The sequence below is a fragment of the Calonectris borealis genome, chromosome 20 (genome assembly GCF_964195595.1).
Source record: "Calonectris borealis chromosome 20, bCalBor7.hap1.2, whole genome shotgun sequence".
Lineage (NCBI taxonomy): Eukaryota > Metazoa > Chordata > Aves > Procellariiformes > Procellariidae > Calonectris > Calonectris borealis.
In genome coordinates, this window is record NC_134331.1 from 5,555,355 (window position 1) to 5,627,171 (window position 71,817).

At 41.8% G+C, this 71,817-nt stretch overlaps 2 protein-coding genes across 7 annotated transcripts; one reads left to right on the forward strand and one right to left on the reverse strand.

Annotated features, from left to right (window-relative positions):
• Positions 1-14,138: 14,138 nt before the first annotated feature.
• Positions 14,139-27,865, reverse strand: PCTP (phosphatidylcholine transfer protein). Of its 5 annotated transcripts, XM_075169604.1 has the most exons (7): positions 27,348-27,463; positions 24,949-24,980; positions 22,794-22,911; positions 19,023-19,102; positions 18,516-18,687; positions 17,759-17,826; positions 14,139-17,266 (listed from the first exon to the last, which is right to left on the reverse strand). In XM_075169604.1, exons 3-7 carry the CDS (start codon positions 22,834-22,836, stop codon positions 17,201-17,203), a joined length of 429 nt encoding a protein of 142 aa, XP_075025705.1. In that variant the 5' UTR covers positions 22,837-22,911; positions 24,949-24,980; positions 27,348-27,463; the 3' UTR covers positions 14,139-17,200. The 5 variants fall into 5 exon arrangements, with proteins under 5 accessions (XP_075025705.1, XP_075025700.1, XP_075025704.1 ...); XM_075169599.1 differs by lacking the exons at positions 24,949-24,980; positions 27,348-27,463 and adding an exon at positions 27,639-27,865; XM_075169603.1 differs by lacking the exons at positions 24,949-24,980; positions 27,348-27,463 and adding an exon at positions 24,209-24,938.
• A 9,335-nt stretch (positions 27,866-37,200) lies between these two features.
• Positions 37,201-44,440, forward strand: TMEM100 (transmembrane protein 100). Of its 2 annotated transcripts, XR_012676680.1 has the most exons (3): positions 37,201-37,234; positions 40,215-40,399; positions 43,194-44,440. XR_012676680.1 is itself a non-coding variant. In XM_075169605.1 (2 exons), exon 2 carries the CDS (start codon positions 43,256-43,258, stop codon positions 43,658-43,660), a length of 405 nt encoding a protein of 134 aa, XP_075025706.1. In that variant the 5' UTR covers positions 40,282-40,399; positions 43,194-43,255; the 3' UTR covers positions 43,661-44,109. The 2 variants fall into 2 exon arrangements, 1 of the variants encoding a protein (XP_075025706.1); XM_075169605.1 differs by lacking the exon at positions 37,201-37,234 and having other exon boundaries at positions 40,282-40,399; positions 43,194-44,109.
• Positions 44,441-71,817: the final 27,377 nt, after the last annotated feature.

Below are 71,817 nucleotides of genomic sequence, written 5' to 3' on the forward strand. Positions count from 1 at the left end.
CTGTTGCAGATCTCACCAGCACCCCTATTTGGTATTTTTATTAAATTCAAGAAACAAATGTTACAAATTCGACTTGGATCTTACTGATTTTAGCATTCCATTCACTATAGGATGAAGTTGGGCTGAAGTATATTTTGCTAGATGTTGTTGTAGGGTTCTTGCACATTGCAAAGTAGAAGTGGCTAGAAATAGAAAAGGATTCTCTTTGAACTATCACAAAAGGGTGCTTTTCTATGTGCTCTCCTAGAAATTACTCTGAAGTTTTACTCCTATTCTAGTTGCAAGCTATGTAATTCTAGTAACTGAAAAAGAATTACTTCTTATAATATACTTTCACCATGGAGAAATGAAGACAGCTGCCTAAATTATGTAAAATTGATTATACTAAGTGGCTGTCACAAAATTCTTATGAAAACATGAATGACTGCACTTGGCAGCAGCTGGTGTGACATTTCATCCTTTGTCAATAAAAGAAAGCAATTTTACAATAGCATATTTTGATATGCTATAGAATTTATTAAACTACTTAATCTCAGTGGGACAAACCATGAAGATACTGTTCAGTTGCTTCAGTAAAAAGGAAAGCATAAATAAAAACGTACAGGTTTGATCCAAAGTAAAGAGTTGAGAGAGAATGTAATTTGCTTTATTTTTACTTTGAGCCATGTTTGAAAAAAACAATCTTTGAATCCTTTAAAAACTTTAGGTTTCAATTTAAAATTATAATTTTACCTTTAGGGCTTAATCAGATGACTACTGAAGTAAATAGAAGACTCTTAAAGGTTTCAGTGGGTATTGAATGAAGCTAATACTTAGTGCTTACTGTTTATCAACTTGCTGTGGAATATACTATAAAAAAGAAGAGTATAGCTGAGGGACTTTTTCCAATACTGTCCAAACTGAGTGAATAACTATCCTAACCTTTCCTGTTCCTGAGCAGCATCTCTGTTTGGAGAAATAATAATGAGATTTAAATGAGAGAAATGCAGAAAAGACTTTTGCATGAGTCTTTTCTCACAAATATTTTAACTCTGCACTGTTTATGCTAGTTATAAGCCATACTTGAATTTCTCTTTACACATTTTGAAGTGCTGGCCCAAAATTCAAATCAAGAGTCTCATGGACTCTGATAAGTTTTGGATCAAGTTTTGAACTATTTCCGCACGAATGTTTTTTTTAATTTCAACTTTCCTACTACTGCACCAGTAACAATTATAGTTGTCAATAAACATGAGATACTCAGTGCTGACAGCAAAAGTTATTTTAGTCACATACTACCTAACAGTGCTCAGAGTTCATACAGTTAAAATATGTTTTTCCTTTGGCAGCCTTTTTTTGTGGTTCAGCATCATTTCCCTCCAAGTGTCTTATCAGCATCCAGAAGTTGGTCTCATAAAGCAAACAGCAAAACTTTAATTATATTCTTTTCATTATGAGTCAAGGGTCTAAATTTTGACCAACAAATTGCCTTAGTTTCATATGTTGACAAATTTTTACCATATGATCTTAGGGAAACCTTGATGAGAAACCATCTGTAGGCCACCTGAGAGTTCTGGGTTTTTTATTTAATAGAGGGAAAGACAGCCCTATCCTGGCTAGGGATTATTGGCTTATTAAGCAACTCTTCTGATGTTGTCTCTGAAGATAATAGTCTTCACTTTTTCAGCATAGTTTTTACCATGCCTGTTGTCTGATTTTGGAGCTTTTCCATTGTTACAATCTTATTTTACTCCATGTAAATAAAGGACACATCACAGGGCCAGACCAAAAGTCACCATGTCACTCAACTGTATTCTAAGCTTCATAGTTCAACTGATAGGAAATGTAACCTTTTTATCTAATGCTCCCACGTGTCATATTAAAATATTATATTTCAGTTGTATGACAGAGGCTGAGTCTACTGCATAGCACTAGGTGGCAGTAACATATTACACTTCCCAGTGAAATCATCAGCTCACTGTGTCATTAGTCATCTGGGTTGGGAAATGTAAACTAAGTGCAAAATAGAACCACATTTCTTTTCTGAGTTTGTTTTGGTCTACTTACTGAAGTTGATCTAAGCTGACCACAAAAACCATTTCTCATGCTGCACACAGCATACTTCCTTGCAAGGGTGAGCTAATTAAGCTCTTTATGCATCTGCCAAGAAAACTGTAGATATTGTTAGTTCAGACACCAGCAAAATCAAACAGCTTTATGCATATCACATTTAGCCAAATCTGCCATCATGCAATTTCATTGAATATTAGATAAATATGATTAATGTCAATGGCATAATGTACAAAAATGTAGTTTCAGTTAGTCTTGCATGGAGATTTTTCATCAGGTGTAAATTGACATAACTGTACAAGAGTCTCTGTTTTTATTGTCCAAAACAGATATGAAACAGTCTGTGAACTGTTAAACACTCACATGTTTTCGCTGCAGAAGCTTCTGTTTGTAATGTGCTGATATTGAGATGATAGATGTGTTCGCTTGAAAGATGCGGAGCTATGATTTAAGCAATATCCGAGCCCTCTTATCAGAGATGGATTTTTGTCTCTTGCTTTCACCAAAACACCTCTTGATTGTGGACCAAGCAGACTTCTTTGCTGAGGCAAAATTTTGACTAGCAAACGTTTGTGTGAGTGAACTTGGATGAACCATCTTGAGTGAAGGTTCACCCAAAGGAGGGTGGTAGACTTGACCATATGCTGTTTATTTCATGATAAAGTCAAAGTGTCTTGCAGGGTTTTGTCGTAACTGATCCAGAAAACCTGAGTTTCACTTCTTGTTCTGCAGTTGACTGAGTGGATCACTTTATCTTGTGTTCTGTCTTTAAAATGTAAATAATGCTATTTAACTGTTTATGAAAGCATGTCAAGATAAACTAATGAAAGCAGGTTTTAGTTGCAATTACTACTAAGTCATATCCTCTCATTTCATTTCAGCCATAATGAGGATTCTATCCCATTCTTTGTACTTCATTACTCCGTGCTCCTTCAGGCAGAACCAATGTTTTATGAACAGAACCAGTAAGTCACTTCAATTTTACACTAGTTCCTTTTCTCCCTCTGACTTTTCACAAATAGGGTCCTTACAGTGTAAATCTCTTTAAAGGCAAACCCTTATACATTTTTACCATGAGCTATGTGGTGACATATAATGGTATTTTTACATATATTTGAGAGAGCGAGAGACAATAATCTAGATCTTTCCAGACCCTGTTCTCAAATGAAAATGTTAGTGCCAGAATCCATCTCTTGAGCCAATGTTTATTCATGCATGAGAAAAGGCTTTGGTCTGAGACACTAGTAATATTATACCTCGGTAAGTCTCAGTGAGAAACTGCAAACTGTAAGAAACTTCCATCAGTGATATTTTGGACAATGCTTAAAATTCTTCTTGGTCTACTTTTAAGATGCAATGTTTTTAATTTATAAAATCTAAGTGAAATATCTGTACTCTGATCTTCCTGCTCAGGTTGGATGGTATTTTACTCCATGAGAAATTTTGTGATGTTGAGATTACTTACTGTGAAATGTATTTATTACTCTTTAAGGTTTTAAGGATCAGAATTTGTTTCAAAATGTTAATTCCAGCTCCTCTTCAAAACACCCTCACCATGATGGTGCAGTTTCAAACAGCCTATGTAATGAAGCAAAGTAATATTTTTCCTAATGTGCTAAGGTTTGGGTTGCTTTGGAGTGATCTCACTAAAGGAGAGGTTGGTTCAGGCCAGCACCTCAGTTTAAAAACTTTTTTGCTGAAAGAAGAGTTTGGAAGACTTGGAGAGAAATAACAGGGCATTTTTCTATGCCAGGTTGTGACAATATGCAATAGAGCAGTCTTCGCCTAAAGCAGATATAGCTCTGCATTGCAGATTTTTATAATATCTTTCTATTTGTTACTTAGAAAAAGAACTTGGGGATTTGATCTGTAAGTTCAAGGCTCAGAGGGACTTTGCATTGAGCTTTAAAATTTTAGGTGTTTTTGTTAAATAGCTAAAAATAACATTAAAATGATTGAGTATCAGTGTACTCTTATTTGGTTACAACAGCTATAATTTTGAATATATCTTTATTATTTCTCCTTCTAATCTGCAAATTGCCTTTTATAGATCTAATTAAACTTACACCATGCCCTTTCACACTAAATATCTATCAGACAAATCTTCATTTCATGACATTTTGGTGTTCAAAGAACATTGTAAAATGTTCTTTGCCCCTGGTAAGACAACACCCACCAACCCTTTTCTAAGAATACAAAATAGCACAGTGGTGTTTATTGCTCTGGTTAGTTCACTGCCAGCTGTGATCAGCATGAGTGATCTACTGATGTTGCTAAAATGTTTATCCTGTCTACAGAGCTGTATGTATGTATGAGATATAGCTGGCTGCAATTAGTATTTGTCAGTTCCCACAAGGTAGGAAACAATATTTTAATCTGTTTCCCTGGCTGTGATGAAGATGATACTATTAATGCATTTACATACTGTGAAGCTAGAGAGATAGCATCTTGACTTCTGATAGAGTGCTGTTGCATTTACTGGTGGAGATTTGAGTCAAATGAATTGTATTTTACAAGCTGATGGGGGGGGGGGGAAGCGTGGCCCAGTTCCAGTTCACTGTTCCTGTTGATTTCAAACAGAAAAAGGAACTAAACAGCCCAAATCTACTGTTACGTTTACTTTTTGTCCCCCTTTTTCTTTCATTACTTGCTTTTTATTTGTATCTTGCAGAAATAGATTTATTACTACAAATAACATCCTCAAAGAGGAATAAAGGTCTCTTCCCAATTTTTTGTACACCCTGATTTGATGTGCATCAATAATGTGTTCCAATGGGGAATTTTGGTGTTCCGTGAAACCATCAATCTTCTGCATAGTAATTAGACCCATATGAAAGATGGTGTAAAGAGAAGCACACAAATATTAAGTGACCCTTACAGGGATATAGTAAACTAGTAATAGAATTGAGTAAATAATCCCATTCAGCCCTGCTGAATCTAAAGGCTAGATTTCTAAACCTAAATGGAATTACCAAAAATTTCTAAGCTTTTAATCTAGCTAGTGCTATCCTTTTGAAGATTTGTCTCTAAAAGTCCAGACACTTTGAAAGATTTCTGTCACTAAATGCTCGTGACCTAAGCAGATTTGGTTTGGGCCTTAATTTTAATAAAACAGTTCAATTATTTTTTAAAAATTCTTAGATCACAATGAATTGTATGCAAATTGAATGTACATTATAATCTGCCTTTGTAAATGAAAGCAGTAGCAGCCAATTGCAGATACAATGTTGGGGATTTTGCATTTTCTTAATTTGTTTTAGAATGGGCCTCTTTGAAACTGTCTAATGTTCAGCTGTACCATACATTACGAGATTTCAAAACAGAGTGCTCAGTAGGGAGAAAAAATATTTTTAGGATGTTGCCTTTTGCAGCACTGCAGGAAAAAGTCATACTATCTAACAGCTCATTTGTCATCCAGGGTGGTTTCTTGCAGAGGGGACAGAATATCTGTAGAACTTTTCAGGAAGGTTTCCTGTCATTGTGCACAATTTATGTGAGGTTTCACAGCCATAATTTTACAAAGGATCAAGCAAACACTCTTGCTAAATTCAGAGAAAAATAGCCCCAGTCTGCTCAGTGATGCCACAGGCTATTATTTCTGTTTCCCAGGAACTCTGTTACATACAGTCATCACCACTAGGTGTCACCAAAAAAATCCGGTAACTCCTAACAGGCGCTGTTTTAAGTAAGTGACAAAATCACAGAATGTTTAAAAATACCATTTGCTCAGTATGAGAGAATAATTTACAGGCCTAATAGGTTCATTGAAAACATATCTCCTGAGGAGAATTTATTTGTAGATTCTTCCCCTTTTTTCATTACCAGTGATTCACTTCAGCAGGGCAAGATGACACTTTTTTTGTAATCTCTCCTATGCATGTTGGAAAGTGATTTGAAAAATGTGACAAGTTTCTAAGCACTGTTCGTTTTGCCCTGTGGGATTGGCTTCGAAGAGTGCCCAATGCTAAGGTGCTGTAAGGATTTCGTAAACATAAGCACTGAAGTAGAAAACAAGTAGGTGAAATACTAGGAAATCTTTGTCTTAGGTTATGAGCATACCAGAGAGGCTGGTGGGTAGACTCCTCTAGGTGACTGCTGTGTCACTTTTTGAAAAAAGGAAGAGTGTGGGACTGAGAAGACATCAGAATTTATGGCTGAGTGGAGATACCAAGAGATGAAGTCATAGACAACCAGGTATAGCTCCAGATTTTTGGATCTGCAAAGACCCAGATATAAGTCAGACCTAACAAGGACAGACTTATCAGACAGAACAGCTACTAGAAAAAAGAAATCAGTCAAATTTTCATTTGCTTAAAGAAATACAAAGTGTTTGGTGAATTTGGGGAGAAGCAGAAGGAATATTTTATGTTAATCTAGGCAGTTTTGACTAGTAATCCACAAGATATTACCAGCTAGAAGTTTAAAAGTATAAAAGGCATTTAATCCATTGTGTTTTTATTAGCAGTAAATGAAAGCATGAAACTGAGTGCTTCCTTGTTCACACCGTGACCAGGAAAAATGCAGAAGATAAAAAGAATTAATTTCTTTTGTCATGCTGGAAGTGAAAGGAACTGAAAAGAGACTGGGTAGGTGGAAGGCAAAGCAAAACTCCCACTGTCTTAGTGTAGGACTTCACCCTGTGTTTACAGCAGGCAGTTGCAGACTGTAATTAATATATCTAAGAAGAAGGTTGACAGCTCATCATTTTGCTGAGTTTCATGATTTGGGTGAGACTTAAAACTTCAAGTTGCTAAATCTTAGTATTTACTTGGTTTTCAAGCATATTTGCAGACTTCATGGTTAAGAAGCTTGAAAACAAATTTTCTAGGGTGCCTACTACCAGATGACAGAAATACGTGTTTTGCGCGTGCACATGTGTGTTTGTGTAAGGAGGGTATAAATATAATTTTGAAGGTATTGTGTTGAGTTTTCTGATTCACTGAGACCATGAAACTGCAAGATAAAATTTCTGTATAATATCTGCACCAGAACTTACCTCTGTGTATGTGAGTGAATGGATTCTCATGTAGACCTGAGTGAGGGTCCTTCCTAGGAACTGATACTCCCACCTCAGAATTTGCCTCAGTGTTTTCTTCAAGTAATGGCCACATCCTACTGTTTTTCACAGACAGAAGTATTAGAGCTGTACTTTAGCCTCTAAATAGCATGAATTAGCAAAATACTTATGTTTTTTTAAACCAAATCGGTTTTTTTTCAATTTTTCTGGTCTTTTTCCAACCCTGCGTGAAACATCAGGAAAGTATCAGGAAAAAGGAAACCAAATGCTGATGTGACTTCTCAGATAAAAAAAAAAATTATACTGTGTCCACATTGCTTCTGTTTCCCCAAATCCCTGATGTTGTAGTCTGCACAGATCAGTAAGCTGTGTGTGCCCGGTGGTGCCCTTGTTTGTTACACCGTACCTGTGGCCCTTTCCTAATGCTTTGATATGCCTTCCTGGTTCTACTGTGTTTGGGTACCCAGTTTCCTGTAGTCTTTCCTCACTATTAAGTTCTATTTACTGCCCTTTTCCAGGTGCTGCTTTGCCCTCATTTACTTCACATGCATGCCTTTCTGTGCATAGGTATTTTTGTTTTCCTTCCCCTCTGCTCCATTTCAGAGTCAGTAATCCTGCGCTTGCAACCTCTGCCAGTTGACTTACCAGACTGCGTATGCAAGGTCATTTTGTAAGACAATGAGCCTGCCAATTTAGCAATATCATCCACTGGATCAGAATGCATTGGTTTTGTTTCTCAGCTTCCTCAAGTAATCAGTATCTGCTGTCTTAAGTCCATTAACTAAGGATCTTATTTCCTGTGCAGATGCGGTTAGCTCTCTAGATAACTCTACTGAAGCAAAAGTTAGGATAATAATAAATGTATTTATATTTCTATTCTGCGAGGCCCTTTTGGATTCCCAAACTGTGGCCTTCCAATACAAATGAAACAAAATAGTATTTGAAGTCATATGGCAGACTGGGTTGCCTTACTTTGAAATTGCTGGCTTCAAGATGGGAGTTGGGTCTCTTACTCATAAACAGTTTGAAGAGATTAACATTTTTGTACAAAAGTTGTACCTGGACTGTGCTGCCCTGCACAGCAACTCCTCAACACAGGCAGAATCGATCCAGGTCAATGGGGAAAAGAGGCAGGATTCTTCTAAAGGCTCTGCGGAGAGGAAAGTTACGCTATGGAGCAAAGCCAACGTTAAAATTCTTAAACAGTGTGTGTGGGGTAACTTTCCGCTGCTGCTTGTGCCATACAGCTGTGAGAGAAGGAGGGAGTTATTTGTTTCTGCAGATTTAATACTTTGTCTTTGTTTTGTCCAGAGTATTAGCTGCGTTTCAGCAGAGGAAAAGGCTGTTAGTAGTTGAAAAATGTTAAATTTTTTTCACAAAAGAAAAGTAAAAATACTATTTTCCTTATTTTTCCATGACTCTCCAGTTGGAGCGTTGTCCAGTTTTCCCCCCAAACCTGAAGATTTATTTTCCTTGCTGCTATCTCTCTCTTTGCATCTTTCTCTAGCTCTATTTTATTTTTAATAATAAAAATTTGAAAAGTGGGAGGAAAATGAGGTGAGAAAAGCTTAAATAGTTTGTATTTCCATTTGAACTAATCCAATAAATATTCTTTTCAGTATGTTTTAAAACGGAATGAAAAATTTGAACTTATTCCACTGCTTATTTGTGTAATTTACCACATTACAGACTTCATTAGTACTTGAAAAAAATTGTTGTTTGTGGGATAATGTAGGTGTTGTAGACAAAAACACAACTTTGCTTGATAAACAGCGACTGACAGAGAGAAATCCAAAGTGGAAGGCTCAATATTTGTCCTTTTAACCCACCTAAAAGCATGTGACATTAGAATAGCCTTCTAACAGCATTTGCAATTTCCTCTAATATCCCCAGTGAACCAGATGAGCTTTGTGGATGCCTGCTTCACTACCAAAAATAGACTGCACTATCCTAGCTCGCTGATGTTTCATTCATTTGATCTCTCTGCTATGGAAACTACTGAAGGCATATTACTGATACTGCTATTCTGAAGAGTTAAAAAAGGAACCTTTTTTGTTGTCCTCCTCGGCTGCTACTGTAGGCAATGAACTTATTCTTATTCCCAAAGAAAATAGTGTTTGAATTGAAGCCTCTGTGCAAGGCAAGGGTGGAGCAATGCAGATTATTTTTTTTTACTTTTCAAAATATTAGGAGAAAACAGGAAACTGCAAAAGTTGAAGCTATCTTATCTAGGGAAGAATGCTCTAAGCTTGGCGTTTCCATTAGTGCAACTGTGCTAAACTAATACAGGTCTGCAGTTTTAAAAGTCAGAAGACTGTATTTACTGGTACTCTAGCAAACATTTTTGTTCTTTGATTAGTTGGCACAGCAAGCCAAAAATGTTGCAATTTCAAAATATGTCTCTGCTTAATGAAAAAAGGGACAAATGTACCTGAAAAATTGCCCTGTTTTTTTAATGGAAAACTGATGAAAGGTTTTATTACAAAATATAGTGCATATACTTTATCACATCATTTTAAACAAAAACATATTCTGTTTTCAGAATGCTGCTTAATGCTGACCAACATAATTTCATATTCAGTACTGATCTTTTCAGAAAGTTTGTATTTTTCCCCCTCATTTTTCTTAGTTTCAACAGTTACCAATTCCAAAAGGCATAATTCTTATTCCCACATAAATCCAGATACATAGATCCACATACATATTTTGGGAATGAAAATGCATCCAAGATTTCTATAATAAGTAAAATGGACAAGCACTGATAGGCATAAAAATAATAGGTGGGTAGAAGACGATCCTTGAGAGTGATGTTTGTGCTTTACTCTCCAGAGCAGGAAGCATGGCTAAGTTGGTAGCTCACTGGGCTAAGATGTCAGAAGGTCGGATCACACATTAGGATTTGGGCTCATCCCAAGTGTTGACACAATATTGAAGGGGGAAGGGAAAAGGAAAGGCATGTGACAATAAAGGATATCATTGTATTCACCAGTAAACATTGATTGGAAATATCCATCATTGGACCAGGTAGAGGAAAGTCCACTATAGAATCACCACAAAGATTTCTTAATCTTCTGTTGCTAAATATTGAATTTGGCTGGTAATGAGCACCAGGTCTGGTGAAGAAGTCTGTACTTACTAACACTAAATATCCTTTAATATTAATTTAATTTTAATTAAATATGGTTGAATATATATTCCCATCTGACAAAAGAGAGTCTCACCATGTATAAGGCTAAAATTCTGTGAGTGCTACTTGGCTCAGCATGTTGTTTTTAAAAATACTGTGCCGTGATAGTTAAGGTAAAACTAGAGGATCATTGTGGAATGCTTATATATTCTAAATCTGCATTTCATCTTCTCTTTTTATTACATCTCAACTTTGCCTGGTTGAGCCTTTCCCAGCTTTAACCTTTCAAATATGATCTTCAGCTGTTGGATGCAACAGGAAATGAACAATAACTGGCATCAATAACTTTTTTCTGAGTGTGCAGCACAGCCTCAGTTTGTCTGTTATTGTCGTCCTTTTCCAAAAGTAGTCATTATGTTTTCACTCAATGGTGTATTTATTATGATATTAAGCTTCACTAGCAAAGATTCAGAAAGTCTGCTTTCATTTAATTTAGTTTAAATTTCCCAGATTTCTCACCAAACTCCTACCAATAATTTTAGTTAAAATAATAAACTAAAGCAATAATACAAGCCTACAACAAGCATCTTGTCAAAAATGTGTATGTACCTGTTTCTAATACAGATCTTGATTATAGGATTTTTATATACTTGTTTATCTCATTGTATATCGTAGAAATTTAGCTCATTCAAGTTCATCTCTTAAATAACAGCATTTGGAAAGAAAATGATGCTGCCTTGTCAGAAGGATTCACACTCTAATCTCCTGGATTTATTATTATTAAAAATCATATAATAATTCAGCTTGGAAGGGACATATGGGATCATCTCACCATCTGGTCCAACCCGCAGCCCAGTGCAGCACGAAATTTGAAGTTGGCTCTAATTTCAAGGTCAGATAAATTGCCTCGGGCTTTGTCCAGCTGAGCTTTGAGTATCTCCAAAAATGGAAATTTCACACTCTCTCAGAGCAACTTGTGTCATTGCTGATTATCATCACTGTGAAAAAAACCTTCCCTTACATTGTCATAAAATATTCCAATATCTACTGATCACAAAAATGATGAAGAGCAAAGTATTAGTTCTCTACTCAAGTCATATTTTCACAATAAACTTACTAGCAAAGCTGTTAAACATACAGAATTACTAGTCTGAAAGAGAAGATGGGTTAAACACATACTTGTGAAACATACTTTATGAAAGGGAATGATTTATATTATGATTTATATTATATTTATGCCTGTAATTGCATTTGGTGATCTGGCAGGTATTTCTAGGCCCGTCTTTGCTGGAAGACCTCAAAGGGTCCTCAAATTACTTGTTTATTCTTACTCTCTAACTTGTTCCAAATGGATTTTAAAGTCCTTTTTCTAAATTACTTACATGCCTGCCTGTCATTGTAGTGAATTAATCAAGCTCATTATTCAGTGATAATGCTCTCAACTTCATGGTTCCTAGAACCACGCCTTAAGTGTTACCAAGGGTCAGTTTATTCCCATGTTACAAGAAAAAAATCAGTGGAAGGCAATGTACTCTTTCACATACCCACCTCGTACTCTGAGACAATAGACCCTTTTAGTGTCAAAGTAATTTCCTGCTGAAGAAATGTTCCTACTGTTTGTTTTTATGTGAATAGGTGAACAGCATCATACGAGCCTTTCACAGGGTAAATGGGTTGGCCAGGCAATTTTGGCTTCTTGTGGGATCATGCTCTCCACTCAAATGTACAAATCAATTATATGACTTCCATGCTGAGAAAACATATTAACTTTTAAAATGAACAGAAGCAGCCTGGTCTTAATAAAAATGTTTAAAACCCAGTCTTAAACCATAACTCCAAGTTGCAGCTGAATATGAAACATCCATTTACAGCCAATTACTCACAATTTCTATCATGCTTTGGAAGATATATATATGCACTAGGAATATTAGAAGCCAAAAATCCCACAACTCTAGGTAAAATAGGGAAAGACTTAAAACCCTTCAAGATATGCTTAGGCAGAAACGCAGTGAGCCTTGTAACTTAATAGCAGGCATCTATTGAAAGTATGTACAGCACATAGGTAACCCTTGGCCTTACATATTGTAGAAGAACGGCTACAATCCAAAATTTGCCATTCTAGGAAAAAAACAATCTATTAAAATGATTCATCCTCAGGATTTTCTTCCATAGATGAAGAATAATAAGGGAATTAAGCTTGTGGCAAAAACTGACACTTCCATTGTCACAAAGGCCATAATAGAACCTCTCTTACCTTCAGTCATGAAATAGGCCTTAGAAAAGTCTAAAAATCTGCATGAAATCTAGTGAGGACAGACAAAGGCAAGCTCATTTAAATCTTAACGTTACAGGTACTCGTGCTTAAACTGTAGGAACAGCTTTCAGTTTAACTAGTTGCACAGCTGGGATGCAGGAAAATTTTCACAAGGCTAAAATTTATACCTATATTCAAGGCCCTTCAACATAATTGCTTATTATGGCATGTTCCACTGAAACACTTATTCACAGGATGTAGTTCTTCTAACTCTGGAAATGAAGGTTTCCAGTGGAGTGTTGTTCCCATTTCAAATGTTCCTATCTCACAGCAGGACTCCAGGATACTTTTCGTAATTAAGGTTCCAGATGAGAATAATCGTTTATGGTCACATTCTAAAAGGATAGGGAATACTGAACTAAGAGAGAAAGATGACATTCTCTTTATGTGCACATATGTGTTCATATGTAATCCTAATAAGTTAATTGGCAACTGCAAAGAAGAATTAGTAGGATGCTTAAACATCAGCTGTATTTACCTTATTGGTCAGGATTCCTTCCAAGCCTGCAGTTATAAGCCAGAGTGGTATGAAAAAATTTCAGCAAAACTCATCTTGCTACAGAGATTTGTTCTTGTTATTGCTCCTCAGAAAGCATTTATCTTCCATACAGTCCATCTAGATTTATAACAACTTACCTTCTTTCATAAGCCTTCCTTTCTGTTTTTGTACGGAAGTTTTCAGTGTCTTTTAATCTTTAAGAGGTGAGTGAAAACCAAAATTTTCTGTCTGAAAGTCTAGTAGTCTCCTCTGATTAGAAGACTACAGTGGGGCGGTAAATTTGGTTATGAATTATCCTCCTGTCTAGAGGAAGGCAAATGTGTGCTCAGGGAGAGATTACTCTCAGCCAAGTGAAATTTAAATACCATTAGATCCCATTTGAAAATGTTCTTTATACATAGAAAACTAACATAATGGAAAGCAAAAGTGTTGGTGGGAAGATACATCATCTACTAGTGTGCGTTGATATCAGAAGTCTATCCCCCTATCTTCCCACATTTTTGTTCCACTAAATTATAAAAACAGTCAATGACCTGCTTGAGAAATGAAGTATCAACCAGATGTTTCCTGAGCAAAGACAACTTGTGTTTCCCTTTACACATCATCTTCTGAGAGGCAGCACTACAGTGATTGCGTATCTGACATCATTCACTATGTTGACTTTGGGTTACTCAAAATCTTTCCTTTACTTTACCTTCCAACTCAAATACAACAGTTTTACAGAGAGATCACATGGAAAGAATGGATTTGAATGACTAGAACACAATGTGGAAGAATGGTTTATATCTGCTTTGTTACAACATCACTCCTTATGGAAACAAGGGATGGGTGACCAGTCATCCCCCGAAAGAACCACTTCTTTATGTGGAGAACAACATGCAAAAATATGTTTTTGTAAGAGCTGGTAATTTTAAAACAAAAGTTCTGTATGAGAATAGATCCAAAGCTCATTATGATTTATGGAAAGTCTGATTACTGCGCTTTGGAACTGTTTATTGCCAGAAACTACAGCATTTTTCTAGTTCTATTTCGCTACTAGGAAAACTTCATTAGTCCCTATTAATCTGTAGAGTGTGATACCTACCGATCTGTTAATGGGGGTGAGTTATAGAAGAGAGGCTCAATCATCACCTAACAGAAATGCTTCATTCTTTTTATTCAAATAATCCTGTTTACAACAGATCACTCTACAATTACAAACTTTGAGCTCCATTTTTAGGCAAGCTGTTGGAAACGGAAAGCTAACTTTCAGGTGCTACATTAACAAAGAGCATGAGAAGGGGGGTTCCATGTGTTTTTAACCCTGTGCCCCAGAACTCATAAGGCATAATGACTTACAACTTTCACAGCAGGTAAATTTCTGTTCAAGCTATCCGGAAAAGTTCACATGATGCATGTATAGTTTATACAAGATCAATATTTAATCAGTCATGAATAAAGCTCTAAAATGCTTTATGAATGTCTTTACATCCGAAGGCTGAAAAATACCAACACTTCCTTTCTGGTTGTAATCTCCCATTTAGACAAGAAGCCACATCACACAAAGCTGGAACTGCTTTTTCTTCCCTAGTAATACAAGATAGGTGTAGTAACACATACTTAAATAACTGAAGTCTCACTGCATATTTGTTACTATGAAAGCCCATGGGTACCTAAATTTAACAGATCTGATGTGCGTTCATCTCACATAATTGGTTAGTTGCTTGCAAATAGAGGAAAAGCTGTGTTCAGTAGCTACTGTTTAATCAAATGTGTTTTAATTTGGAAAGTTGTGTACAGCACAAGGAATTGCCTGTGCAATGGTTTTAATAAGGACACGTGAGCAAAGGCTATGTATTCTATACTCTCAGTGTGGGGTCTGTAGGAAATCAAGTTTTCAGCAAGATTGACAATGGAGCCATTTAGCCTCTTGAATGCTCAGTCTTACTGTTTCAGCCCACTGCAGACAAATGTATGCTATGTCTTGATGACAAATAACTATAATGACAAAGATGCAATCATGAATTTTTGAATATAAAATGCTTTCACTCTTTCTCCTGCTTTCATTTCATTAAAGACTAAACAAAATTATGGACTGGTTGGAGATAAAGGATGAAAAAAAAAAACATTATCTCCTCTGTACATGATTCATCTCTGTGCACATACTCAGCTTACTAGGTACACATTTCTTGTAAACCTTGAAACTCTAAGTTTTAAGGTAGGTTTACAATTACAGATAGGTTTTGTACTACTGTGGTACAGAGGTCAGTTTTGTTCAGAAGGAATTGGAAATCAATTAGCTTGCATCATTGTTCCAGGAAGACTCATCCTCACCTAGTCCCCTTTTTAAATTCTGTTGTATCAAGTCTAGAATAGTTTGTTTTGCTTTTCTATCTTCTTTTGAATGATCCACCTAGTCCTGCCTTTGTTGCTTTGCTTCAGGACATAACATGTATCCACATCCTGTTGTTCAAAAGCAACTCTCGTATTCTTGTGATTGCTTATGACATTTGAATTCCTACATACTTCGCACACTGCTAAAATGCTTTCTTAATTCTCAAGGTAATTTTTTTAAACACTGCCAAAAAAAAGAAATTTGAGAATTGATATACTCAGGTAAAACACTATCATATTCTTGGTAAGATGGAGATAATTCATTTTCAGTACACATAAATAAAAATTTGGCTCCAGTTCCAGCGCATGTGTACCAAAATTATGGAAAGTTAAAGAGAATTATGCTTCAGAACTATTCTCTCTCGATGTCTGTTCTTTATCTGCTGGAAAAAAAAAATGTGACAGCTAAATTTAAAATGGATTGAAAGTTGTCTAGCACTGTAATATTCAATTCAGTAATGGTCTCCAAGTCAAAGACACTTGAAAAACGCCTAAACTGCTGGCAGCAAGCTCTTCAAAACACATGGAATCCTACTTAGTTCTCATGAATCCAAGTTATTCTTTCAAAAGCCTTTAAAAATAAAACAGCCCATGATATCAGCCTGTCATTTGTGACCTGCCCAGCATGGCCACTCTTAAACGTGAGAGATGGAACAAGAGCAGTGCATGGACAGAATAATGATTTATTGGAAACAAGTATTTACACAAAGTATAAAGGCAATTACTTCAACCATTTCTTTTTTAACAAGACAAAGCTACTCCATTACAAGATTTGTTCAGTAACAGGATTAGATTTAGTAATGATGCAGAATATTTTAGATCCCTGAGATTGAGGCCCTCTCACCTTTTATGCACTCCATCCTCCCCCCCTGCCCACCCCCTACTGCCCCCACCCCCCCCTGCAAAGGTGCTGGAAATTTAATTTCCTGCTCAGCTGTGTTTTTAGTGGATTACCATCCAAAATTACAGTTTCATTCTTTACATCATGAAATTTAATAATGCAAGCAAGCCCAAGTTTCACATCAAGTTTCACATTCAGTTGCAGGCATCCAATTTAAAGTTGGTATCCAAGCTGCTTTATAAATAAGGCGACTGACTGAAGATATAACTTGTTCCCCTTAAACCAGACATGGAAGCCAACTCCTCCTTTTTTTCTAGCTGGACACAGCTAATGGTTTATACTTTTCATACAAGATATTGAGATGTGAATGCAAGGCTTTAGGCACAAGTTCTTTTATATCTGGACTTAAAGCCATCACAAGGAAGCTTAGTAACACAGAGTTCCAGTTCCTACTGCAGATTTCTTGTAATTTACCTATATGCCCTCAGCATTTTGTTCCGTTTATAGCAGGCAGACAGTTTAAGAATGACAAACTTGGGTAGCAAAAGTGTTTCCTCCTAAGCAATGCAAGTTCCATTATTAAATTTCAGTAGGAAGCCATCCTGCAAGGCCACAAAGGCAGATCCAGGCTTAACACATGCAGAGAATTTTCAGTCCAAGTTCAGTCGTTTTTCCTAGCAAGATCGTTGTCTCTTGTCAATCAATAGAACTCCTCTAGCTGACACATGACAATCAGCATAAGCAAAGCATGGGGGACAAGGCTAAACTTAAGTACTTTCAAAAGGATGTTGGTGTTACCTTGTCAGTGGCTAGCTCTTCAGTTGGAGATGGAAACAAAGACCTAATAAAATTCAAGGTATAAAACAACTAAAATAAAATTCTTTCCAGTATTGGAGGTAGATTTTATCCAGTGTAATATATAATAGCCACTCCCGTAAGTGCAGAGCTCTAGGAATTAAACAATTCAGATCAACTTCAACCTATGTGCTCTTAGAATAATTACGGCAAGCTTTTTGCATATCCTTCAAGAAAGTAGGCACACCACTCTGTAAAGAGAAAAGTGAAAAGTCATTCTTGCATAACGTAATCAAGAAAAACTGTAAGAAAGATGAGAATTCCCACTATGTAGATCAAGACCTTCAAACAAATACAGGACAGTTCTAAGATCTTGTACAAAGCAGCAGACCATTCTTTAATCCTTCATGAACAGACTGCATTATTGAAGTTTGATTGTGTTCAGGCTATTCACATATGCTCTGGAACATGGATTTGTTGTTTTTGTTGCACAAATTTACTTGCCTGGTTGATTAACCAAAGGAATTTGATAGGAATAAAAAGAAAAATTTAAGACAACTGCCATGAAAGCAGACAATAACAAGACTCTAAAAATGGGACTGCATAAGAGCTAGAAAGGTCAATACATCTGTTTCAGAAAAAAAATAATTCTACCCAACATGCAGAAGACAGGTATGGATGCAGTGAATACATTGTTTAAAACAGATTAGCCAAAGACGATTGTGCTGTCAACCTTTACTTACCTTGGCAGCCCAATTGACCAGCCATGATGGAATCATGCCACCAGGATTATCAAAATAGTACATATAGACTAGAGATGAGAGAGAAGTTACCAGAAAGTTATCCATCCATAGTCCGAGTATTAGCTCTAACACCATATGACAGAAGCTGTCGGTGTGCATGACTGAAGCCCAAGTACAATAGTTCTGCTCTAAATTCTTCACAAAAAAGTCAACTTGTACTGAAGTGGGATGTGAAGTAAGTATAGCCAGTCTCTGGGAAGCTGAGTGTGCTTAATTAATATTAATTTAGACTACTGCAAACCATTTTTGGCAGCCTGTCTTATAAAATAAGGTTGTCTTTAAAGGACTAATCTCAGACAGGAGACAATCTCTAGGCAAACCCCTTAATCTATGTATCTGCCAAACATGATACTTATATCATTGCTGAGTTAACCAGATTGCAGCTAGCATCAGACTCTACCCAACGGAACTGGCTGGCAGGAAAAGAAGTGCGGGCTGGGGGGCACAGAATGAAGTGGTCAGTAGTCTATTCTTAACTACCCAGTCCAACTGTTAAATAAAAGATTCTTAACAGTAGCACACTGCACTGGATGTTTCCAAAAGTTTCACTCATTTTAAAGTATTCCTAATGCTCAGTACATCCACTTTATAGTAACTGTTTTTAGCTTAAAATTTCCGGTCTCCCTCTTTGTGCATTTTGCTAATACATACATTCTTTGGCTACAGGACTTGTAATCACATTTTCTTGACCTCTTACCTTTAGATCCAGTCTTGCCATCACTTTCAATTGCCAGACTTTGTTTATAGCTTTTAACTCTGATAATACCAGGCTTTTCAGGGCACTGAGGAACAGACACACTTTGAGCTAACGCGACCCAGATCTTCCGCCCATCAACATCCATCTCTCGACATTCACGAATATAGACATACTGTATTCCAAGTTGAGGAAGCATGTCAAAACAGTGTCAGTTTGACATATGAGGAATTCACAAGTGAATTCCATTACAAATACCAGCCCCTTCAAGTTGTTTCTTATGCTTCTACAGGATTCAATCCTGCAGAGTAATAATTCAGCTATGTGAGCTTTAGTTGTGTGTGGGAAGAGGTACCCACGCTCTTCTTTATGCTATACATATTAATGTAACATGAGGACTGCAAGATCTTAGATCAAGTGCAGCAGAGCAGTAGAATCAGTACATTGTTGGGATCGCTGGATGACCTGGTGACAAAAACTGCATGAGGAACAAAAAGCTTGAAAGGATACATCTCTGTTTGAGAGAGGAAAAGGGTACTTCACTTCCCAGTAGATTACTTTTTCACCATCATATGTTTTCTCATACAGTTCTACAGTTGAAAAAGGAAGATCGTTAGATATTTTTAATTTCTACTGCAACAGAACCATACATGGCATCAAGAACTGCTTAGATTTCTGACATGAGCACATTTTATATGCAACCCTTATGTCGAAATTGGTATGTATGTAAAGTTGTAGCAGTAGAAGACATTAAAAAAAGTTCTGTAGCAGGGTTGTTCAAGAACCAAATACACAAAAATAGGTGGCCTGTTTTTCTGCTGCTATTGAATTCATTGATGGGAAAAAAAAACACCAAACAAAACAAATAAAAAACCCTCACCAAACCTCCCAAAAAAACCCAAGACACAAAACCAGAACAATTCTGGGGGGAGGCACAATCAATTCCTTTTCAGACAGTTAGCTCATTCAAAGCCCTTCCATCTGAAAGCTTTTCCTCGCCTATGCATATTCTGTATAATTCTGAGCCATAAGTACAGTACGCTTTTTCACAAGGATGTCATTATCCTTGTAAATGATTCTGAGTTAACATGGAACTAGGACGAGTGCTGCTTTCTAATACCTGAAGAGGTCTTACATGAGGGATTAATGAAGTTTGGAAAAGCTATTAGGAATTTCACAGCAGTATATACAGGCAACAGTGAACAAGAAGCTTGAGCAGTTCATGAGCCTTCATTATACCACCTTCACTCTGCCTGGAAACTCAATCAGAAGGCAGCTGAATAGGAAAAAAAGTGTCTAAGAATAGTCCGTAAAACATGGCAGTGTCTCAGATAGTAGTGTGGCAGGAAGAAGAAAAACTCATTCAAAGCAAACTACATAACTGAGTTTGAAAAACTGCCTACTGTACGGCTTCTTCCCTTGAGGCAGTAACTGCCATTATCAGGGTAATGGACCTGACAAGCCATGGGGCTGAGCCAGGGTAAGTTCCTGTCTGCTCAGGGACTGGTCATTACGTGGGTGCAGTTAAAAAGGGTGTGATCCAGACAGGTGGTTCACATTAACAGAGTGGTCCTTTCCTCCTTTAGAGCAGACTTCTGCCTAGAGGTGCTATATATTCGTCAGAGATAATGAACAGTCTGCCACATCACTTGCAGTGGTTTTGAAAATAAGGCTAGAACAGACTGCTAATCTCATTGCTAAGGCAAGAAGAGTGCCACAGATGGGAAATTCTTTCCTTATGTAACATGTCCCAAACTAGGCTTCTGTTAGTATGCCCTGCAAGTCAGCTGTCACGCACGAAAACAGCTTTTCCTCTTCTCCAGTTTGGAGCAGTATCAGATGCACAATACTCCCAGCGTTGTAATAAGTTACAGCACTATGCTATCCACCAGAGGTCACTGGAGCATTGGTTTATTAGCTTTACTTTCATTTCTAACTGCAGAGCTTTCCTTTTTCAAAGGGATTAACACACTATTTTGAAGACCTCAATGCAATTTTTAGCTACTAACTCATCTACCTTTGTATCTTTGCAAATACAGAAAAAATACACAATAATTAAGTCGTGTCCCACCTGTACTCACTTTAGTCTGTCAATACTAGTGGACAGCTTCTGATCAAAGCAGAATACAGTGCATTTTAATCAATAACCAGATTTCACTTAGCGTTACTACAATAGATCACAAATCCATTTTATTCATAATAGGCACAGCTGCATTTGCTGCTTTAGCAGTCAATTATTACTGTTAAATTGTTGGGAAGTATGATCTCAATCAGGATGGTGTTGCAATCAGGAGTAGCAAGTTTCAATATTGCTCAGGCCCAACCATGTTGCATCACGGCACAGAGGCATGTCGTACCTCAGTCACTACTCTACAGTTTAGTCGCAGCTTCCCTGCTGAACTGGCAGCTGCAGCACAGACCAGGCCTCAAGATGCCCACATCTTGTAGATATCCAGGAGTCTGCTTTGGAAATAGCCAGGGTACTAACAGCAATGCAACAACAGCAGCAGACTGATACCAAAATTTCTGAGGCCTCAGGCAAACCCTTGGCAAGAACAGATCAAAGCATGACCCTCTGAAGTACTCACGGGAATCCTATCCGTATCTGCCTCCACTCAGGCCTTCCTAAAGAGTTTTGCTGAACAGAACTAGAGGATAGAGATTAGCTCCTCTTATGCTTAGTGCAGGAGCAGTTACCTTTTCAACTAAAAAGACAGCTACTTCTACTCTGGTCAAGTTTTTATTTCAATGCCAGCCAGCAGTTCAGCAGAGAACTCTTCTTTGGACGGCCATTATTGCATAGCTGTAAGAGCAACAAGGAATACAAATAGTAAAACAAATAACAAGAAGGCTCCCTAAATGTGAAAGGAGAAAAACCAAGCTTATATAGTTTACATTGAAAATGTTGGCTAGCACTATTTCATCATATGTACAGTTCTAAAGAATGGGTGGGCTTGTGTCAATTTTTAAGCTAAAAGGAAAGAATTAACATTATGTTTATGCCCTTCACGAGTTAACTTCTGTGAAATGCTGGACTTGAAGTACCAGCACAAGTATAAATTCACAGATGAACATATCATGGTCAGCAAGGATATAAACGCCAGCTCTGCAACATTATCTAGTTTTTAGTTTAAGGGTGTAGCTTCCCCCAACTGCTTCCTTTCTTTTCTCTAAGAAGGCATTACAAAAAAAAAAAGTGTTTGTTTAAGAAGGATTCAGTTCTCCTAAATGCACTTAAATCAAAGACTACTGAAATAACTTAAGATAACATAGTATTTGTACATCCAGTATGATAATGTTTCATTAATGGCAAAGTGGCCTTTGCTACAAGAAAGCTATTGACCATTTTGACAAATAACACTTAATGAATGAAGACATAGCTTCTTAAGCTTGACCAAGTACTGACAGGAGTCAAATATGTGGTTCTCTGTACCAATACAGCCAAAGCCATTACCAGTAATCGTTCACCATAGAGCTGTCCTAGACTTAACAAGCACAACATTTAACAATTCTTTGGTTTTTAACACTGTTCTTTGATCAGCAAAACACTTTGACCATGTTTCAGTTTTATTGGCTGGAACTGATTTTAAGCATAGGCTTAAAAGGGAAGAGCTCCTCATTTTAAAATAAATTGATTACTGGATGCCTACATCAGCTGAATCCTTGCTTGCCACTGCTGACTTAAGATGTTTTAACATCATACGGATATCCAGGTTCAACTCCCTTTTTCAAAGACAACATTAGATAAACTCAACCAAATTAGTTATTCCTTTCTCTGTAAAAGTCCAAAGTCACCAACTATTCTCTCGATACACCCATTTCTGTTTGTAAAAGGTGCCAAGAACAACCAATGCTTTCAGGAAAAGACATTCCATCACGCATCAAACTGGTGCAAGCCACAGCACTTCTCCGCTGCAATATGCAAAGATGCACAAAAGGTACCATCTCCATTTCTCCCCAGAATATCTACTAAAATTTAACCTAGGAATCACAACAACTAGAAGCTGCAAGGTGCTCCAGCATAACAAGTGATGCCAATTATGTGCTTTAACCAAAGAAAAGAATTCATTCCAGAAGGAAGCTATATGGTTATTAGAGGTTAGCTGTTCCATGTCAGTGTTTACGTGTATATTTGCAGAGTGCAACCTTATCCCAAAAGATACTTAAGTCTGGCTGAAAGTCTTTGCATGCAGCAACTTTAAAATACCTTTGAACAAAATTTTATTGGGAAGAGTCAATGTGGACATAAAGCTTGCTTTTAAACTGCCTAGATGAGCTTACCTTTAACATACTGATCCCATTGCTTTCTGAAATCTAAATCCATATAGACATCTGCACACAGTTTTGGGGGACAGTCAGCAAGACCACCGAAGATTTTATACTCATAAAGTCCCGATTCCTGTGGAAACAGAATGGGGAGAGGAAAAGTCACACAGGAAAGGGAAGTACTCTGCAGCAGGGAGAACAGCTGAAGGAAGTTAGGTGGGGCACATACTACAAATTTGCTCAAGAGCTGTGAAAGCAAGTGTTCAAAAAAACAATGCAAGATTCAGTCTTTAACCTCTCGACTTTTTGATCTATACATGAAAGTTCAAATCCAGACAGGCTGACCTGCCCAGCACAATGGTTGTTCCTTCCCTTACACCAGTACCCTTTTACTTCATAAGTAGTTCCAAAGGGAGCACACACACACGCCCCTTTTCATCTCCAGTGGTCAGTGTGGCCTAAATCCTGCCCACACTGAAGCTTACCAGAAGCATTAAATTGTAGTGGCAAAGTCTCCAGACCCTATATAATGTGTTTAAGAATCTCAGCCATTTCCAGGAGGTTACCAAGTACTGCACGATCTGGAGTAAGCTTTCCAGCAAGTCAGGTGTGCTTATACTTCAGGCTGTGATACAAGAATGCTTTATAATGTTCATGCTTATATGCAATGCACTATTATATCTGTCTTGAATATTTATCAGCTATTTTCTTTCTGAAAGCTGTCTGCACTGAAGGGGTGGGATGCAGGATAATACCTATGTTAATGCTTTTAATGTTTCGCTTAACATATGGAAACTCCATCTGTGCCTATAGAGCAATGTTTGTTCTATTGTTAGTACCAGTTCAGGACTAAATTAAAACAATGAGAGTATTTTGAATATACAGTGTAGGAGTCAAATTCAAGCATTCCCAAGAAAAGAGAGGGAAGGATTATACAACATTCTAGTACTGAATGGTTGATTTTTCTTTTTCCCCTCCCCTTCACAAATCAGCCCTAGAAGATGAAGATTTGATGTACCAGAAGATAATAATGGCACCAAGAAGCTTAAGCTATTCATCTTCACTGTGGCTTCACTGAGGCATCAATCCCTAGTTTCAAACCTGAACTGTTCAGCACCTGTGCAGCCCCACGCGCTCATGTCACCTTTGTAAAAGCCATCAACATTTTTATTTTCCCCAAGAAGTACTATTATTTAAAATATCACATCTAAAATTGAGCCGAGACCCAATAGCATGTTCCAAAGCACTACATTGGTACTTCAAAAATAGTTGTTTTAGCTTAAACACTATTTCATTCCAGGTCACTAGTCAGAAATGCTATGTGGATTATCTTGCACATATGTATATTTACATCAGGTGTCACGTAAGGCAGGAGAATAGCAACCCACAACTCTCCTCGCTTGTCTAGTAATTCAGTAAAAAAGTCTTACTTCCCCATATCATTGGGCTGCTCTTCCACTGAAGAATAGAAGTCTTCATATTCTTTTCCTGGACTTTGACTACGACTGCATCTTGAGAGGTAACAAACCAAGCTCACTCAAAACTTTAATTCTACAGTCAACATTGTCGTGGTTTAACCCCAGCCAGCTACTAAACACCACACAGCCACTCGCTCACCCTCCCCCCTTTCCAGTCAGATGGGGGAGAGAATCGGGAGGGCAATAGTGGGAAAACTTGTGCGTTGAGATAAAAACAGTTTAATAATGGAAATAAAACAAAGTAGAACATAGTAATAATAATAATAATAACAACAACAACAGCAATAATAGAATATAAAGCAGGCAATGCACAGTGCAACTGCTCACCACCTGCTGACTAACGCCCAGCCCGTCCCTGAGCCGCGAATCCCCCCTTCCTGGACCGTGCCTCCTAGTTTATATACGGAGCATGACGTCATATGGTATGGAATACCCTGTTGGCCAGTTGGGTCAGCTGTCCTGGCTATGTTTCCTCCCAGCTTCTTGTGCACCCGACAGAGCATGGGAATCTGAAAAGTCCTTGACCAGTGTAAGCACTACTTAACAACAACTAAAGCATCAATGTGCCATCAACAATCCTCTCATACCAAACCCAAAACACAGTGCTACACCAGCTACTAGAAAGACAATTAACTCTATCCCAGCCAAAACCAGGACAACATGCAAAGCTAGCTTTTCATCAGCACACTCACCGCTTCTTTGCATCCTTTAGCTTCCTCTTAATCTGTTTGACAGAAGAAAGCCATGCAGTAATTTTCTCATTTAAGCTATCAGAGCTTGCCTCAAAGATTCTGCACAGAATTGTGTGCTTTGTACCTTAATGAAGACAGACTACAGTTTCACACTTCCAAACAGAGTAAAAGCTTTAGGGCCACAAACTATTACATTGTATTGCTTGTTTCTAAAGCTTTTATGTTCCACCCAGTAGGCAGCTGGAAGTGCCTGTAATACTTTTTAATTGAGGATTATCAAAAGATATGCATACAATATAGGTCTTTAAAGCATTTTTGCTATAGATTGAACCTCCATCAGAGCTGTAGTGATGTAATTTACTGTCATATAATTCAGAAGCCACTAAATACAGAGTGCAAGTCCTGTACTACCTAATCTCCTGACTTAGCAGGTAGGATTCTACCTTACATTCAAAGGTAGGCTCCCAACTGGTTCACAGTATCAGTTCAGTCATTTTTACATCTGTAGCCTTCAAGTTCTTATATTGTAGCTCAAGACACATCCAGAAATTATGCTGTTCTTCTCCTCCAATCTATTTGTTCCACTGCTAGACAAATCTTGGCATACATCATTAAATATCTTCTACTAAAAAAGGTAGTATTTTTATAACAGCATGAAATAACAAATCATGAACTGAAAAGTGAACAGTACATCTTGCAGGAGGTAAGACAGACAAAGACATTCAATAAAAACAGCAAAATACAATAGGAAAGTTAAAACAAGAGTGAAACATTTCAGGTTTTCAGAGGCCCATCAGCAGGAGAATCAATCAGCAGGTTGGAATACAGCACAGAGCAGGAAAGCCCGGGAGATCTATTTGTGTAGCCTGCAGAGAGGGTGGAAGGGAAAGGCAACAGGAAAGATAACTGCTGCCTTCAGCTTCTTGGACTACCACTCCTATAGCGGACTTGCAGTTCAGTAAGTGTTAAAAGCCAATTTTTCCAGTAACAACTTTAAGCAAAGACCCTTCTCCTAGACCTGGTTCTTCTCATGTGGCAATCTGAACAACTGACAGACACAACAAACAAGAGACTTATTTCACAGCAGTATCAGAAAACTGGACTTGAAAAGGTCCTTTGCATCCTACCTTGTCTGTCCATCTACCCTAAATTAGGGTCATTGTACAAGACGCAAAAAAAAACAACAAAAAAAAGACACCTCAATGTTTTTCAGTCAGCTCAATAGTCACTCTGCATAAAAGCATGGGATGGAGAAGCCTGAGCTACTTTCCATCTAGCCAGCTTCAATTTATACAACAGCAGCAAAGCCACAGCAACACAGGCTGCCCCAACACAAGTCTCATGGGCACATGGACCCATTTGTTTGGCTAAATCCAGCCTCCAACTTTCCAAAGTTACTTTGCCTTCGTTCACTGTGTGACACATTTAAGGTCTGAGATGAGCTCCAGTCCTAAAGTTTCTATTTCATCCACTCCAGAAGCAACAACACTCCCAGTACCCTCCAGTTCATCAGCATATCTGCAGACACCCCAGGCTCGCCTTTGCTGTGTGCTCTCATTGATAAGCTTGTCTTGCTATTGCCAGTTACCATGTCCATGCTGTAAATAGGGACTATTTACCACCAAAAAATTCCGAGGTGTATGAAGTGACTTTTTAAAAAAAAGACTTTCCCTACCCTGTCTTGCCTTTCACACAGACCTATACGTTTGCTTTATTTGCTATTTTTTCTAACATGACCATGCCTGAAATGATTTTTCAGAATACAAATACAAAATTTTCATGCAAAGCACAGCATGAAGTCCAGCTTTATAAGGAGTTGAGAGGTAACTATGATGACAGAGCTAAAGAAATAGGATATTTATATGGATTCAAAAGTCATTATTAAATCATAAACCTGCATCAGAATGGAAACACTAACTACGTTAATCACTTACAAGTCAGTTCTGGAAGCCTAAAATTTTTAACTTCTTAAAAGAAGTAAGTCCCTCCACAAAGGGAGGAATTTCATTCCAACCCTTTCTGGACTACCTCCTGATTGTAGAGGGAGAAAGGTAGAAAATCAGTTTGAAGGGAGTTTTGGAGAGAGGGAGAAGGAAGTGAAGCAAGATTCTGCAGATCTGGAGGAAGTGCTCAGGAGCCGGTGTGCAGGGACAGGTCTCTCCTTCCCCACACACACCCTCAGAGGGGGCTCGGGAGAGAAGTGGGACACGCAGAGCAAACACCCCGTTAGACCCACGACTGCTCCTCTCGCCGAGAGCGCCTTCCACCACGAATTTCTCCAGCCACCAGCTGTTAACAAGCTTTAAGAGCCTCACAGTTGGCAGGTTCCCCCAGCGGTGGGTGAGAGCGGTGTTTACTGCAGCAGGGCAGCTTTCTCCATCAGCAGTTAATAGCATTACCCTGAAAGCTGCTTTCCGGCAGCCTGGAGAAACTGAGCCGAGGTCGGTAGCGCCCGGACGGGCAACGGACCTCAGTCTGACCTGTGCGGGGAACCGGCGGCTCTGGACGGGGACGTGCCTGCGCCCCCCTGCCCCCGGAGGCCAGCCGTCCCCCGCCCGCCCCGGGGCGCCACGGCCGCGTCTCGCACCGCTCCTCAGCCGCGCTGCCCCACGCAGGGCTCAGCCCCGCGCAGGGAGGGCCCGAGGCACGGCCGCCCCCCGGCGCGGGGGAGCTCCCCCCCGCCCGCCCACCTCGTCGTACAGCCGGTAGATCCTCACGCCCATGCTCTCCACCAGGAGCTGCCAGGGCCCCCCCGCAGCCGGCGCCGGCTGGTCCAGCTCCCGGCAGGCGGCCCGAAACTGCTCCTCGGAGAAGCCCCGCAGCGGCGGCGCCTCCATTCTCCGCGCCGGCAGGAGGCGGCGGCCGGGCGCGGGGCATTGGCGGCCGCGCCGGGCCCAGCCAATGGCCGCCGCCGCCCCTCCCCGCCGGCCGCCCGGCCCCCGCCGCGCCCCGGGGCCGCCGCGCCGCCATGACAGGGCCGCGGGGCAGGGGCGAGCCGAGGGCCGCCCCGGGGCGTGTGTGCCCGCGGCGCGCTGCCTGCCGCGGTGTAGGGAGCGGAGGACGTGGGTTTGTATCGATGTAAACCCGCCGCACCGTGTGGGCGCATCTCTTTGCCCAGCACGTTTTCTCGTGCTTTCTGGCGTTTCACGACAGGGTCTCGGTTTCTTAGTGGTGCGGGGGGGAGGCGGCCTTGGGATGTGCGTGTCCTGTCTAGTGCCAGAGCAGGGCCCGGTTCTGTTGGTGCGTTGGTCCGGGCCTTGCCTTTTGGGTGTTCCCCAAGGACAGAGATGCATAGTCTCAATGGGCACATGTATTTTCATATATATTTTTTCACATTTTAAAAAGCAGTTTCCCTTATGGACTGTTCATATGAGACTATATAAAGAACACATGAATGCGGTACGGCTGGTTTGACACATGCACGCACCCACTGAGCCCCAGCCAGCGTGGCGGAGGGGGCAGCAGGCTCCGGCTGGGTGGAGGGGGACAGAAAGCTTTGTCACTGGGCTGGGCTCCCGGGCAGGAGGAATCCACTGACGGGGACACACCTCACACCTTACTTAGGCTCCTGCTGAGTGACACCACCTATAACAATATGCTAGTGTGTGAGGCCAGCACAGACTGCCAAAGCGTTCAGGTCATCAAAATGTAAGTGGCTAGGACAGGTTTTCTCCCTGGAGTTGTAAATCTGTTTTCATGACAGCTTTATTCTTCTAATTCCTGAGAGATTTTCCTGCTGAACACTGTGTTTTTAGAATAAAAGGCAAGCTGCTCTGAGCTATGGGACATCATCAAACCTACTGACTGACAAAGAGCCTGCCTGACAACACTAGCCTGATGTACTTGGTGGTAACCTCTGTGCAAGGCTGGCAAAATTTAGCTTTTTCTAGCTTCCCTGCCAAGTGGCTGACTTCTTTGACAAAGAGTTCGCTTATGTCAGCTGTCCCTTTCAGTTCCAGTCAATTGGTTTGCAAGCAGAGCATGAGGATTTCTGGCTGACTCTGGTTTGGACATATAGGCTGAGTGTCATCCTTGCACAGCCCAGAAAACTTGGAGAGACTTGTGGCAGAAGGCAGGATGGTCTTTCACAATCCTCCCCCCAGCATGTAAACTTGATGCCAGAATTTGACCCGTACCATCTTTCTAAAACAATGTCACTAATGGTGGAAAGTCTCTGCTCATACATTACCTGCTCTCACCTCTCCAGTGAAACTGCTAGGCAAACATTCCAGTTTTTTTGTTTTATTTTTATAGTATGCTTACATGTATTATGACCTTTTATTATTAATATTTATATAGTACGTATAAAATATTTTGGCTTATTTGTGTTCTTTGTGAATTACAATAGTGTGCTTTCAGTCAGCTCAGCTGGTTCTCCAAAACATGACGACGATACATTTCTTACGGCTGAACCCTTATGAGTAGATTCGTGTCTGAGCTCAGTTGACTTCAGTGGGGGTGTGCTGCTCACCCAGCTGAGGATCTGGTCTTTAAAATGGAATATGAGGCGATGGTCTGTAAGTGAGACTGATTTAGTTTATCTTGCAGAAATATTTCTCTAAACAGTAGTTTTGCAGCAATTTTATCAGATTTCTATCTCACTTTTAAATCCCATTCATGCTCTGAAATAGGACTCACGTGAGACTGAAAAGAGCTTGTGGCTTTTGTTTGTACAGAGATGACTTTCACCCAGTATGAAAAAGGAGGAGTTGTGAGTCAAAGGTTGACATTTAACATGCAGCAAGGGCACATGCCTGTAAATGAGCCTGTGAGATTACATGATCTCTTAAGGAGCCTTGTTTGTGCAAAAGGACTAAAGTGATCACAGCTCAGCATTGCCTATTGTTTTACGGTAAATGTTTTGCATTATATGGTTGTCTACATGGCATCAGAGTTGTAAGCTGGCTACAGCTGCCTGGCCACTCCCTCCTCGCCCCAGCACTCTCATGGAAAAAGATTTATCTCACAAGGCTACTCTAGGGACCAAAACTTTCAAAAAAGGCATTACTATGTGACCTTTTTTCTTGGTAAATAAGGAGTGGTGATTACTAAGAAAGCACAAACAGTTCTGAAAGGAGAAATTATTTTCCATTTTCATGTATGTTTATGTAAGTGTTCTTATTTATCACTTGTATGTCCATGTATTGCCCTTAGCTTACGGATAGAAGCTGAACTTTGAACCCAAACCCTTTGATATCTGCACTACTAGATACTGTGGCTGTAGTCTGGGGTGAGTTCCGATACAGCGGGGACTAACTTCCTAGAGCTCTGCCCCAACAGACAGTGGGATAGCAACTGCTTCAGGGCAGCTGGTTCTGGGAACATGAACCCAAGCTTGAGCGCAGCTACCAAAGGCAGCCTAGATACAGCACGATCCAGTCCCACACATTCAGATACTAACTGAATGAAAATAGAGGGTTACTATTCTAGGGCAATGAGGGGGAGTTTCAAAAGTGCCCACAACTTGACCCACATACTTAGTATTTCTTAGGTATTTAGCTGCTGCTGCTTTCAGTGGGAAATGATACCTCCAGGAAACTTGCTGATCTGGACTATCAATGGGATTAATGCACCTAAATTGCCCACCTGTTTTTTAGAATGGAAATAATCTGTATTAATCTGATCCTAGCGCCTAACCTTTCTGCTACTGAAATCAACGCCAAGCAATCCATTGAATTCTGTGGTGTGGAATCAAATAAGTAAGTTGGAGAACTCCTCCATCAGGAAATCATATGTGGCCAGAAATGAAAACAGCAGTGAATACTACATTGATGTTTTCAGGCCCCAGATGATTTTCAATTGTTTGTTTTGGTATGGGTATCCATATGTGAGAAAGTGCTACCAGCTATATTGTGTTTTCCTGCATCTGTCTCTGTGTGGCACTGGTGCACTTTGAGAATTCTTGAAGACGAACTAAAGATGTGGGATTTTGATGGATTCAACTGCTGTGCAGACATTTATATACTATTGTCATTCCATTTTACTCAGTGCATTCCAAAAACTTTGCAAAAGTGCTGAATAGTCCTGACACACCATTTATACAGTATGCACATTCATATTTCTATTATACACAGCCAAACCAATTATAATCTTCTGCTACTGTTGTTTTATTGATTGCATTATGTAAAAGCCTTTCTTACAAATTGTTTCATGACTTTTGCAGTTTGTAAGAAGCAAGTTCTTCATCCAGAAAGATGAAAAGTAACAATAGTATCTCCCACCACAGACGTGCATGCTTAAGGCAGTCTATATTCTCCTCTCCTGTGTGAGTCAAAGGGAAATCTGTTTTTTCAACACTCTTAGAATATGCAGAAAATCTAGCTTGTCTGCCACACTGAGATCTTTATATATTTTATATATTTTATATTCCTGCCTAAGTATATAGGCAGGAAGGGGCACCCAGAGTGACAATCATCTCTTTTGCAAAGAACCAGAATAAGGCATGCACTGTTTGAGCTGTCAGAAGAGATCTAATTGGCCATTAAACACTGGCTTGTATCGGCCTTCTTCATAGAGTTGAATTTAACCCCAAACTATTGAGTACAGTTTCAACAGAGCTCCACCCAAACAGAAGAGGATTCAGAGAATAACTGGAGTTCTGCTGATTTCATGCCTTCTAATACCAAATATTTTTTATCTTTAGTAAAGAGATTTTGATATGCTGGACTCCTGGTGTCAGAACCCATCTCTTTCATTTGGCCGTGCTTACTTTTGATTTATACCTTTTAGCCACAGTTTTTGCGGAAAGTAATGCACTCCCAGTGCAAATAAACTGGAGATTGTGAGGTGCGACCTATTTACCTGGCCTTGAGGAAAGAGGGGTAATTTTAAAACTTGGCTGTAGGAAAGAAGGGATTGCACTATTATCTGCATGACCTAAAATGAGTCGTTCAAAAGATAAGCAAGGCTATTTAGATCTTGACTTGATTTGGCAAGTGGTTGTCACTACCACACCCTGTACTTTCCTAACCTGTTTACATGGATGTAGAAGTATTTCTAAACATTTCCTTTAGCATGTGATGCTAAAGCAGATGGTATATATGAAAAGCTCTCTTTTGTAGGAATAGTGAGAATCAGTCTTACTGCAATAATTCTTTCTTTTCTTTCTTAACTACCTTTTAGGTCAGACACGATTTACTGTTAATTTCACAGAAGTCATCTATTGTGTAGGAGAAAATCTGGGTATTTTAGCTATATGCAGTATTTTAGATAGAACTTAGTCCCAAGGATTGTAGTAGAATAGGACAAAGAAACACTCATCAGACAGGGTAAAAGCCAAACGACTTAAAATTACCATAAAGAAATTAGAAAAATCAGAAATAAACCATAGTTTTTTAACACTGAAGATAGTAACATTTGAATGAATTGGCAAGACAAATTCCCCATCTCTTGATTGGATGGTTTTCTGAAAAATGTACTTCAGATGAGCAGAGAATTCTGGTTTCATAGTACAGATCTCGGACTGAATGTAAAATTGAATGCTTTGTGTTATGCAGGATGTAAACTAAGATAATCTGAAGGCTTCTTCTGACCATAAACCTGTATATCTGTGCATCAACAGCCATTGAACACCATTGGCAAGAGGTGATTTCCCTATAACACTTGCTTTCCCTTCTCACCAATTTTCCCAAGCTGTCTAGAGCCTACAGAGAAGCTTGTTTTAAAGGAAGTAATTCAACCGATGGCCTGTGTAAGTTACCTGAAAGCTCATAATTTTCTTTCTACTGTTGGAGAATCAATTACAACTGGCTGAAGTGCTCCATATTCATTAGACTGACCATCTGAAGAGAGAACATCTATGCTTTTTATGCCATATCTACTGGCAGAGCAGGGAAGCAAGATACAAAATGTCTCTTGATATCATCTGCTAAGTGAGTTTGTACAATTCACTTTTTCAGCTCTTTGTTTACATTTCCCTTTATGTCTTTGTGCCCTGTAAACTCTTTGGGGTACTCAGTGCAGGTGGAAAAACAAGAAGAGCCCTCTGCAGAGCCATGGGAAGAGATCATTCCTATCCTGACTTAAATCTCAGCTGAATCTGCTGGATCCTACTGCAATAGTCTCTAACAAAAAGCACTGTTATGGTGAAATTACATTGTGGTTTAACCCCAGCCGGCGACTGTGCCCCACACTACCTCTCACTCACTCCCCCCTGGTGGGATGGGAGAGAGAATCGGAAGAGTAAAAGTGAGAAAACTCGTGGGTTGAGATAAAGATGGTTTAATAGGTAAAGCAAAAGCTGCACACACAAGCAACACAGAACAAGGAATTCACTCTCTATTCCCATCGGCAGGCAGGTGTTCAGCCATCTCCAGGAAAGCAGGGCTCCATCACGCGTAACGGTTACTTGGGAAGACAAACACCATCACTCCAAACGTCCCTCCCTTCCTTCTTCTGCCCCCAGCTTTACGTGCTGAGCATGACGTCATGTGGTGTGGGGTATCCCCTTGGTGAGTTGGGGTCAGCTGTCCCAGCTGTGTCCCCTCCCAACTCCTTGTGCACCCCCAGCCTGCTCGCTGGTGGGGTGGGGTGAGGAGCAGAAGAGGCCTTGACTCTCTGTAAGCCCTGCTCAGCAGTAACTAAAACATTCCTGTGTTATCAACACTGTTTTCAGCACAAATCCAAAACATAGCCCCATACTAGCTACTATAAAGAAAATTAACTCTATCCCAGCCAAACCCAGCACATTGGCTAAAGATTCAGAGGTTCTGTAACCGACTTGTGCAAGATTCAGGATTTGGCTTCTCCGGGTGTGGCACGTCCCCCTGTTAATTAAAAGCACATGTCCACATAAGGAATGCAGCTTTTCAGATGTGAACTTCATGTAATTATGAAAGCAGTAGGAGATAAGAATAATTGTTTTCAATTCCAGATGTCCTGTCTTCTTCAGCACTGCAGGAAGATTAAGTGAAAGTCGAGTAGGGCAATAACAAAGTTATTCAAATGCACAGCAGGATAACTGATGTTAACCAAAGTACTGGTAGGATATAATGGAGTTCAAAGAAAATTCCTTTCCATATTCCTAGTCACCAAAGAGGTTTCTCACTATCGTTATAAGCACATCCATTTCATGAGCCTGATTACACGCAGAGTGGGTGGTTTGCATAGCTATCAGCCAACAGGGCTGAACTCCCTTGTGCTGTAAAATGTTTTAATGAGAGGGGAGCTACAGCATTTTATGTGAAATGATTTTGTTCTCTGGTTTAACTGGCTTTGTTAAGGACTCCATTCCCCATCAGAAAACACATACACTGCATGACATGATAAGGACAATTTACAACATATTAAACATGCTGAAAGAGTGCTTTCTAAAAGTTCCAGTAAATGTAATCAACTGGTGTGTTGTGTCCATGTGTGGGCTTAGGGATGAAATAAAGGAAAATTCAGTGGAGGGTTAGGAAAAAGGCAAGAAAAACTAATTGAATAGGGAGCCCACAATGGTTGTACTTTGCCAGATTAATGAGTCACTGTTTGCTGTGCTGTTAAGGCCCAGGAGACTGTTAGAAATTCAAAGGAACCATGAAGTATTGCAAGTGTGTCTTAGTAGGCAGAGCAACAGCATTGCTCAATTTAGGAGTAAAATTCTGTTCTCTCAATAGGCTGCATGAGTTCCAGAATCACACAGGCTTCTTGCTTATTGTCCCAGCCGCTGGGGCTGCACCTCTTCTGAAGCAGCTGTGTTAAGACCACAGAGAGGAGATTTTGTCATTTAGAGCAGGTCCTAAAGGGGAACTATGCAGCATCTAAGCATGGCAGTCCAAAATTGTGAACCTGTAACGCCTCACTGCAGCTGTTGCTCAGTCCTGAAGTTTCCTTAGCTATTTGCACTGAATTTCTACAGGTGCCAAACGTGCTGGTTTGGGTATGTTTGGTGCTTCTTTCCTTCTATCCTTGGAGAGTCATGCTCAGAACACAGCAGGACCTTAAAAGGCAGAGGTAGTCAGTCACCCCTTTTTTAAAAGGCCAGAGGGGTGGTGCCCAAGTTGTATTTGACGGTTATGTGCCTGAGAGCTACGAACCCACCCTTCTAGGGGAGAGCCCACTAATCTCTCAACACTGGAGGGAGACGTCATTCCCATCACTTTCCATCGCAGCTTTTCTGCTTCACAAAAAGGAGTTACAACTGCACTCGGTCTAGAAGACAGCGTGACTTTCTAGCCTATTATTAGGGCATTTATTTGTACAGAAACATCTGAATTCTAAGCCCAGCCTCAAGGCTTTTTTGTGTGTTCTTCAGATTAGTTCCTCAAAAATCAGTATTGGGAGTTATTTTATGTAATACTTTCAGTATTTTATGTAATACTTTCAGTAATAAACTTGGCATGGAAAAGTAAGAATGTACTAGTGAAACTGTTGATGGTGTAAGCATGGGAGGGAGGTCCTCTATCAACATAGGAGGACCAAATACTACACTGGAAGGACTAGAGAGGAATTGATGTAACAGGAATGGGGTGAAATTTAGGTCATGCACATATGTGCTAACAGCAAGAATTTCTCATATAAAGTGATTAATGGAACTGATACTGGGGAAAAAAACAGATATACTGAGCAATCAGAGGATAATTATGAAGTGTTATAATTATGAAGTGTTAGTATTTCTGGTAAAGATAGAAAAATACTTGCACTTCCATGCAGAATGCTGGTAAGGCCACATCTGAAAAAATGATGATCGAAAATAAGACTGAGAAAGTCTGATTTCTACCTCTTAGGACATTAGAGGGTTAATTGCCAAAAGAAAGAAGATCTATTTCAGCCAAAGGCTTGTTTATCTATGTATAATTGCCTATGAATACATGCAGCTAGAAACAAGATTGAGGTTCTTGGATATCAGCAGAATAAGGCTCATAGTCTTCCAACAGGACGAGTAGGAAACCCAGTTGGTTTGAGGTGGAACTCGGCAAGTTTAATAAAGATACTACCTGGCATGGCTGCCTGTATGAGGGAGGACTGGACTTAATGGCCCAAGAGATCCTCTGTAACGACAGTTCTCCTCAGATCTGGTTTGCTTGTCATTTCTGCTGAAATGCTGATGTATTTGGAGGGAACACTAGCAAATTGGGAAAAAATGCCAGTTTCTTGTATAAAGCTGTGGAGCTCTTCCAGAACCCCCTGGCTGATTCGGCTGGAGGAGATGAACCCTTGGCAGGATCTCCATCACTAGGGAGTTTTTAATGATACACAGGGTGAAATCCTGGCCCCTGTGAAGTTGATGGAAGTTTTGCTATTAATTTCTGTAAAGCCAGGATTTCACCCTGGAAAGGGAGTCAAAAGTACATGCATGCTTTCAGAGACAGAGTGGCTGATTAAATACATCTGGTGCACTGCTCTTTTATCAATCATTGATAAAATAGTGCCTTTTAAATATAAACTTTGGGTAAGCTTAACCGCAAAATTCAAACATGTCCTTTTGCAAGCCTTAAAAGCAAAATTTGTCTGCTTTTTGTCTGAAAAGAACAGAAATCATGGTAAAAAATAACACATACCCATACCCATCCACTCCAAACTCCTCTAGTATTTGATGTTCCACTGAAATGAGTGATTGAAGCATAGAAAAGCCCGTTAAAATATTTCTAGATGATACATAAAACTTTATCCTCTAAGGATGTAATCCAAAACTATGTTCCTCCTCATTTAATTCCTGAGCAGTTAAACACCAGCTAGGAGTTCATCTGGATTTCAACGTGGACTGTGCTTTCGCAGGACCACCCAGCACCGCCACTTCTGACATCCCAGAAGGCCTCAGGACAGGCAGCGAGCCCTCCGTCCGCAGGCGCTCGAATCACCATGTGTTGACATCGATGGGGCCGGACACCCCGCATGGTGGTGTGCAGGAGGGCAGAGAGGGCTGGAAAGGCCCCGGGTTTAACCTGACACGGCCAGGGTGTGATGCAGAGCCTCACCACGGTGCGTGACCTGGCGAAGCAGGAGACACGCATGTCCCCAGCGTGCGCATCTCTGAAATGGGCGTGTGAACCGTGCAGCGCCAGCACCGCCGGCCCGGACAAGCAAAAGCGCAGAGGGCAGGGCAGCCTCCCTGCTTGCCCTGCTCAGCCTGGCCTCTCAAGGACAGCCTTCCCCCCGGCCGCCCTCCCAAACCAGAGCGGGACCTTCCCCGGTGCGTGCCGCCCCGCCCGCGGCAGCTCCCGCCGCTGAATTTGCTCCGGTCCCTTAATTGTTTCGCTCTCACCAAGAACTTTGTTTACAGTCCCTTGTGCAGCGAGCTGCATCCCCCTCTTATGCTTGCTCCGGGCTAGTGTCCGCCGCAGTCCCGTCCGGCAGTCGGGAGGTAAGGCACGGCTCGGCTCGGCTCGGCTCGGCTCGGCTCGGCTCGGCACGGCGTGGTGTGGCATGCCATGCCATGCCATGCCATGCCATGCCATGTCATGCCATGCCATGCCATGGCACGGCACGGCACACTATACTATACCATAGCGTGGTCTGCCACGGCTCGGTTTGGCTCGGGATGGCATGGCACACCATACCATACCATACCATAGCATGGTCTGGCACGGCTCAGCTCAGCACGGCACGGCTCGGCTCGGCTCGCAGCCGCTGGAGCCGCACGCCCGGCGCCCGCAGCTCGGCGCGGCGGCCGCGCCCCCGCCGGCTCTCAGTGCCCGCGGGGCCCCGGCCCCGCTGCTGCCGCAGCAGCGCCCGGAGCCCGGCTCCCCGCGCCGGCGGGGCGGGCTGGGGTTGCTCGGGCCCGCCAGGGAGCCTCTCCGCTCCGGCCGGCGGGTCCTGAGGCGGCTCCGCGCACCGCTCCCTCCGGTGTGGCACAGGGCTTTTCCCAGGGGATGAAGTACCGCAATTAAAACCTTCGGAGTCCTCGCAGCCGGAGGCGCTCCTTGCCTTGCAGGTCGCCCTGTGCCCCGCGGAGCTGTGCCTTTTCGTTACTGCCGGGCTGTGTAGCAGCAAGCGTGCGTAAAGCTTTCCTTGCTTGTTCGCGTCTCTCCTCTCTTGCATAGGTGTTCGGGGATAGGCGTGACACACAGTGGTTTACCCTAGGTGTGTGTGGCGTTTTACAGACGGGTTTTGCAATTTGCAGATAACAAGGTTTGTTTGTGGAGGTGTTTGCTTGGCTCCCATCCTCCCCTCCAACTACGTCTGAAAAACGAAAAAGGTGTGAGAGCTTGCATCTGGTAATTGTATTACCTAGAAATTTGGTGGTGGAAACTTATCGGCATCTCGAGGCTTAGACAGTTGGCATAGGTGTAATGTGTTCTTCTCCCACCCTTGTAGTTCAGGGCCTGATCCTGGAGTCTTGTAAGTACAAATTCTACTTCTGTATTTCCAGGAGTGTTCACATGGGGAAGAGCTGTGGGATTGTGTTGAGGATTACTGTAGTCTGTTGAATTCCAAATGAACTCTGGCTCTCCTTCAGTACAGAAGGACTCCTTATGCTGTTTTCCGTAGTCACTTCAATGCAAAACCCAGTGTGAAACATGGGCATTACGATTTATTGGAATTTTACATAAGCAAAAAGCGATGTATGAAATATTATGCAAGATATAGAGAATCAGGTCCAGAGCCTGAAGGCAGAAAACTGAAATGTATCCCACTGGTTCTGAGTAAAATGCAAAAAAAGGGAAAAGGATTGTAGTGGCTGAGAAGTACCAGCTCTTTGCACTTGCAGGGATATACTCAGCATGTGGGAAACCTCCTGAGAGAGCACCACACTGAAATGATTCAGAGTTAAAATATTGGAAGCTTAATGTATAGATTTCATGTGTTTCTGCTTTTCAGCTTTGTGGTGAGAGAGATGAGGAGGAGGGCAGTAATCCTGTCTGTAAAATGTTGCTCTGTCAGTCAGTTTTTTTGATAAAGACATTGCTTTTAAAAAGTTGCTTAAACTGTATGTAGTCAAGGGCAAATACAAATAAATTACTGACAGAGCAATTAATCTTTTCGAAGAATGATGCTAGCACAGTGGCTTAGGGGGCACAATTGCACTGGGAAGAACTTTTCAAACAAATATAACCATTCTTGTAATATGAGTGGAAGTGGACTGCAAGGCAGTTTCAGAGGTCTGCTTTTGGTTTAATGTAATCTAGATTATTTATCTGAAGTGTGTGTGGGGGTTTCTGCATTTCCCTCCAAACTTTTCAAAAAGTCAAACTAATCACTAGGTAGTGTGCACAAGAATATAGTCAAGGAGATAAGCAAAGAGACTTCCTTATTATTAGCTAACTTCAATAATCGGCTAAATATACTTTAGCTGTGTCACAGGCTTATTCCAAGGATCATGTAGAGAAGAACAGCAGCGGTTTGTGCCTGTAAATGTTTGTGTTTGTGAAATGTTAGCATGGTCTAAATAATTTAAGAAGAGAAAAAGCCCTTAAAGTTTATCATTAAACGAACTTATTCTCACGAGTGTATTCTCATCCCCACTTAGGAGCTCCTGCTTCAGTGTCGGAATGATCTTCCATAATCATACACATATAGAAAGGGAATGTTGAATAAGATTAGCAACATAAATCTCTGCTGCTTTGCAAGTTTTACCCAGCTGCTTGGTGATTTCACAGCTGTTTCTGCAGTTAATAACAATTTCCACCACTCTGCTTTTTGTGGAGTTGTCACACTGCTCTGCTGCAGATTCTGCCTTGTCCCTATTTGAATTATGAATCTTGTTTTAAAAAGTTAAATAACAAATAAAGAATAGTAAATATAATGGAATCATATTTATTACAGTGAGTTCTTGGACTTGGTTAGTTTGCCTTTTTTTTTTTGAGAGGAGTTTTTGGATTATATTACTTAGGTTTTTGTTATAGCAGAATAGATTTTAAAGGTTTTTTTAGTGGAAAGCATGTTGTCACAGTCAGTTTACAGCTAGGAAAACCAAGCCACAGGGAGTTGAATATATTTGCTCAAAGAAACTGGAGTCATAGAAGAGACAAAACCCCAAGTGTTCTGAGTCGTGATTTGGTTCTTTGATTCACATAGGTGAAGTGAGCAATAGAAACAAAATTAAATGAGATTTTTAACTACAGAAATTCATGTGCATTTTCCTGCCTAGCTCTTTCTGGGGGACTTGCCTGGGTTGTGACACTCATCATGGAGACGTCACATCATCAAAGGAAAATGTTACATAGGGCCAGAAATGGGTGGCTGCTGCCAAGAAAAGAGTCAGAAACCATTAGGAGAGCCAGAGGGAGAACATCTCCTGCTTCATTTAGGTTAGGAGCAGGGGTCAGCATACAGCGGGAGCTTTTCCATGCAGGAGTTTTGTTCTTAAGAAGCTGATAAATATCCAACAACTTTTCTTGTAGGAAACTTCCATGCTAGAATATTGTCACCTCCAATTCATCATTCAGCAACATCTGACACTTCAAAGCCTGAAGCGGCTCTTACTGCTGCATGACTCTGCCTTGAATTGACATACGAGACATCTTAAGCAGTCTTCCTCTGCTTACTGAGCCAAGGGATTTGTTACGATGGATTTCTCATGGACCTGGTAGGTGTGCATGCTGATGGATTTCATGTCTTTTCAGTAAATCTCAACTTACACTTATTAGTGGGTAAAACATTCCTCTCCCCTTTATCCAGTGTTAGCCACAGATTGCCACACATTCTTCTTCCAAGTCAAAGTAGCTCCTTAAGAAAGTACTTCTAGTATGATTAGTGAGAGGATGCTGGTGTTGCCGGGTATCTTTGCCTAAATTTCTTACCCTGAAACTTGAACCAAGTCACCTGTTGGCGTAAGTCAGAAGTGACTTTGCTGGCAATGAGGATCTAGTGCCCTGTTTTCTAGGGCTGAATACCTTTACTCAGACTTCAAATAAGTTCTGTTGTTTATTTAACTTATGTTATTTCAATAGAGGTTTGTTTATTTGTTTTATATGAATGCCTGTCTGCTTACATCCTATTACAGGCAAGAACTGTGCTCCTCAGAAGTCAACAAGTATTTTGCCATTGACTTGATTTTGGTAGTTTAGGAGATTTTTTTTAAAATCATGTTCGTTTTGACTGTATAAATATATCTTCTTTCTTCATAAATCTCTGTACAAGGCGTCTAAGAGATTTAATGCTCATTGGAGATGTATCTGAAGCAGAGGGACAAGGACTCTAGAGACAGGAGTAAATATACTTTCATTGAATGTTAAAGTTTTTCAGAATAATCGTGTTTATTCTGAGCCCAATCCAAAGCTTTTTCAAGTTATTGGGAAGTTTCCCTATTTCTGTGACTGTTAGAAAGAGTATTTGCACTTTTGAGTAGTTATTACAATGTATTTGGAACTAAGGGACCTTTTATATGGAAAATGTTTTTTTTTCCCCTCCTTCAAATTTAATAATAAAATATTGAACAAATTGAATTTGGCTAATGGTAAGATCAAAAAAAGGTGACATTTGGGGACCACATTCTCCCCTTGTCCTGAACTTCTGTAACGTTTTATGGATAAGTAATGCAGCAACGTAATGGCACCAGTGTGAGTCTCATTATTGAAAATGTAGAACTTGGATTCAGATCCATGTGGGGACAGATCGATGGTGCTCTAGAGCAGCCCTGTGGCTTTCCTGGGCTCTTTCACCTGATATAAAAGGTACTTAATCATGTGTTAGAATTCAAAAGACAAAGCAACAGAACCTAGGAGAACCTAGGATATCTAAGGTGTCAGGTGTTGTTTTGTCTGATAAGCACTGATCAGATCCCCTGCCTGCCCTTGGAGATACCAAGTACCTTCACAGAAACACACAGAATCACGGAATGGTTGTGGTTGGAAGGGACCTCTGAAGGTCACCTGGTCCACTCCCTGTCCCACTCAAGCAGGTCCACCTAAAGAAGTCTGCCCAGGACTGTCCAGATGGCTTTTGAATATTTCCAAGGATGGAGATTCCAAAGCTTCCCTGGGCAACCTATTCCAGTGCTTGGTCACCCTCACAGTAAAAAAGTGTTTCCTGATGTTCAAACAGAACCTCCTGTGTTTCAGTTTGTGCCAATTGGCTCTTCTGTTGTCAGTGTGTGTGCTCAGCGTGTGCTCAGTTGTGTTGTGCTCAATGTTGTCATTAGGGAGGGAAAGGCTACTCTGTCTTGTAGCTGCTGAGCCCCTTGCAGGATTGAGCCCTGAAGATAGCTGTGTACAGCAAGACAACAATATTGAACTGAGCACTCTTCCTTAGAGCAGTAGAACAAAAGCTTTGTCAAACCAGATCTGAACTTTCCTTCTCTCATTAGGGTTCAAGGAAACTCAGATACAAACTCTCTGACTAGATACAGAGTATAGCCCATTTGTGTGTGTGTTTAAAAATAGTGAAATCCTCTTTCTCGCAAAATACACAGTCCATTACATGAGGTACTGAGATACAAAACCAAGGGCTCTCCACAATGGACGAATATATCTTAGCAACAAGGGTGGGAGTGGTGGGAAAGGAAAAGGAGAATACAAGTATCTGGCAATTAACTTCCTAGTCACAGATGTGAAGGTGATAAAAGTGATAAAAGCATTACTGCATTGCCAACGCTCTTCCTTGTTCTCTGAGCTGCATACCATGTTGCTCATAGGAGCAAAAGCTACACAGCCCGTACCGGAGAGTGGTGGAGGAGTCCTGTGACCTACTCCCAGCAGGAAAACCCAGTGGTTTCCCTGTGTCCCAGTCTCTGTTGTATGTGGTGGGGTGCACTGAGCGCACCGCCTGGCCCAAGGCAGCACAGCCGTGGTAGCCTCAGCATTGTCGGAGGCTCACCGCAGGCTCCAGGGTGGCCCCACTTGCCTTGAGAAAGGGTTCACTGCTCAGTCCTGTTTTTTGCTGTGGCAGTTCTTGCCCATGTTATTGTGATGAGCATTGGAGCAAATCTGGGTAATGTGTGTGTATGGGAGTATATATAAAGAAACTGTGAGAAAAACTGTGTGAGCAAGAGTAGAATTTTTAACCAAAACAGCCTATGAACTTCGCCTCCTTGTCAGAAGATATAATGCAATTGAAATCTAAATTGCATCCAGAAATACTGACTTTAGGATGTAACTTAAAGTGGGATTTGGCCCACAACACTTTCAGGTTGGTGTCTGTCTTAGCCTGTGACTCTGTTCTTTCTAGCACTTATGCACATGCTACCATAACAATTGATTCAGATCCACCACAATTGATTCAGATCCACCACAATCAGTAGAGTTACAATTAAGCTTGTGCATAAATCCTTGTGGGGTCAGAGTGTCTGCTTGTTTGCGATCCCAAGTGGCATACTTCTGTGTCACCCATTTGTCACATAACGGTAATGCTTCTTTGTTGAACTCATGCTCTTCTTTCCACAGTGCAATGCGTGTTCAGCAGAGCCTGCTCTAGCCTAAGAATTGACTAAGTCAAGACCATCAAGATGACAAACGAACCTATTAAAGAGATCCTGGGCACTCCAAAGCATCCTGATTCTGTAGCCACAGAGAAGAGTAATAACAATGACTGTGTGATAACCACCATCCCTCTTGTCAGTGAATGCCAGCTGACTGCAGCAACAGGGGGAGCAGAACTCTCCTGTTACCGCTGTACCATTCCCTTCGGTGTGGTCATCCTCATAGCCGGCATTGTGGTTACTGCTGTGGCATACAGCTTCAATTCCCATGGATCTATCATCTCAGTGTTTGGATTAGTCCTCTTGTCATCAGGACTTCTTTTGCTGGCATCTAGTGCAGTGTGCTGGAAAATCAGGCAGCAAAACAAGAAAGCAAAGAGGCGGGAGAGCCAGACAGCGCTTGTGGCAAATCAGCGAACCTTGTTTGGTTAAAGACAACAAAGAGAAGGCTGGACAGAAGACAGAACCCTTGTAAGTCAACTTGACTATTTATCAATGGGAGAGAGTGCAGGTTTTAATTTAACTTTGGAAATGAACTGAAATGAAAATAGGTTGGATTAAGAAAGACTCTTAAAAACTCTGCAAGTGCTCTTAATATTTTTCTTACTGCAGACTTGGTAGTGATTCTTTCCAGGACGGAAGAAAAAACACTTTTCCTTCACAGAAAACAGTGTCATCATAACTGCAATCATCATAACTGCGTTCTCCAACATGCTGATCATGTTGGAAAGGGAACTTGTGAGAACTAAGAAAATAATTTGAACTGACTTGAAATGCCAGAGATCTCCTTAAAATACACACTGTGACATTTGACCAAGGGAGAGGTCATAGCATTTGAAGTGACTACAAGCTTATGGCCAGATTGTCTGTGACTTAAATTGTATCTCAAAAAAAAAAAAAGGCAATAACAAACAAACAAACAAACTGCAGACTGCTCAATAAGCTGATTCTTATATTTTATGTAACTTTCCCCTCCCAATATCTGTGGTACTTCCCCCCTTTTTTAAACCAACTAATATTAATTTTGTTTTACTATTGAATAGAAATAGGTAGAAATGTGTAATTATATTGTCTAACCTAAATAACGAGGTATGATTATAGCTTAAAACATGAGACTTTTTTTGTAAATTAAAGTGGTCAGGTTTAGCACTTTTGATTATTTTGCTATAAAATTAAAAAGTAAATTTCATTAAAATAATATTCAGTGCTGCTAGACCTTTAGAAAATCTTTTTTTATTGCTGTCAAGATAGCTTGTATCTTCAACTTTGACTGCTTTATTGACCCCTTCTATTTTTGTAGAAAAACACCTGTGACAATTACTGTCAACCTACGTACTGCTGATCTCTTCCAAAAATCTCTATAGACTATGGATTTTGGTTTGATAGCCCATTCCTCTTGCAGCTTGATTAACAACTCAGTTATTGAAAAATCGTAACAGTCAGTTCTGCAGACCTTTACTGGCATAGTCAGTTTTAGACACAACTATGAATAATTACTTGGGGAAGCAAAGTCATCTGTGTAGTAAGTGTTTGCTGAATGAGCTCTGGGATTACGAATCTTTACGAAAAGCAGGTCTCAGGTGCCCCCTGTGCGTGTCTGAGATGTTTGATTCTGTAACTCTTGTGTTCCAGAGGTCTTCCAACTTTTCTCAGATAATGAATAATTGAGGGGCTGGTCCCAAATTGAAGCAAAACAGAACATTTCTTCATCTATATCATGAAGGACAAGTAGTGCTGAGCCAAGTCACAGACTTCCCCCCCAGGGTGTATGAGGGTGTCAGAAGGCAGAGGGGCTGCACAGAGTCCTCTTTCTTTTTTTTCTCTTTTTTTTTTTTCCTCCTTACTTTCTCCAGACTCAAAAGGGCTGGATGCGATTTTTGCTTTCCACCACTACAGCGAGCAAGGCCTGTGCTAGCGTGCCTCCTCTTTGCCCTCTGGAGCCTCTGGCATCCACAACGGCTGTGGCGATGCCGCTGCGGAGCACACCTGCCGAACAGGTGCCGCAGGGGATAACCTTCTGCAGGTCATCCTGGAGCCATACGCTTCTCCTGCTGAAATCACCCCGGCATTCTGGCTTAGGTGCCGCCTTTTCCTCTGCCCTCCATGGTTTAAGCTTGTTACATCCATAACTTATCCCTGGATTTGCAAAGTGCAGTTCGTGTTTTAAATAGAGCAAGCTATATGTATGGGAGGGGATGTTTGGAGTCAGTATTTGCGTTGCCACACTCCGTGGTTACCAGACGCTATAATAAAATCACTTGCATCAGAGGAAAGCTGACAACACATTTTAGCACTTCCATAGCCCTAACTTAATCACGGCAGGAAGCTTTCCTGCTGCTAGGAGAACATGTTGCGTCACCAGAACATCTGACACCGGTGTCTAATGTCAATCACTTTGCTTAAGGTCATTAAAAATATTAGGGTGTCCCCTTACGATGTACAGGTTTTGCATGAGTGACAATTCATGGGAAATGCATAGCATGATAAATAATGGAACAGGTGGACTAAAGTGGTGTCTTTCCTGTTTAAAATGAGAAAAGTGATTGACATTAGCAAAGCTGGATAAGCTAAATAGGGCTGTTTATTTTTTTTTCCCCTGGGAACACTATAGTTTTTCTGACTCCTCCTTCCCTCTCCCCATTTCTTTTTCCTCAGTGGAATTTTGCGGGCTGCCGAGGAGAGAATTGCAGGGGCTGTAGAGATGCAGTGATTGCCACTACACGTGTATAGCAGCTCAGCCCCATGATTGCCAGGCTGAGCCCAGAGCAGAAGCAGCCTGTTGCCCTCTTCAGAAGTCTTTCCCATACATGGGTCCTCCCTTCGCCATTGCTGTGATACAGGCGAGCTTGCGTGCAGCATGTGGAAGGAAAGTAGCAGTCCAAGGTGAGACTCTGCTCCAAATCAAAAGAAAAGGCCAAACGCAGTGGAACGGAGGCAATGGGTTTTTGGGAGCAGTTTTTTCAGGAAGCGTAAATAAGAGTGAGTAAGAGTCGCTCTGCTACTACTAGAGGAGATTTCCTTTCCCTTACCTCTACTCTCTTTTGTATTTGCCTTGCATATCCAAGGACACAGCAGCGTGCCTGCACCACCCTCCGCCTTGCTAATTGTGGGGCATCTAGGCATTAAGCAGCATGTAAGCAGTGATAGACATCATTGCAATGACCCTAGGCATGATCCCCTGGCATAGCAAAGCTTCAGATACAACATGGTGTCCCGCAAAACCCGCTAACTGACAGGTTGAGAGGCCTCTAGGTAATACGGGGTTGCCATAGCACACACTGCTGAGCTCAGTAGCATCGGCGGTATCCTAGTGAGACAAGGTACACGCACAAGCATCTTCATATCAAGCAGTGGGTGAAAGTCTGCGCAGGAATTCACTTTTGTTTGTCCTTTATTCAGAGACGCAAAATAGTAAATTTATGGGAAAGAATCCCAGCACCTGGTCCTGGTGTCCTGCAGGAGCAAGGCAGAGGTTGTGAACAGTTTAGTCAGAGACCTCATGCTGTTGAAAATGTTTTCACGCATTTCATCACTAAATTGCCACATGGCCTTAGAAACTGGCACTCCACCATGATTTGTGTGCATTGATTTTGGGACAATCTGAAGTAGTAGTAGCATCTTTTCTGAATGGCCAATGATGACATCCAACACAAGTCTCACAGTCTATGTTTTTTCTTCCTGCAAATCTACATATTACAGACATTTTCATTACTATCCTCTCTCTCCCTGCACCCCTTGTCCTGGTTCCAACACAGGAACAATACATTCTTTTTAGCCCTTAAAAAACTATCATTCTGGGAGAGGTGCTACGTGAGTACAGCGTGGCAGGCTTAGCACCTTCATTTTTCCAGAAACTGGTGATATTGTTAGATCTGAAATGTTTTTTACAAGGGCACATTTACAATGCTTTTACAAGGGTCAATCTCCTCAAACTGGTCAGCTATAAAGAGCAGAATTTCTGCTTCAGCTTTTGAACCCCATGACCCAATCTGGATTGATTTGGGCTTTCATGCCTGGATGCTGGGTCATGCAACCCACCAAGTCTTTGATACAAAGCCGGTTGGAACTCCACAGTTGCTGTTTGGTGTTTCTCATGAGAACCTGAGAGGCAAAAGTCAGCCTGGAGGATGCAACCCTGTGCAGATCACAATGACTTTCCAGTGCAGAAACACCTTCCCTTCTGGTGTGAAAAGGCTTTGAATGTGACAAATGGTATTTCGGTTCTGGGAGAGGTTGGGTGGGAGCTGATGCAAATTTTATTGTCACAATTGCTTGTCTCTCCCTTCCTGAAAGCTCTGGCAGCATTGCGCAAGCAAAATTGCCCTCACAAGGATAGAAAATTATCTAATAGGGGAATTGCGCTGGTGCACCGGGCAAATGTTACGGGGATCTTAAATAATAATTTCAAAACCTAAGCACAGGAAATTGTGTCTGTAACTACACCCTGTATTGCTATTGTACACAAAGCCAGTTATAGCCTGGGACAGTATTTTAAAATAATAATCAGTTTGGTATGACAATGCTTATTATTTGTTCAAGTCAAAACGCCCAATTTACGATTCCCCAGTCACTTAACATGTCATGTTTTGTACGTGACTCTGGTTCTAATACCATAATTTGCCAGGTTTAAAAAAAAAAAGAAAAAGAGAGAGAGAAAGGTTAGTTTCGTGGACCTGTGTCAAGAATTAAGTTTCTCTGCCTTGGACACGTGGGAGAGCTCCTGTTACCAAACAACAAATGTACAATATTACTGCAGCTCTACAAAATAGGAACTAGGCTCAGAGTATGGAATGAAGAAAGGCCTGAGAGTCTCATCAGGATCCAGAAGGGTCAGGCCAGGAACAAGCCCTCTGGAATATCCCATATTCTTGCCTCAGCTTTGCTTATCCAAAGTCAAAGTCCAGGGCTACCGCTCCTTTAATATCTGAGATGGAGGTTGTTGCAGGTTTCACCTAATTTGGTTTTACAATGGGCTCCATAATAAGAAGAGCAGATTGGCAGCCATCATTTTGCATATGTATTTCAATACCTCTGATGCCTTTAGATTGTAGGATGTTTTAGCTATATCAGTATAAATCTTTGTCAATTACAAAGGGCTTTTATATGTAAAATTACATAAACATATCAAGAATTGCACTGCATGATGTGAAAAATGATATAAATCCTGGCAAAACTCTATGTGTAGACTAAATCTTACAGGCTAAACCATATGGGAGAACAATGGTCTTAAACTGCAGAATCAACTTGAATTTTTGGCTTTTATTCAGGTTGTTGATGTCACTATTAACATGACAGAGGACCTAATCCTTCCTTTTGTGAGCAGCCAGTTGGAGTCCTATTGTCCTAACTCATGCATCCAAAAATTTGCATTTGTGGCAAACATGGCATTTTTGAAAAACACTTTTTTTGGATTGATTGCTTTCACTTCTTAACTCTTCTGTGCTTTCTAGAGTAAGAGAAAAAAAGTTTAAAAACAGAGAGGAAAAGAGGAAAGAAAGAGAAGAACACACAACAGCAAATGTTGGACACTGCATAAAATCATGAAGGGATAGCAGACCTTTGCACAAGTGCCTTGTTGAAAGACAGAGACTTTGAAAAATATGTAAGTCTTGTTTCTGATGCATCCTTGGCTGTATCCTCAGTTTCATTCTTATAAAATGCCTGAAGTCCCCAGGTTAACATCAGTCTTAGATTTCACATCATATTTCTTCTCCTTTTCTGTTTCCCAGGAACCAGTTAGCTCAGTAAAAGGCAGAAGTTTAATTTCTTACCATCTTTTGCAATCTGACTGAAATTAAAATGGCCATTTGGCATTTGCAGAGGCAGTGCCCCTGTGGTTTTGTAAGTTATAAGGCATTCAGCCACAGTCCACTCTTGAAGAGGTAGGCACTATTTAGAGGTAAAGTTTTCTGTATTGCAGCACGAGATGTCAGTGAATAATCTATTTAAAAAAAAAAGTAAATAACACCAGAGCAGCCCTTCACCACCTCTTCTCAGCCACATTCCCTTTCAATCTGAAGGCCCAAGTTTGTGAATAGAGTTAACAGCTTTCCTGGAAAACTGGCCCATGACATTATTTCCTTGTGAACTCCATCCACCTGTCATGTTAGGGCTTGGTGCGACGCCAGCACTGGCAGGAAATAATAGGCAGCAGGATGCTGGTGTGTGTCGATGGCCCTGACCCTCCCATTCCTGAACATGAATAAGCTTCGAGCTCACAAGGCGTCACAGCAGCACGGCTTCTGGACCCACAGAAACGCATGGGTGGGATGCACAGCCACTAAAATAACATCCAGCCGGCCGAGCCGCAGCAACAGAGCTGCATGGGAAGAGATGGTGTCACATTCTCGCTGCCTGCTGCTCTTTGTTCTTTCGCCTGTGCTCTCGCTGTGCTGTGGATAGTACAATGGCTGCTTAACAAAGAAAAAAAAGTACAAAGTACGCCTGTATGTGAATTAGCTGAGATTCCCCAAAAGAACACAAAAGCTTCATTGAACAACTTTCACCACTTCTCGAGGGAAATGTACTGGTGAGGGAACATAAGCTATCAGCTTGAAATGGTTTGCAGCTAGCTTTCTCCTGATACTGCACCGTTGTCCCTGGGAAAAGTAGTTCAATTTGGTATTTAGCAGGACAAACTCTTGGGAGATTAAATGGTGAGTTAGGGGAGTACAAATCATCCCTTGAATGAGACTTGGGTTCAGTTTGTGACATGGTGCAAACTGAAGTGTGCGTTCTGCAAGACAACCCCAGCAGCCCCTTGTCCATCTGGGTAGTTGGCATCCCCAAATCCTTCGCAGACATTGAGCAGAGTGCAGAGAGGAGGATAGGAAGACTTCTTATTCCCACTTTCCCCTCTGCCAGACCATATGTGACAAAATCTGTTTAGGTTCTCATATGGCAATTCTTCTTTGAGATACTCAGAGTATTAATATTAGTACTCTTGTTCCTCATCTCAAAGCTGTAGGAGATAGCTGTGCTCTCCTGAAGGACATCTCACTTTTAAACCCAAAGTCACTGGTCCATTTTTTAATATCTTGAGCTGTTCTGTATTGGTTAAAAAAAAAAAAAAAAAGAGAGAGAAAAGATCATACATATACACACACACATATGTTTCTTTGACTACACATACAAGCAAATAGCCTGAGATATGTATACTTCTAATGCTTGCAGCATAAAAATGCACTCCCCCAAAGGAAGCTTCTTCCCAGGACTGATGGCTGAGAGCCAGAATAATTGCTGGAAGGGCCGGGCATGTTGGGGCTGCAGCTGAAATGAAAGTTTGTTTGTAAGCCAGTGCTCACCACCTCCCCACTCCCTTTGCAGTCTGATAGTTAAGAAATGTCTGATCCCATAAGCTAGCTCTGGCTTCTTGTGGTGAGATGTCTTCTCCTCTGAATCTGAATAAAGCCATGATCATTTTTCCTCATCTTCCATGTAATGGAAGAGCTGAAATCCCACTGTACTTCACTGTAACTCAAGAGCTCCTCAGTTAAGAGTGCTGGGGTCCGATACACAGTCCATGTGAATAGGCTTAGTCCCCTGGAATGATGGGGTATGTTATGTATGACCATCTGTGTTACCACTTCTGTTTTGTTTTTAGCTAGATAGAGACAAAGAAAATTTCATTCCTTGCCTACCAACTGATGGTGCTTCAAAGAATGACCTCTGCTATCACACAAGCAAAGGGCTTTTCAGCCATCACTCTGGCGTGTAAAATAAATTTGTAAAGAAACATCCTGATCTCTTAGCCATTTCCCTATAAATAGTTTTCATAAGAAAGTCCAATGACTGGATCAACTGTTGCCTTATCTGGAACAAAACTGGTACAGCTTAAGTTTAATGAAATCCAGGCTCGAAGCAAACCATCCTGTCACCCCTTACGCTTTTTGCCCAAAGGCAAAACTGCTGAAGTGAATAATGTCATTCCTGTGCAAAGATCAGAAAGATGGTCAAATTATTGCTAAGGTTTCAGCTCTTGCAAGATGAGTGATTAAGTGTAATAGGACCAACACCTTCATTTGCCTTTTGAAATTAAAAAAAAAAAAACCAACAACCTAGAAAACAAGCTTTTCTTCTCTTCCCTTGGCAAAATATTTCAGTTCCTCCATCGCAGCAGTTGGGACATGACAGGCATCATCGCTTCAGTTGCCACCAGGTCCAAGTATTGTGAAAAATGTAAACCATCAGTGTGGGGCACAGCGTTCACATCACGTTCACTGACATGCTCAAGTTCGGCCCCACTGACAGCAGCTTTTCTGAGCAGCTACTTCTTCCTCACTGTAGCCCGGGCTGCTTGATCATGCCAGGCAGGACTAGACGGACTTGTCTGCAGACACAGAAAAGTGCAGTTGGACTGTAAAGTGACCAGAAGTGAAAACATCAAGCCTGGAGCTCAGGACTAGAGAGAATCCATGTGCACGTGTGTTTTGCTCATACTAATGTTAAAGCAGAGGTGAGTACTCCAGGGAAGGACTGAAGCACATTGGCAACCAGCTTGGAAAGGCTTTCACTGTTGCTGCTCATGCTGTACCAGTTCCCTGGCTAGATAAAGGGCTTTGTTTTGCTTTGTATAAAGCAGATGACAGTCAGGAGATCTGGGCTCCACACAGAGTGTTGCCGGACACCATGGAGCATCTGATGAATCACAGTGTGTTGTTGCTACCGCACTTCTGGCGGTGGCTTTGTGGGACTTCAGGGGAACTGGTCGTTAGGTCATTTCCCATGGGCCACCAACCGGGGACTCGATCAGATGGTATCAACTTTCATTCTAGTCTTTGGTCAAAATGGTCAATAAAAAACGTTCCCCTGGTGATGGTAAAACCACTTGTGCTTCTGTTGAAGAATTACTACTCAATCGCCTTTGTAATACAACAAGCTCTTTCCAGTCAGAGCTACAAAATTTAGAACTGGCACCAGAACCGGCCATTACTGAACAACACAACTGCACAGACATTCCCCTACCCAGCAAGTCGTGTTCTACAGCTGCCCTGGATCTCAGCACTTTTCCAAAACTTCGCTGTGTTTTTACAGGACTCAGATCTCTTAATCCATTAACTTTATGTGTATCTTGTTAGCTTCACACTGAGGTAGAGAGTGACCAGCAAGTACAACCGATGGCTGTGCATGGCAGAGCAGGGTGCTAAGGGGAAACTGGGGGGAACTGGGACATGCATGGTCCTGTTTCCCATTGCATGGATGAGCAACTGCTGCCTGCCACTGCTGAGCCAACCTTTGGGTATGGGTCCTGCAGTTCTGATCATCTCCTGTCTCCAGTAAGGACTTAGTCCAGAGTCACGGTGACATCGCTGTGCCAGACCAGCACCTTGTACCGAGTCCCCCCCAAACCACAGCGCTGCAGAGAGCTGCTGGCAGAGCTGCCTGCACGAAGCTGTTTGCGCAGCACTAAGGTCCTCTTAGAGCCACACAGGGACACAAATTTTGGATATTTTTGAGCGCCATCTACTGGAGTTTTATCTGTTTTCTAATTGTTTGCACACTAAGTGTACTGCTTATATATTCATACATGTATAATACTCTGTGTTAAGAGGTATGAAGAATTTCAAATTGAGGAGAAGAATGAGAAAGTAAGACTTCAGCACCGCAGCATCCCTACAGTGTCACAACAAGCACTTCGCCATGCTCCCATGTTTTCATGGTTCTGATATTCTTTAATTTCCTAGGGTGAAAGATTTCCAAATGCTAGAGTTACAGCTGGTCAGGAACTCCCAAGTGAATAGTCTTCCATTGGAAAATGATGGTCTGATTAACTCAAAACATTTCATAGAAATGTAACAATTTGTTGCCTATTCATTTTTACAGGAAATCGTAATCATTGTATTAACACGTTTAATTTTCAACTGCATTGTTTGTAAAAAATCAAAAAGAGAAAGGTGACATGAAACATTTTCATCCTGCTGAAATGAAATGTTATACATATGTATGAAAGCTCTATACCTAAATCCATGTATAGGTCAACTCCAGAGACTGAGATTTGTATCCCGATTTGGGAAAGTAATAAGATGAGAACAATCCTGGAATTTTTCTGAAATTCCAGACTGCAAAGAGCTCCAATCCCTGAATTTTTATTTCTCTATTCTGTGTTGTTTTGAGAGAAAATAACCTGACTTGGGAAATTCTCCGTTTCTGTCTGTGCACACACTGCTGATACCTTGCTAAACACTAATTCTGCCGACGTACTCAGTTCAGCAAAGCAGACTGTTGGCAGTTTCAGTTTCCTGTAGCAGAGGCAAACCTTTTGTACTTTTTCCCTTTGAGCAATTTTCTTTTTCCCAGTGTTAGAAGTGTGCGAGGTCTTTCCAGCTGGAAAATGCACGTTGCAGGCAGCGAGGCCAAGTCTACAAAGAGAAAGGAGTCTCGGTACGAGTTACGACACCGACATCTGGCATATACATTTGACGTCTCTGTCGCCTCCTTTGCTGGACAATGCTCTTGTCCCCAGAGTGAAGTCTTTGTTAAACGCTGGAACTCTGCAAATGTGACTGGCATCAGCCCTGCAGAGTACTTTGAGAGAGTTCTCATTTGCACAGATCTGTCATTTGAAAGAAGTAAAATCTTCTCCTCAGATCTTCCTAGCATCATGCCCTGAACATCAGGTATTTGGGAAGCCAGCCCCTGTTGCAGAAAGCTATAGTCTGAACACAGGACAGCAGACATCAAGTTGGGCTGAAGAACAGTTTGGAGCAAATGAGGCAGAGAAATGTTTGCCAGAGAAGTAGTAGTCACAGCTTGCTCTCCACATAACTGTTGCAAAAAATGGCCAGTTTTTACCAGGAGTTAGAGGGCTGTTGTTCAGACTCGGGCTCTGGTAGCTCCTGATGTTGGCACACCATCTGTGGGGGACGACTGCTATTTCCTTCAGCCACTCATTTTAGCTGCTTTGGGATGGGCTAGCTATGCAGAGGGATCATTTAATCCCAGGGACAAGTCTGAGAAGGAACCATGTGAAGGATACCCTGCGAAGACACTCTTCACTTTCTTTCCAGCTTAAAAGTGGTAGTAGGAGGGTTGTTCTGCGGGTATGATGGTGCTTGGGGATTTATATTTAATTTCTAGATCTGCCCCTGGAGTGAGGCCCTTCCAGTCTTTGTGGTGTGTATGGAACACACCACAGATGGTGCTTTTTGAGTTGCCTTGCTGGTGAGACTGCAAGTTCCCTGGAGCAGGGCTGTCCCTGCCCGTGTAGGTGCGTAGGGCACAGCGCAGCAGCGAGCAGCCGTCTCCAGTGGTCCAACGCCCGTGCAGCTCCAGCAGACCAGCAAGGTGTTCAGGAGGCCAGTCGCTCGAAAGCCCCTGGAGAACAAGTATTACAGGCAGGAGAGGAGAAGAAATCCTCATTTCCAGCAGAGAGAGATGCTGTGTGCCGGTTGTTGATAGGGGTGAGGTGGGCAGAGCCGTTCTGCATCCCCTGTACATCACAGGCTGAAGGAGCAACAGTGTAAATTGTATTAAATGGTCTGATTGGATTTTTTTTTTCCAGCAAAATTTAAATCCACCTAGAAACAAAGTTTTCCCTTGGGCTAGCGCAGCAGTTCAGCTGAACATAAAAGATGCTATTGAAGCAATTTTTGGCATGGAAGAGATTAAGTACCGTGAAGTCAGAACTAAAAGCTTGCAGTTCAGCAACACGCATAGCATGAAATTACATTCCTGAACATGTGAATTATATCATGGTCAGAACTCATGGCCATCTGACAACTGCCTTGGGAAGTTTTATATTAAAGTCCTGTCAAGCATTACAAGGGTCCTAAAGTGACGATGGAATGACTGATTAGAGAGGGGCCTGTAGCATAGCTGGCAGCTGCTCATGAATGGCCTTGAACTGCAGAGAAATGCTCCAGGCTCCTAATGGAGAACGTATTCTAAAACATTAGCTCATTTTAGAGGATTTTTAAGTTTGTCTGTAAATGAACATGTACATCCACAAAGTGGCCTCCTTCCGTGTGATCAATGAGCATACCTAGATGCTAGAAAGGGAGAAAATAAAAAGCTGTGTTGTTTTTTGAATGGAGACCTTGGTAGTGGGTCCAAGAAGAGAACTCAGCTCCTGTCTCCATCTTCTCTAAATTTACTTTCTTGCAGAGAATAGAAAGAAAAGTCTTTACTTTTTAATAGGATCTTTTTAAATACTGGCATGTTTCCATCCTCTTATTATATTATATGAAGCATATATTATTATATTATATATTACATTATATGAAGCATAAATAGGCAACTTCCTCATGCATGGGCTGCGTTTATGTAACTCAGTCTTATCATATGATGTTGGAACATTTTGCTGGTGTTTGCCAAATATAAGCTTGTGGCTCAAGTTTCTGGATATATTTAAAAATTTCCAGGGTGGGCTCATTAGCTACACTTCCCATTAGACACTTCTTCCTAACTGATGAAATTATTCTGATTTGATTTTCTCAAAGTTATTTTTTCAGACATTACTTGTTTTGGTGTTTGTTTGTTTTTAACATCTGTTCAATTAAACAACATATTATCCTCCTGCATATAAACAATCATCCTGTTATGCCTTACTCTTTTCTTCACTAAAGTAGGTGATCTGAAAATATTAATTCTCCAAGTTTAGAAACGTGCCCTGAGCAACACATCTATAAAAATATACAATATTAAAAAAGTACAGCGCTTGCTTTATTCTGAATTCACCAGATTATATCTTTGTCTCCCTGGTGATCATAACACGACTTTCAGATTTCCATAAAACCAAGATTGTACCCACAGTTGTCTCTCTGTTGACAACTACTTTTTCATTATAAAAGGAGTTTCATCTTCATGACAGTTTTATGGAACTGAGGAAAGAAATTTATACCATTCTCTAAATCAAAATAGAAAACCATTTCTGTCAACCAAATTTGAGGAACTTTTTAGTAACAGATGCCTCTGGCAGAGTCACCTGGACCGAGGTCCAGAATCCGTTAGCGGACCATTCCACGCTTTCTGTGGGTTTTATCCAAAGTGAGTAAAGAAAGAAGGTTCATTTGCAACAAGCATGAAACTGCACTAGAATGCGTTAAACCAATTCAACGGCAGGGAATTCAAGTTTCAGGGTTTTTTTCTCATAGTGAAAGTCATTTGGTTTGGGGCCATCAATTAAGCAATCCAAAAATCCAGCAGAGCCACAGTCTAATTACAATCTAATCACATTGCAGTGAAACTACAAAATAATCACAGTTGTCATTGCTACACAAAAGGTTGCTGTTAGCTGTCAATCTTTCTATCACCAACAGGAAAGTCAACTTCCACACTGTTTACAAGCCTCGCTTAGGGAACCTTGGGCCTAAATCCTAAACAAACTTCCTCTGTAATAATTGCTAACATAATAACACAACACGGAGACTTTGTCACTAGAAGTCCATTATTCTTTAAATTGCCATATCACAAAGCCAGCTCACTCCTCTTCAACACTCATTTTGTTTGTTCAGATGCCAGAGGTTCTTGGTAGCATCACAATGAGCTGAGAAAGCAGCCTTTCCAAAAACTAGTATTATTTGAATGCATCCAAAGAATAGAATTAAACTCAATATCAAATCCCCCTATTCCCTGGTCTACGTATTTTATTTGGAAACCATTGAATACATCTGTTCAGATAAAAGTCACTGTGAGGACTGCACTTTGGGTTGACTTTCTGCTATTGTTGCTAATTCAGCAAAGAATACAGAGATGCTTAAGGTTAAACTAGGGTGCTAATGCTCTGCTGAACCAAGCCTAAGCTAATGCGTGTAACTCCCGAATCAAACACTGTTCAACTTCTTGTACCTCTGCCCTTCAGTGATAGCTCAACTGGTCAAGCAGAAAGGTGGAATGAGCATCTTTCAAACCACAGATCATGATTCGTACAATGAAGTTGCACAACTCATGGTCACTATGATGTATTTTTCCCATAGGCCAGGGAAGGAATTTGCATACAATGAGAATATTTTTTCTAAGTTAAAACAAAACAGTCTTATTTCATGTGTTTCAAGGAAGGTTTGGAGGATAGCCACATACATTTTGAAATCCCTGAACCAGAAATAAGCCATTAAAACAGATTTTGCAAGATGTGGTTTTTGTACAATAAAGGGAGCGAATGGATCTCTTATTCATTTTGGATCCTAAGAGTAATATTTCATTACTTTCTTTCCAAAACAAAAGTAGAACAAATTTGATTGCTTTAAGTTCCTTATTCAGGAACATTCTAATAACATCACACCTCACACTTTGGCTTCTGGATAGCTTTTCCCTGAGCTCTTGACAGCAGGATTCTAACTTTTGCTGAGTTAACAGCATGTTCTCCAGAGTAATGATTCTGGAGGCAATAAGGAAACTGTAAAACGGAGCCTGGATACAAGATACAACATGCTTGAGACCTCAGACAGACTGCTGTATATTTTGCATGGTCAGTCTTAGATTTCATGTTTAAGACTAAGGAAGCAACACTCGGAATGCCCATTGTGCCCATTGTAGAGCTCCTTCTACATTTCTCCATGAAACAAATCCCTTGGGCTTTTATATACATGCCTGTGTGTGAATGCGTATGGGTATGGGTATGTGTACATGTGTGTATATATATATAAAACCCAACCTTTAATGTTCTCCCTTCAAAAATGATATAATCTTTAAAAGTACTTCTGTAATCAGAAGCATCACTTTCTTTGCACTTTAAAGCTAGCAATTGATTAACTGAATTATTTACAGCTGCCAGTGATCTTAATTGGTTTCTAATGAACCAGAATGCATTATAAATGTAATTGCAAGTCAGCCTGAACTCTCAGTAACCTGAAGGCTCTTACCGATCTCAGTAGGATATGCAGGTTTGTAAGATTGTGGTTTCTTTTTTTTTTTTTTTTTTTTTGTCTGAAAGAGCTGCTTCTGTAGTTGTTTAGTATACTGAAAAAAATATGGGTTTAATTACAAATTAAGATGGTAAGCCACTAAAACAAAGGTGGCTTCCGTGCATGGCTTGGTGTCTGCATCAAGTTTGCATGTTAATAGATCTGGAAGAGTGCCACTGAGTATCTTATTGCCTGGCCTAAACAATTATCATTTTTGGTGGTATTTATTGAGCCTCTTGGTGCACTTTGAGATTGATTTCTAGTTCCATTATCTGCTGAAGCATAAGAAAGCTGATTAGAAAATCTATTTTCCCTACAATGTGATGTTTTCTTTTATGAAGATAAGCATACAGTTAGCTTTGATGCTAAGTAAGTTTTCCTATGGGATCCCTTAGTTGCACAGCAGGATTTAGTTTTGCTGTTTGAGTATCAGAATGCCCAAATTCTTCTGGCTTTCACAGGGAATTGGTACCTCTAATGCATTGTGCTCTGAGCTGATGAAGCCAATATGAAACTTCTAAAATCTCCAAATTATTCTGTATCTTTAAAGTGTTCTGGCAGGATTACATCCTCCACAGCAGTATACCTATACGTGGGAAAGAGAAATGTAACCAATTCCCCTGCTGACCTTTATCTTATTGTGTCTATTTAAAACAGGAAAAGCATGCCCATTGGCTCAGCTAATACCTTAAATAACTAAAAGACACCCTGCTATTCCCAATTCCTGACTACTTCCTTGTTTACTTCCCTCCTGGCTAGCAGCAGCTTGCATATATATTTATATATGTATGCAAATTTTCAATTCCAGACAGGTCTTACCCAAGAAAACAAAACAATCTGGGTAGCTCTTCCAAAAGCACTGCAGGGTTAGGTCTGTGGAAGGACTGAACCATCTTATGCCAACCCCATAATGTCCCCTGAGCCGCTGTCTGAGGTGGGTGATTGCTGGAGCATATGTGTTTGGGACTTCCCATATACGAGCATCCCAGCTGACTCAGACACTGCTTCCCTCTGGAAAGCTGAGTGCTCCAGCACCCACCGGGTGGGTGTCCTTGTCACAGCCCCCCCAGGAGCATTAGCAGTCCCATTGCCCTGAGCTGACCTAGTGGCAGTGGTTCTGCTTTTCCTTGCCTGTCTTGCTAGTCCAATTATTTTGAATTTAGTCCCTTACTGTGTACGTTAAAGAAAAATGTTCTGCTTTACATAAAATAATTAGTGGTTGATGGGGTGGAGCAGGATGATGAGGGAGGTACAAGCCCACACTAGTGAGCTTCTGGCCAGCTGCGTAGGGCACCTTCCCGGGTAAGAAGAAACCCGGGAAGTTAGTGTGGGCCAGCACTGTTGCAAAATCAGGTTGTTACCTGGTGTCGTAATGGGAACCCCCACCAAGGCTTCTGAGGTCAGGCACTCAACCTTCAAGCAGTCATATGAAGAAAATGTATCTGAGACTCATCACCTAGGCTCTGTTAGATACTTTTATTTACCTTGCTGAGTTGTTATCTTTTGATAAGCTTACTCTCATAAGCTTTTGAAGCTTATTCTCTTGCTGCCTTTAATTCTAAGCTAGATGATAGAAAATGTGTTTAATGTATGATTTTTTTTTTAAATGTGTATATATATTATCACTTTTGCATCTTTCCACCATTATGTGCAGAACTTCATAACTTGGTTAATAAGACTGGATTTACATTGGTCTTGAGCACTGTTCTCGGTGTAAGAAAACTGGAAAGCAAATGCACTTAAGGGAGACCTTCAGGGAAAACACTGATGTTCTAGCTCTGTCCATTTGAAGTGAAGGTGTTGGGTGCCTTAATTACTTACACCTAGATACCTCCCACTTTCAAAGGTATGTTAAAATACATATAAGGTCTTTAGAGATCAAAAAACAAGCAAAAAAGCTTTTTCCTAAAGCCCCTTAGGAACCTGGTGCCATTTTGAGCTTCTGGATCCTCAGGCACTTCTGTGAAATCAGCAATTTGCTGTTAGCCTGAGGGGTCTGGGCGAGGTGGAAAACGAGCTGAGCCTCGAACAGCTGAACGTCCTGGTGTATGTCTGGAGTTTACTCCAAAATGCTGAAGTCAAATGCTCTCTTATCAATTCCTGGCATGCCAGGGAGTAAATACGGTCACCTGGACCTGCAGGAACTGCACTGATAAGAGCCGTACACCAACGGATCTGGGAGTCACTCGCACAACTTCTCAAATCAGAAAAGCTGGGGCAGATCCTGACTGCAGGGTCTCGGAGCAGCATTCCCTGGGCTTCATTAGCTACACTTGGTGCACATCCATTTGGCGCTTGTGGAGATCCAGCTGCTTTCCAGGGGTGAGCAGCTGACTGGTAAGACAGAATGGCAGATACGCTATAGCAGTATGTGCAGATGGTTGTTATTTCAAATGGAAACATTTGTTTTTATTTGTCAAGTATGTTCCCGAGCAGATAAAAGGACAGCTCTCTGTCTGCGTTGTTTGTAGTGAGGCCTGAGCACTGTTTACTGAAGAAGGGAAGGCTGAGAAAGGACTCGGTTATCACGCAAAGCAGGGCAGGAGGGATGACTGGAGAGCTAACTTTTGCCTTGGCTGATGTTTGTGGGAACCGTGCTGTGACTCAACAGGCTGGCGTTGTACTTAGGCTCATCTGAACGTGTGGGGAGCAACGTTGCTTCCTCTGCATGGACTGTACCCGTGGGGAACGGCTGGGGAAGGTGAGGTGCTAACGAAAAGCAAAATTCTGCTCTTAGTCACATTTGTTCCTTCCGGCTTCCCCTGGTGAATGAGGTGAACCCCAGCCCTTCGTCTTGCCATGTCACTGCAGCCTGATATGTCCTCTCTCTTTACCCTCTTGCAAGAGTTGTCAGCCCCATCACTTTAACAACAGGAGGCTGTGGAGGCTTTGGCCATCAGCAACCCCTGAGCTCTCTGAGCTGCTGGTTCACATGGCCCCGGGGCAGGGTCCAGGGGTGTGTTTTGGCATGTCCCATACAGTCTGGACCTCTCCCGAAGATGGTAGCCAACAATCCTTGTGGTTTGCCAGACAGACATGTGGTGGATCTGTCATTATGAAACATGTAGCTTTGGGAAAGGAACTTAATTGCAAGAGTGACTATTTGGGAGTGAGTCAGTAGATCCACATCACCACAGATGTGAGGCAAATGGGAAGAAGAATCCTTCCAGTCTTGTGTAAAATCTCAGTGCAATTTATGTTAGAAATACCAGAAGCTTGCAAAGGCTTTACAGAGATACAGTCCCTGTGTTTTAAGGGAAGGCAGCAAAAAGAAGTCATTGTAGAGTTAAAAATCATCTACCACCTTTATTACATAGAGGAAACGTGGCATGGGATGAAAGGAAGGGCTTTATTTACTGTTGAAGATGTTAGATTCCATGTGGTAGACAACATCCAAAAATATGAAGTCACTTCCAAAAAACACAGCTGCTCTGTGAGAGCTATGATTTCCATATGACTGGGTTGTATGAGAACATCTCGGTGGCAGTCTCAGGATAGGAATGTCGTCATGAACACTGCTGAACTTTAGAGACGACTGGATTGTTTTTCTGGTAGTATTTAGTGACACTATTTTGTAACGCTAGTCTTCTGGAAAAAAGATATTCCCCTGAATTAGCACATCACTGCCTTGCTTAATTAACGTTCTGCCTTTAAGAGATGAGATTAAGCAGACTTTTTATTGCTGTAAAACGTTTATAGATTTGATTTATCTTAAAAGGTATATTCTAGCTTAGGCTGTTGGCAAATTAAAGAAATTACTGGATGAAATCCTGGGAATGGTGTTTTGCTCAGGCTCAGCTTAGAGGGTCTTAGATGAAGGGGTGTGATACTCTCCCAAGCGACCATTGCCGTAGGAGTAAAACTCTGAGTGTACTTCAGTGCTACTGAAAGCCATTAGGACTTGGCATTGACTCTACCTTCCCCAGTGTGTTTTTGTAGCTGCACTGTGGAATCTTACTCTGAGGTAGAAGGCAGTATCCTCTTCCACTTGCATGCTGAATTCTCTAATCATAACATTTATGTTTTCTATCATTTGAAGCAGACCTGGTATCCAGGTTTCATTGTAGAAAAAAGATTTATTTTTTTTTTTTGCCCTTCATCCTTGCAGTAAAGGAGCAGTAGGATCTTTTTGTTTAGACACTTGTGTTAAAACAAATTTGTCAGCCACTGCTCTGAAAGATTGATCGATGACTAACAGAACCGAGTCCAGCTGCCTGTGAGGTCTGGGCTGTGCAAACCCCAAAAGAGCCTAAACACACTCTGCGTGTGGGAGAGGAGCCTCGGCTGCCGTACAATCACTTATGTCAGCAGACACGGGATATTCCAGCACTGGGCAAATAAATATACCGAAAATGAGTAACCGAGTGAGAGAAAGCAACAGCTTTGGGAATGAAGGTGGTGAACCTGTTTGAATGTAACGTACACTCAAGCAGCTGGGGGAGGAGAATTGGTGTGGGCTCTCTGGTTTCAGTAACATGTTGGCTCGAGAAGTGTTTGAAGAGAAAAGAATGACCGCTGTGTTCTCGCAGGGATGTAGTCAGCCCAATTAAGTATGGTTTCTTAAATTGCTGACAAGTCTGTATAAACAAAGCTTGCATGGACTGATCTGAAGCTTACAAGAGATCATTAACTTGAATTATGGTTCAGCAGAAGTAAAAATTGAGCTAGAGGTACTTGAAAGGTGGAAAGCTCGATGTTCCAGGCCCAAGTGGGTATTTTGTGGGTGTTACTAAGCAGGCTTTCCCTGCATGCAGTTTCCATCAGATCACAGCCCACAACTGGTTTGTCTGGGCTCTGTGCACCATAATAACAACTTCCCCTGGAGTTATATATGTAGGTAGGCAGCACCGAAGAGTGTTATTTTCCATAAATCTACAAAGTCATGTCACCCAGCCACTGAATGACTGACTTTGATAACTTCACTTCTGAGGACAGTGCTTCAGAGAAGGTATTTCAGAGGCAATGTGGACTGCTCTTCGATTTTGCAATTTACGTAGCAAATATAAGTGACTTAAATGTTCTAGACTCAGACCAGATCCATAGATAGCAGCTGTAAACACTCTTTCAGTGGACCATGCTAGTTTTCTGATCATGTTTTATTTCTCTCCATCCTCCCTTGTCCAGATCCAATGTTTGCTAGCAAGGCCTCCAAATTGCTGGGCTTATATCAATATTCAGATTTTTCCCTTCATGCAAACAATGGAGAACCTGAGCAAAAGCCCATCCAGGATCTTGGGAATTTCCTACAGACCTCAAAGGACTTTGGAGCTAGCTCATAGGTGAACAAACTGTTTCAATTAGAAAGGTTATGTTATGAACGTAATCCGTGCAGGGCAAGAAAGAGCCTGCTGCACACAAGTCCCTGAGCTGCTTCCTTCTGTTTCTTGCCTCCTTTTCAAACTGCTAGAGAACTTTCCAGCATGTCATTAGTTTCTCATGGAGAACAGCTTGTATCTTAATCTCTTTATTTTTTTTTATTTTTAAACCAACACCCTCCGATTTGCCTGATCAGGTCTAGAAATTGTAACGATTCAACAAAGATGCGGATGCGGGCTCACTGGGCGCTTGTCCTCTGCAGACACTGTGCTGCGTGTTCAGTAGCATGCCTTGGCTCACAAACTTTCCCAGCAGGAAGCTTATAATGAAAGGGTTATTGAGCAAGAAACAGAAAGATTTAAACTAAAGTCACTCCCGACTGAACAGCTGGCTTTGTTTTTAATTTGTGCTATCAAGAAGGGATGGGGGTAGGGGGGAGGAAGTTTTCCCTCCTTCATGTAGAGGACATCCATGACCTTCAGGTGCTTAATCACAGCATTTTACTGCTCACTTCTAACACTTCCCCATCTGTAACTTCTCTGTTCTGAAAAGTAGTGAAGTGCTTTAAAATTGTGATTAATCGTGAATTTAATTGCCACCCCCTCCCCAAAAGAAGCTAACCACAGCCAAAGCAGAGAGAATAAATCACTGGCCCTGGGAATGCTGAATATTGGAGCTCGGTGTTGGAGGCAGAGCTGGAGCCCAGGACACAGTGCTCCTCCTTGCTTTCTTTCCTGATGAGCATATATTTTTTTGGAGGCAGAATGTGTGTCAGGATGGAGGGGAAGGGTGGAAATCTGGGGATGGAATTGTACTTGCCAGCTCTCACCATGAATTAATTGTATTTGGCTTGCCCAGCAAGTATTCATTGCCTTGAGAGAATACAAACAGAATGTTGCAAGACTGAACTCTCCCAGCTCCAGCTGCGATGCTTCCTACCCCAAGCACTCCAGCAAAAAAACTGTGCTCTACCCTTCACTTTTTTTTTGAAAGCATTTATAAAAGCATTAACGATGTTGCACTTGATAGATGCCTGTTGCCACTGTATTCATGCCCAACTTTTCCCCTTCTGTCTGCAGTATGTCTGGTACCAGTCTGGTAACTCCTTCATCTCCAGATGTGGCTGCATGTCATGCAAGATCTGAAAGTGGTGTAAAGTTCATAAAAATTATGGAGCTCTTTAACGTGAAAGTCACTCTTTCAGTGTTAGGTATATCATTCACGTGGCATCTCTTGCCAAGTGCCGCTGCACTTCTCACATTCAAAGCATTGCCATGAATTCCTGCCATGCAGAAAGGTCGGCACCTCCCCAGCAAACGTATTCCCACTGCTTGGGGGTCTGAAAGCGGCTGGGCAAAGGGTTGAAATCTCTGGGCAGTCTGGGAGCTACAGCCCAAATCAGCTGCCTGCCTTCCTCAGGGTGGGAAGGGGATCCTCTGCCCCTTACAGATGACAACAGTTCAGACAGAAAGAGAAAACCAAAGCAAATTATTTATATTTTGCATTAAAGCTACTGCTCCTGGGTGACAGCTGTGTTTTCTTCCCTCTGTACCCTGTAATACAAGCAGCTTCAGAAGGAAACACTAAAAATCCCACCAAAAACCCAACAGAGGGTTTGGGTTTACTATGGTAGAAAAGGGAGAGGAAACTGTTTCGGTTTCAGGCTGATAGAAATCCTTGGTTTATCAAAAGAACAGGAGAAGTGTTGCTCTCCTTTGGGAGACCTCTGTACCTGCAAATTGCTTTAGGCTCAAAGCTTCCCCTGCTACTGCACTTGCGTTACTGGCCCTTGCCTGGCTCACCTAGGGCAGGGCTTTCATTTCAGTAGCTCTCAGCTGGAAAGAGTATACCTCAGTCCTCCTTATAGCTGCGTGGCTTTCTGCAACCTCGTTTGAATGGGCATCTTCTCCCAAGGAGCAAGTACCACCTTGCTTCTCTTGTCCCCTCTCTTTGTAGGAATGGTGTTAAAGATGCACCTTCTCTGTTCGGAAAGAAGATTTTTCCTTCTTTCTTTCTCTTCTGGCCTCCTATGTGATGCCCTGAACTCAGAACAACTGCATGCTTGGCTTGTAGCGCCTGGTCTTCAAATCCTTAATGCGCGGGGTGGTCAGATTCCTATGGGATGCAACATTCATGCAGTATTTTGCACCTGGAAAAGTTAGAAGATAGTCGAAAGTCAAACCCAATAAGGGGGAAGTGTCTGTGCTCCAGCTGTGCCACCCGTATCTGGTACGGGACGATTTGTTGGCAGCTCTGGTGTACCTGGGGATGCCTTCCACTGCTTCCTGGGAAACAAAACAAAAATCCAGGGACCAAAACCACAACTGGGGACAGAGCTGTTTCTGGCTGCAGCAAACCTGGGCCCAGTGGGCTCCAGGAGCTCAGAGGCTTTGTAGGTGGATGGTGAAGCAGCAGTTTTGTGGTCCTTTCTCATCATCCAAACCAGAGCTATGTATAAGCTATAGATTCAGCTGGAAGAAATGCCAGTGATACTAAGCCTAGCCCCATCCGTGATTACTGGTGGACAGGCGGTGCTGTACGAGGGGAATGGCCGAGGCCATGCCATGTGTGTGACTCGTGACCCTGGTACCTGCAGGAAACCCGTGCTGCTGCCACGCTTTGGCAAGGGGGCTTTAATCTGTGATCTGGATGATTTTTTGATGTCTACATTGGAGGATAGGTGCTATATACCCTTGTCTCCTGAGGTCGACAGTCTCATGGGGCAGGTACATCCTGTCCTCGTGTCCATGCTCACATCCAGAGCCTTGAGCCCTCTCGCTTGCCTCCCCTGGCCCCTCCAGAGCCCAGCCTGCTTCTATATAATAAATAAATCTGTTTTCTTTTGCCTTGAAAGGAAAAGGGCTGAGGGCTTCCTAAAACCAATTGGGTAAATTGTTTATTGTGCAAATTTCAATAAGGGTTTTAAAAAGGAAGTGGTCTGTAAGCCCTGATAAACATTGTGTGGTAGATAGCAGTAGGAAAGGGTTGCGGTTCCATCTGAATGTATACACAGACCTGGGTCTCTCATGGGTAAGCAAGAACAATGAATTATATATCATGTACTGCAGGGCTGGCTCCCGGGCCGTGGACCGCCATCTCCCAAAGCTGCTGGCACCGGTGGCCGTCGGGGACGGGGTACTGGGTTGGCAGGACCTGCCTCCGACCCAGGGCAGCAGGACATGAGTTCCTGCTCATTAGGTGATAGTTAGTGATGCTAATTGCTGTGGCCAGCTCTCCAACAGAGACAACTGCTCCTTAACAGTGCAAAAAGAGGGTGGGCACCGAATGGTGAATAAATACAAGCAAACATCAAGGCCCGGTCTGAGCTGGGTCTTACATGTGCATTTGCTCTGGTGCCTGTAGCAGGCTCTCTCCTCACAGAGCTCCGACAGATTGGGAATCTTGGCTCACAGCTTACAAATCCTGAAGACAATTTTTTTTGCCTGGCCAAGAACTATTTACATAATTATGTGCTTGAAGAATTGGGTTCCAAATAAAGACATGATTTTAGCTATAAACACACATTATCTTTCTTCAAAGCATTACAAACTCCCACAGAGTAAATTTCTAATCTTGCTTGAGTTAGTGTGTGTTTAGAAACTTAAAAAGCAGTGGAGGAAAGATGGCTCAAATGAAGTTACAGCAGGAAAAGCTCAATATTAAAATTAAGTATAAAATGAATGTTACCTCCAAAAAATTACGCTTTCTTGTCTTGTTAAGAAGGATCATGGTACTTGGTCTAGTGGTTAGATTCTAGGACTTGCAAATGTTTATTCCAGCAATTGGCTTTCTACCAAAATTATTTGTTTCTCATTAAAATGTAGGTAATCCCTTGCTGTAACTATTGTCTTAAAAGGAAAGAAAAACCTCCAAACCCCCAAACAAAAAAAACAAAACTGGAACTGGTGTGGCCAGAGCATAATCTCATTTGGAAGATATATGAGAACCTCATAGGATGTTGACTTGTATTGGCTCTGAAGTCCTTTATGTAATAGTTTCAGTGTCGTATTGAAAATTATACATCATCTGTAGCTCAGTTTTTTCCCAGTATTGCTGAGAAATCCCTGGATACTGGTCAAGTTCTCTGGACAGATGAAGAGAAAATATTTGGTGTGCTAAGATCATGCTGGGATAGCTTAAATAATTAAATGCCTGCTCCTGTGAACCCGTATTAAAGAGCTGCCCTTCACTGTATGTGCAGCTCCACTAATCCCAGTGAAACAGCACGAACAGAAACGATTCCTGCACGTGAAGCTGTGCAGGCTCGGGCACAAGCATTGCTTTTAGAGAAGGACGAAGGTGTGTGTGATGCAGCTGCAGAGGGTCACAGTGCGGATCACAATGAGGTAATAGGAAGCTCTGTAGTTTCTCTTGGTCCAGATGAGAGAAGTGTTTGTTTAGGAGTGTCCTCCCCAGAGCTGGGTAGCGGCAGAGTCGTAACACTTCACTTGCATTTCGGAGGTAGAGCTACAATTCTCCCGGGGTAGGGGTGGGAGTGTTGCAATCAAGGCTCCTGCCCTCAGCTTGATAGGAGAGGTGGAGGGGAAATGATTTTTCAAGTCACTCCTAGGAGCTCTGTATTTTCATGTTAAAAGGGAGGTTTAACGGATCACGCTGCCAAAGTGTTGGCTGGAATAGAAACTCCTCCTAGCCTGTTTTGCAGACAGGAGGTACTGGACGGCTGCACTAGCTTCTTCAGGGTACGACTTGTTCTGCTTTACAAATTCAGAGTGTGCTGAGAATGCATTTGTGCATTAAGACACGCCACAAAAGCAGTTGTGATCCAGAGACAGGCCAGCACACGACGGCCCAGCCGCTACAGTGCGCAACACCCAGTTAAATGTGGGTGTGAACATCCTCGTGTTCAAGGAGTTCAGGGGTCGGCTGGAAAAGCTGGGGAGGCGGTTTTGCTATCACTACTGTCCTAGTGAAAAACCAGGACCAAGAGACTGAACAGCTTATTGAGGGGCAAAGGATATTATGGCAAAGCGGGGGCTTCCGTGTCACCGGCATCCCAGTCCAGCAACGCGGCCATGAGGCAGCAGGAGAAAGGAGCAGCGAAGCGCTGCCATCTCACGCCCCACTCCCTGAGCGCTGGCAGGATTACGTCCTAAAGCCCGAAGGACGACTGCAGGCCCCGGACAACTGTTTGTTGTGGGGTTGCTACTGGAGTCTATGGTATAAGGGAGTTTCTCAGGCATGTTGGTGAGTCATCTGATACAGGAGGAGTCTGAGACAGGAGCTACACGTTGCCCCCTCGCCCAGCAGCCGACCCTGGACGGTGGCTGCTATTTAAATCAACAGCAGAAGTGTCAATGTATCTGTGACATTTTTTTAAAGATGGCTGAGAAGACCAGGAGCTGACAAATGATTCTTCCACTTCTCCCGGCTAATTTTGGATTAGCTGCATTTACAAACAGGTGCTGACATGTCCACAGGTCCCCAAATTCCTCTCTTTGGGGTTTCCAACACCCAAACCTGTGGAGGGGAGAGCAGTGAGCTCAGGTGCGTCGGTGTTCCAGCCTCTGCGGTGTACGCAGGCGTGTCACACGTCATCAGGCTTGGTTTCAAATGCCTTCTTGGTTGATCTGTTAGAAGGAAGCTAAGCACCTTCCTCCCAGCTGCTCTTTTCTGCCCATGCTGTTGGTGTAAACTAGGTTTTGCTCAGTTCTGGCCTGGTGCTTTATGTAAAGGTGCCCAGTATACCCTGGAGCTTGACCCAGCAGGGGATTGTGTTGGCCACAGCAGCACAGCTCACAGCAGAGCCTGCGGTGACAGAGAAATGACCATGAGCACATCTGCTGGTTTTGGCTGGGATAGAGTTAATTTTCTTCATGGAAGCTAGTACGGGGCTATGTTTTGGATTTGTGCTGAAAACAGTGTTGATAACACAGGGATGTTTTAGTTACTGCTGAGCAGGGCTCACACAGAGTCAAGGCCTCTGCTGCTCCTCACCCCACCCCACCAGCGAGCAGGCTGGGGGTGCACAAGAAGCTGGGAGGGGACACGGCTGGGACAGCTGACCCCAACTCACCAAGGGGATATCCCACACCATAGGACGTCATGCTCAGCACGTAAAGCTGGGGGCAGAAGGAGGAAAGGGAGGGACGTTCGGAGTGATGGCATTTGTCTTCCCAAGTTGCCGTTACGTGTGATGGAGCCCTGCTTTCCTGGAGGTGGCTGAACACCTGCCTGCCAATGGGAAGCAGTGAATTAATTCCTTGTTTTGCTTTGCTTGTGTGCGTGGCTTTTGCTTTACCTGTTAAACTGCTTTTATCTCAACCCACGAGTTTTCTCACTTTTACTCTTCCTATTCTCTCCCCCATCCCACCAGGGGTGGGTGAGCGAGTGGCTGGGTGGTGCTTAGGTGCTAGATGGGGTTAAACCACGCCAGCGCAGCCTGTGCACCGCTCTGTCGAGCTAGCAGGAAGCTGGATGTGGTGAAATGGCTTTTACCACAATGAGGCATGTCCAGGAGGAGGGAATCTTCTAGTACAGACTCACAAGAGTCCGTTGCTCCCCATCGAGCATTTGCTGCCGGGAACAAGGGAGCCAGCACCCATCAAGGGGTGGGATGCCCTGTCAGATGAGGACTGCTTCAGCTCTGCTCAGAGGTGCTGAGGTGTTCTCCCAAGATGGAGCAGGAGCAGAGCGCTGCTGCAGGGTGTTCAGCAGCTTGTTCAAACCTCCTCTGCAGCCTGCTGCCAAGGTGTGTGTGGAAGATGCCATATCTGCAGCCGTTTCTGAGAGCATATTTATCTCTGAGGCATTTCCAAAGAAAATACTCAGTTTCCCCGGCTTTGTGCTGGCACAACTTCTATGGAAAGGGAAAATGAAAAACAAACAGAACTCCTTTTCAGAGAGCTCTGGTGCAAACCACAACGCTGTCCAATGCTCCTTGTGCGGCTCAGGGCTCACAGAGGCAGTCGCTTCTGGTGGTGATCAGGCAGCATTTACCGAACGGCTGCAATTAAACTTGTTTTCTTTTTCCCCACTAACTCTGTGCCAGTGCTTTCGGTCCCAGCCTGCTTGAGGGAAGAGGCGATCAGGCCTCTTGGATATCCCTGAACCTCACCTCAAAGCACTGAGTGAGAATGAGCATCATCTCCTCGGGGGCGAGCACCCTCGGAGCTCTTGGCGTGGGGAGAGGCACGGCCAAAGCGAAGGCAGCTGACTCCGTTGGTTCAGAGCAGCATCCTGGAGGACAGCAATGTTGTTGGACTGTCCTGGAGACCTGAATGCAGGCAGGCAGCTTATGCAGCGGACTAAGATATATATTGAGTTGTCTTTTAAAAGTTCACTAAGTTCTCAAGAAGTCCAATAATTTTTCAGGTTTTAGCATGATTCTCGTGGACCCTGATTTTTAATTTTTTTTTTTTTTTTTTACAATCCTTGTAAAGCCACAGCATTTGCAACCTTCACAGATTTCTCATCAGGGTAACAGCCCTGAATGCCCTCTCTCCCACAGGAGCCAGCATCCTCCCCAGGCTCCTGACGCTCCTCCATCTCCCAGCATGTGGCATGAATTGAGTCTCTCAGTTCAGCAGTGATGTTACCAGTGTAAATAGCTGGAAAAAATATTTAGTGGATTTTCTGAAGAAGTGTAATCTGCACAATTAGACACTATTAGGACAGTATTAGAAGGTTTATACTTGACAGCATGTGGTGTTAAGTATGTCCCTTTAACAGTCTTTGACTTCCTGCAATGCTTACCTCAACCGTACCTAAGTATTATCGGTGTAAGGCCAAAGATATGAACTACTTTTAAATCAGCTCTAGCTTCAAGTACAGACCTAAGTAGAAAATGTTAAAGGTGAGGATGTGGAGAAGAATTCAGAATTTGGGGAAAAATACAATGTCTTTGACTAGCTTGTTTTCCATGTTCCTTTACTGGATATTGATTGAAGGAGTCCGAAGAAAAACAGCCCCTTAAATCAACATGCTATCAAGTAACAACACTGTGGAAAACAGAGCTCCTCAGAGCTGCTGCAGGCCTGAGCTGCCCTGGGAACTGTACAAGCCTAAGAAGTCAAAAGCACTGACCTGAATAAGAATGAGACCATTTTGGGCAGCTGAAATTTAATGTGGAGCCTGAATAAAAGGCCTTCCAGTTCACTGGGAGTAAATGTGAATAACTTACTGTTTCTTGGCTGAAATTGCGGTGTTAAGAGCAGGCAGCAGCGTTACACAGCACGCTTTTCATTACTGATGTCAATTTTGATACAGTCCCAGTGGGACTATAGAAAACTCTGCCCCATTATGTTTCAGAACAATAGGATCACTGCAAAAGAAAGACACCAAGTGCGAACGTGCCAAGCTAATTCCTTTCCAACTTCAGCTTGAGCAAAAACATTCAGGAATGAACATTCTCAGATCTTGAGGTGGACAGAATCAACATTCATTTCTGTGTGATGTGGCTTTTTATGGCCTTTC

What these genes read in the sequence shown, in the direction of transcription:
- PCTP (XM_075169599.1), bottom strand. Translation starts at nt 27,785, where the DNA reads ATGGAGGCGCCGCCGCTGCGGGGCTTCTCCGAGGAGCAGTTTCGGGCC. An exon ending in ATGGGATCAGTATGTTAAAG is followed by an intron (nt 19,103 to 22,793) that starts GTAAGCTCATCT and finishes TTTCAACTGTAG; the next exon opens with AACTGTATGAGAAAACATAT. An exon ending in TGGCAAGACTGGATCTAAAG is followed by an intron (nt 17,827 to 18,515) that starts GTAAGAGGTCAA and finishes TCTCATCTCTAG; the next exon opens with TCTATATGTACTATTTTGAT.
- TMEM100 (XM_075169605.1), top strand. Translation starts at nt 43,256, where the DNA reads ATGACAAACGAACCTATTAAAGAGATCCTGGGCACTCCAAAGCATCCT.